The sequence below is a fragment of the Cloeon dipterum genome, chromosome 1, assembly GCF_949628265.1.
Source record: "Cloeon dipterum chromosome 1, ieCloDipt1.1, whole genome shotgun sequence".
NCBI classification, from domain to species: Eukaryota; Metazoa; Arthropoda; class Insecta; order Ephemeroptera; family Baetidae; genus Cloeon; species Cloeon dipterum.
The window spans coordinates 37,595,240-37,665,322 of NC_088786.1; the positions used below are offsets into that span (position 1 = coordinate 37,595,240).

General features: G+C 41.6%; 4 protein-coding genes and 3 long non-coding RNA genes across 7 annotated transcripts; 3 read left to right on the forward strand and 4 right to left on the reverse strand.

Annotated features, from left to right (window-relative positions):
• The first annotated feature begins 17,942 nt into the window (after nt 1-17,942).
• Nucleotides 17,943-19,577, forward strand: LOC135941287 (uncharacterized). Its single transcript, XM_065486667.1, has 3 exons — nt 17,943-18,138; nt 18,376-18,638; nt 18,990-19,577. Exons 1-3 carry the CDS (start codon nt 18,019-18,021, stop codon nt 19,243-19,245), a joined length of 639 nt encoding a protein of 212 aa, XP_065342739.1. The 5' UTR covers nt 17,943-18,018; the 3' UTR covers nt 19,246-19,577.
• Nucleotides 19,578-20,152: 575 nt separating this feature from the next.
• LOC135934126 (uncharacterized) lies at nt 20,153-22,074 on the forward strand. The gene is made up of 3 exons (XR_010574071.1): nt 20,153-20,279; nt 20,712-20,971; nt 21,557-22,074. It is a non-coding gene; the product is annotated as an uncharacterized LOC135934126 (long non-coding RNA).
• A 650-nt stretch (nt 22,075-22,724) lies between these two features.
• On the reverse strand, nt 22,725-24,847 carry LOC135948502 (uncharacterized). The gene is made up of 4 exons (XR_010575827.1): nt 24,560-24,847; nt 24,124-24,403; nt 23,882-24,045; nt 22,725-23,638 (listed from the first exon to the last, which is right to left on the reverse strand). It is a non-coding gene; the product is annotated as an uncharacterized LOC135948502 (long non-coding RNA).
• Nucleotides 24,848-25,382: 535 nt separating this feature from the next.
• On the reverse strand, nt 25,383-40,318 carry RpII215 (RNA polymerase II subunit RpII215). Its single transcript, XM_065476528.1, has 16 exons — nt 40,178-40,318; nt 39,676-39,808; nt 39,486-39,622; nt 39,262-39,429; nt 39,045-39,204; nt 36,389-36,902; nt 35,139-35,553; nt 33,852-34,080; nt 33,289-33,791; nt 32,329-32,907; nt 31,283-31,588; nt 30,954-31,223; nt 30,131-30,898; nt 29,795-30,076; nt 29,269-29,734; nt 25,383-27,741 (listed from the first exon to the last, which is right to left on the reverse strand). The coding sequence occupies exons 1-16, from the start codon at nt 40,259-40,261 to the stop codon at nt 27,038-27,040; spliced, it is 5,718 nt and encodes a 1,905-aa protein (XP_065332600.1). The 5' UTR covers nt 40,262-40,318; the 3' UTR covers nt 25,383-27,037.
• A 578-nt stretch (nt 40,319-40,896) lies between these two features.
• On the forward strand, nt 40,897-41,839 carry Spase22-23 (Signal peptidase complex subunit Spase22-23). Its single transcript, XM_065483412.1, has 5 exons — nt 40,897-41,148; nt 41,206-41,279; nt 41,343-41,431; nt 41,494-41,597; nt 41,656-41,839. Exons 1-5 carry the CDS (start codon nt 41,006-41,008, stop codon nt 41,783-41,785), a joined length of 540 nt encoding a protein of 179 aa, XP_065339484.1. The 5' UTR covers nt 40,897-41,005; the 3' UTR covers nt 41,786-41,839.
• A 1,212-nt stretch (nt 41,840-43,051) lies between these two features.
• LOC135947470 (uncharacterized) lies at nt 43,052-46,336 on the reverse strand. The gene is made up of 5 exons (XR_010575630.1): nt 45,957-46,336; nt 45,725-45,843; nt 45,488-45,668; nt 45,317-45,429; nt 43,052-43,937 (listed from the first exon to the last, which is right to left on the reverse strand). It is a non-coding gene; the product is annotated as an uncharacterized LOC135947470 (long non-coding RNA).
• Nucleotides 46,337-47,015: 679 nt separating this feature from the next.
• LOC135948354 (uncharacterized) lies at nt 47,016-48,766 on the reverse strand. Its single transcript, XM_065497578.1, has 8 exons — nt 48,558-48,766; nt 48,293-48,503; nt 48,174-48,238; nt 48,088-48,121; nt 47,966-48,027; nt 47,799-47,910; nt 47,144-47,376; nt 47,016-47,091 (listed from the first exon to the last, which is right to left on the reverse strand). Exons 1-8 carry the CDS (start codon nt 48,597-48,599, stop codon nt 47,065-47,067), a joined length of 786 nt encoding a protein of 261 aa, XP_065353650.1. The 5' UTR covers nt 48,600-48,766; the 3' UTR covers nt 47,016-47,064.
• Between the last annotated feature and the right edge of the window lie 21,317 nt (nt 48,767-70,083).

Consider the following 70,083-nt stretch of genomic DNA (forward strand, 5'->3'; position numbering starts at 1 on the left):
GATTCTTGAGGGTCAAATTAGATAAGGTGGACATTTTTCCGACCAAAAAGCCAAGCGCGCAGTGAGAACTTTTTCCCGCCAAAATAATATCAACGAATATTAGAGAAGTGCGCATGCGTCAGAGCTGGCTGGATGTGACAAGGAAGTCATTCTGCAAAACAACCTCAAACCTGCTATGACGCATGCGCACTTCTCGTTCATTTTGTTTTGGCGGGAAAAAAGTTCGCACGTCACGCTGCACTTTTTGGTCGCACTTTACCTAATTCGACCCTCAAGAATCGATTGGCATGCTCAGAAACTTCGTCAAAGACGGCAATTAAAATAGTTTGTCTAACAAGTCACAATTTTGGACAAGTTTCAGCTTCCTAATGAGCTTATATCTATGGCTTTTAGTTTTTCTACATGCACCTGTCCGATTCGGAAAAATCCTTTTGATTTAATGAATTTGAACCGTTAATTTTTTCTTTTAAATTTAAAAAGCAGTACAAACTATAAAATCCTATAAATATTTACAGACTTTCCTTATACCTGTGTGAATTAATCCACTCGAAGCTTTTCAGTCGTTGCATAACCTCAACAGGCTTAGGTACCTGATTCCAAGGCGAAAATGAGGTGTTAATTAAGGTCAACGCCTCCAGATTAGAACACCAGGCGAAAACCTTGTCAAAGGACATCTTCTCCTTAATGGCCACTTTTTTTAGCGTCAGATCTTGAAGAGTTTGTCCGTTTCTCTTCAAAAAGCACTTCAAAACGTGTGCCGATTTTCCATCGCAACAAAAATCGGCGTACTTCACTTCGGGAAAGTGCGGAAACTCGTGCAGTTTTTCTTTTCCCTCAAGAAAACCCGAATCACACTGAAATTTACCACAATGATAATTTGTATTTTAAGATTAAGCAACTTATTCTTACCTTGATATCCGTAACTTTGGTGAACCCTTGCACCAAACTAAAATGAGTATTTTCCCTTGGTTCAAAATCCAACACGACAGTGCATCGCGCAGAATCAGTCGTCTTTTGGGCATCTTTTTCCAACTCCATGCCCAGTCGCATTTGATGCAACTTAATTGCGTTGATTTTGATGTACTTGAAGCTTTCGCTAAAGGTGTCGCTCATGGACGGCTCGACGTCAATTTTAATCCAATTCGCTCTAACGCTCTTCAATTTCTTGCATTTGTACAAGCAATCAGAAAATCCGGATAAGGGGACGATTACGTCTTCGATCACAAGGATGGCCAAGTTCTTTAGCCGAATAATCGAGTCCGTTTCTCGTTCTCCTAGTAAATGTTCCAGTAAAGGTGGGCTGAAGATTCTTAACTCCGTCAAATTTGGAGTATTTGACCCAAGACAACCGATCAACTGAAAAATTAGTGATATAATAAATTAATTTGTATATATTAATAAATTTACTTCTCGGAAGCGCGAGCTGGACAGGGTTCCAGTTGGGCAATAGATGTGCGTCAGGTCAGAGGTGTCCAATTTTGTGTATTTCGTAGAGTTGATTAGAAAAGGAAGAGATGCCCAAAATTTGTCGATGTGATTCTCTAAAAAGTCGCATGTTAAATGATGATTTGGTGCCATCTTCCAAAATTCTTCAAGTTTTTTCAAGCGAATGGTGGGAACTGAAAAATTAAATAAATAAATAAAATCGACCATGATCGACGATCCAGATTTTGAAGTTGATAGATGGGAACATTTTTTTAACGCCAACACCGGGGTCTGGGTGGCGATCTGTGTTCATTCCCGCCCGGTCAGAAGGAAGTATGGCGTTGAAATTTATAAATGTTTTAATATTCGCCTATTTTGAAGCTGCGCAGTAAACTTGTGCGCATCTGAAGCATGCGCAGTATGTTTAGATCGCTTTCTAATCTCACAGGAAGACTAAAACTCATTACTGCGCATGCGTGACCTTGATTAGAACCTTCTGCGCAGTCGAAATTCCCATCGGGACCAAGGTTGAGATCTGTGTTTGTTCCCGCCAGTTAGATTAAGTCATTATGGCGTGGAAATAATGGAGACCAATGAGGAGACAGTTTAGCGGCCAATCAGAAGCGTCGAAAAAGAGGCGCGCCGACCTAAGAATTACATTCCCGCGTATTTTGTTGCATTTCTAATAGCCTGACGTGCCATCTAACGGTCGATTTGCTAATTACTGGGCCAATCAGCTGTTAGTAAATAAATAAAAACAAAAAGATTTAAATTTCCCGCCGTACTCTTCCGGACGCCATGTTTGCGCGTCGCGTTAATCCGGCCCCCCGGTGTGTTGAACGCATTTTAAAGTAAGCCCAACGCGCAAAAGACATATGATTTCGATATCTCAGCAAAACTTTGTAAATTACCAATAGCGCGTCTCGCAGAATTCTTGTCGTATCTGTCGATGTTTTCAAACACAACTTCGGTGGCCAGGTCCACTAAGCTGAGCGCCATCTCATCTATCTGCAAGAAAATATCACAAATCAAGTTTGTGTTTTGACCTTGGAGCGAAAATCACGGGCAGCAGGATCATTCTAAATAAAATATTTAATTAGATTTATATTAAATGGTCGAGAGAAAAATAGCCATAACAACAGTTAAAAATGTTAAATTTCAATGGAGCCCACGTTTTTATTACCTTTTGTTCTGTTCTTTATGAAGAGATCAGCTTGTGCTGGATAGAGAACGTCATACGTCATACAAGAAGCGAGTGAGAAGAAGAAATAGGAGAAATAGCAACATCGACAGTCACGCTACTTTGGAATGCACAGTGAAATCACTCACACCAGCCAACAACATATAGCGATAAGAGAACCAGGTGGATAATACCTTAAACTCGGGCTTTTTATTATAAAATTTAATCAGGATTAATTTTTTGTGGCGAAATAGCCCTAAAAACGCTGTTAAATAAAACTAAGTTCCTTTTGGCTTTGGTGAAATACTGAAAATTTATTTAAAAAAACACAGTCAGGGTTGAGAGTTGGCAACCATACACGACAGGCATCAGCTGAAAATATTACTAAAATTTATTCTTCATCATACGCTCAGCTGTAAATTCGTTCCATCAAAGAATTAAGCCATACAGACACAAAAAATTAACTTTCTTTTTAAGAAACCTATTATGCTATTATTTAACTCCCTCAGTCTGAAAATTACTAACGCTGTTTTGCCCCGAAAATAAATCCGTCTAGCTGATGTGAGCGCCATGCAGTTTCCGCTGCTGCTTGCATTCTTTCGTTTGTACCGTTTCCGCCGGTCAGAAGTCAATATGGCGTCTAAATCATGGAGGCCAATCAGGAGACAGTCCGCAGCGGCCAATCAGAATAAGCGTCGAAATATAGATGTGCGGAGCTAATAATTTCATTCTCGCGTATTTTGTTACATTTCCATTAGCCTGGTGTGCCATCTAATGGTCGATTCACCAATTAACAGAGGCTAAACAGCTGTTTGTAAAGAAATTACATTGGAATTTTACATTGAGCCCATTTTGGAGCTGCGCAGTAAACTTGTGCGCATCTTAAGCATGCGCAGAATATTCAGATCGCTTCTAAATCTAACAGGGACGCTGAAACTTATCACTGCGCATGCGTGACCCAAATGAAAACCTTCTGCGCAGTCGCAATTTACACCGAGGGTCAGGCGACGTTCTGTGTTGGTTCTTTGTCGGTCAGAATTCAATATGGTGGCGAAATAATGGCGGCCAATCAGGAAAAAGTCCAGCGGCCAAGAGTTGCATGCCTAAAAAGATTATCTGCATGCTTTTGGCCAATGCATGAGATGGTGGGATTGAGTCACGTGACTGCTGGAACTGCCTGTGCTTCACTGCTCTTGCTGAATATGCGCAGATGTCTCTACTATCGCCACTCTCACCTGATCCAGTTGTTGCTTTCTTCCCAGACAAAAAGGGGAATTTTCGTACTTAATAGACTAACGTACGTTTGTAGGTCAACTCGTGCACTTTCATTTGACACCAATCTGGGCGTGGGTGCGTGGGTGGTATCAATAATTTGACACAGAGTATTCTCGTTTATAATTTTGCAATACTCAGAGATTTTATTGAAAAAAAACTTGGTGATTATACAGAAATCACGGAATCAATTGCGTTTTTCAAATCCTTTAAAGGATCATAGGAAAATGATACTCTTCTTTTCTTTTTATAGTCTGTGTTCCGTCGCTGATCAACCATCTCAAATTTCTTGAGATTCCGCAAGATTTCACATCTCTTAATCCGAGCAATGACGGTGGCGTTGTCGCTGAAGTCAATTTTGGGTAGGTTAATGTAGATCTCTTCCAGGAGTGGTGCTGACAAAATGCTCGAAAAAGCGACTGGATCAGTAGAACCACTGCAATGGTTAATAATTAATAACGTTCATTTAAACGAAAAATTGAGTTGGGATAAAAAACTCTCCTTGGAAAATAAAATCTGCACATTTCCTTGATTAAATTACTTCATTCATTGAGTAAACTTATATCCTGCCTTCATCAATTAAAGCAGGAATACAGAAAAATCTTTGTTTTATTAAAAAGCTAGACCTTTGCTCAGTGAAATTTAAAAATAGGGCCATGAATTTAATTTTTAGAGTGTTTGAGAATTAATCGAATTAATAGTATTCTTGCCTATATAAATGTCTCCATTCAAATCGTTTCAGTCTGCGCATCGCTTCAACAGGTGCGTCGTTTCCAGTCAAATTGGAACGACACAGTTCCAACGACTCCAGGTTAGGGCATGACCTAAAAATCTCGTTAAAAGTCACGTTCTCCTTGGCGTCGATGCCATCAAGAACCAGTTTTTGAAGGGTCTTCCCGTTTCTCTTCAAGAAACACCTTGCGTGTGCTGATGTCCCTGGGCAAGATAGCGTGGCAAATTTCACTTCCGGAAAATGCGGAAACTCGTCCAATCTTTCAACGTTCTCCAGTTCCGTGGACGAAAACTGAAAGGATAAATATTGTTTTGAGATGTTACAATATTTAATCAATATATATTCACCATAATTTCCGTGAGTTTAGTAAAACCTCGCACCAAATTTATCTGGGCAACTTTCTTTGGTGCAAGAATCAATTTAATATATCGCCCGACACCTTGAAATACTGGGAACGTTGGCAATGTAGATTCCAATCTCAGGTTTAGTTGCCTTTCGTGCAAATCTAACGCATAAATTACGATGAACATAAAGGTGTCTTTGAAGGCGTCGCATGATGGTTCAACGTCAATTACAACTTGAGAAACATTGATTTTCTCTAATTTTTCGCATTGGTGCGTCAATTCCGATAATCCTGAGAGCTGCACGCAAATATTCTCAATAATCAGCGTTTTTAAGTTCTTCAGCTGAGCAATCGAGGCTAATTCTCTTTCCGCCAGTGAATGTTTCAGGTCGCGTGGACTGTAGATTATTAATTCCTTCAGATTAGGTGTGTTCGAGGCCAAACACCTAATTAACTGAAAATATTTGTTTGCAATTAGATCAATTAATTAAAAATTGCACACATTATGTATTTTTTTATCACCTCTTGAAAGCGGGAATTTGACAAGGTAGAGGATTTGCAACGCATTCCTGTTAAATCGGAGGTGTCAAAATTTATGTATAACAGCGAGTTGATCAGGCAAGGCAGAGTTGCCCAAAGTTTGTCGATGTGATCATTCCCCTTGCCGTCACAATGCAAATGGTGGTTCTTTGCCTCATTCCACATAGCATCTAATTTATTCGATCTTATAGTTCCTGAAAATTTAAATAAATTTTGCAATTAGATTCTATTCTGAAGAGTAGAATATATTTTTGGCAATGAAGTAGAGAGTTGCGTATCATTAATTATTGACCATTCACCAGTTGCATAAACCCTAAGTGTTCGAAGCCGCCAACAGATGGCGTTACCGTAGACTTTCGATTCTATGGCACTTTCGCTGCGATTTCAGACTCAATCTAGCTACTGTGCATTCCTCAATTAATTTGCTATTTTTTGACGTGCTGAAAACCAAAATCGGTTCAGCCAATCGCCGTAGAATCGTGAAAAACTATTTTTTGAAATAAAAAAAATCTTTTCCAACGTTTCTACGGCGAATGGCTGAACCGATTTTGGTTTCCAGCACGTCAAAAAAAGCAAATTAATTTAAAGAAACAAAATAGCAAGATTGAGTCTGAAATCGCAGCGGAAATGCCTTAAAACCGCTTAAAACAAATTTTTTAAGAAAGTCTGTGGTTGCGCCATCTGTTGGCGGCTTTAATTAATAACTAAGGGTTTATGCAATTAGTCAATTGACTGAGATTTTGAAACTATGCTTCATTATTTAGTTTTCATTCTTTGTTTTTTATAGAACACAATAATATGAAATGGTCAAAATATTATTAACTTAAACATCGAATCCGATATGACTGTGAGTTTTCTATTGAGAGAAATCAAAAGAGATAAATTTATTGGATAGAAATACTTGCCTAAAAACAGTTTAACACAGTTCTTGTCGTAGCAATCGATGTTGTCCAACACGGCGTCAACGGATATTTGATATAGGCTGCGTATCACCGTCTGTAATTTAATAGTAATTAATAATTTAATTGTTTTCGGCCTTCAGGGTATAACGTTTTGCCTGCGGCACCCACAACGAAATTCCCTGTTCACATAAGCAGCACATATACGTGGCAAGAGTTTTAGTGTTTTTATCCTCATTTTTTTTTGTAATTAATTGATCTCTCCAACAGGTGTGCATTTTACGATGAAAATTCGGTCTATTTAATTGTTTTCCGCTGCTTTGTTTCCTTTTAATTAACAATACATAATATTTTGGACTAAAATGAGAATAAACAATTAATAATAATAATATCAAACTCAAGTGCGAGTGCTAAAAACTCTTCTTACCATTTTTGTTACTTGTGCAGGGCAGCGAGACACACATGTAGAGATGGAGCGAGGGCGAACACACGACTGCGATACTCCTTGCTTTTAGGGGCTTATTATCTGTGTGCGTGAATCATCATGTTGGCTTGTGGTAATCCTGGCAGCGGCCTCAAACCTCAAACGCAATGAATGGTGACATCTCTACTACTTCTCTCCTCTTTCTGTGCGACGCTCCCCCTTATTCTCCTCCCACGCTGCTTCTCTACCTGCATTCCGACGTGTCTTTGTGATTTATTCAATGACAAACGCTCGCTCAAATTCTTTCCTCTTAAAGTCGCATATAGTCTGCTTCACGCATTTAACCATCCACAAATATCTGTGTAGCATTTTTCGATCCATCAACTGATATTCTTGTTCCTGCATCAACCTTCCTTTTGGCCTACATAAAAAAGTTTTTCAAAAGCAGGAAAATGTTTTCAAAAAAGGAAGAGAATGGATATAATTAATTGGTCACGTGACCAACCCCGCAATCTCATTGGCCACAAGAGCATGCACGCGTAGGGGGCGTAACCGAAGGAATACAATAATTATGGTTGCGTGGATTGAATGAGCCAGGCAAGAGTGCACTGCTCGCCGTTCATAGGGTGGTTCCGATCTTTTCCCATGTTAAATTGTAAGTATTTCTAGCTGATTTTTTTTTTTTTTGTCAGAATCACTGAAACTATCCGGCGCTCACCCGCACCTAGATTGGTTTAGAGAGCTTTTAGCAGAGAGAGGCGGACATGGGATCTGCTCCTGCTGCACTCCCAGCCTCGCCTCTCTCTGGTAATAAGCTCTTGGCAGCCTTTCGGTGAGAGAGACACCCGGTTAGCTAGGGCCTAGGAGATAATCTGGTTTATTTTAATAATGTTTTCTCTCGTGACTTGAAAAGCATGGCCAATCCTGAAAGCGCATTTGTTGTAATTCGATTGCTGCCCGTTAACAAGAATAAAATAACTTTGCGATTAATTAACGTCACTTTTTCTTTCTCATGTGTTTGAAAGGTTAATTAGTACGAAATTCTCCAATTCAGAGCTTTATTGCTATATATTTTACGAACGAGATTTATTCATGGTCACCTTCGGCTACCGTTTTTTGCTGCTGCCGCTTCTTCTTTTTGAACCAACTACTCATCTTGCCCTTCTTAAACTGCTTTCGCACTGGCAGAGGAGCTCTCTTCAGACTGGAGTAGATGTTCTCCTCTGGAGGCAAATGCAGATTCAGATTTTCCCTGATCATCTCCAATTGAGCCTTTCTTTCCTGCTGAATGTTCACATCGCCCGCCATCTGCTCAATTTCAGCTTTTCCATCAGTCATCAGCTGGGAGAGTTCTTGCATCCGTTGCACCACCTTGCTGTGTTCTGCCTGCAGTTGTGCCTCGGCTTCTTTCATTTTATTCAATTCACTCTCCAGACGATCAAGATTGCTCTGCATTGTTTTATTTTCCGCGATGCTTGCAGCTTCTTTATTGCGGAGCCTGTTCGTCTCCTGCATCAGTTGTTTTATGTCGGTCATGAGCTGAGTCCTGTTTGCCTTTTTCTCTTGATCCCTGCGTTTGATTTCCTCGATTTCAGTCAGAGTGGATTTTTCCTCTTCTTTCCATGCGTTTCGCTCCCTGATTACTTCATTCAGTCGAACTTGCAGCTTTTTGCGATCTTCGTTTCTCCTGGTCAGCATTGCTCGCAAGTCGGTCATCTTAAATAAAAAAAACATTTCAAATTATTCATACTATCTTGGTAAATAAATAACACGGCTGAATAAATTTTTGAATTTAAGAAACAACGGGAAAAATTATGTCCTGCTTTAGGTGTTTTGCTTTAAACGAGAATACATACTTTTCCGTGTACGATGTTTTAGAACATGAGTTTTCAGAGGTTACCTCCAGTAGAGTTTTTTAAAGAGAAATAAAACCAAAGAAATAAAACTTCACCTTTCTCTCTGAATCTCTACGCTCAGCATCCAAACTTTCGCATATTTTCTTTGCCTCGTCTCTGTTTTTGCGCTTCTCCGCCAGGGTCTTTTCCATATTTTTCAGCCCCTCCTTCGCCTCCTTCATATTTTTCTGCAGCTTTGTGTACTGTGCCTCCAAGATGGTGGCATCTTCTGAAATAATTTTATGATTTTCTTCCAACGCCCTCTTTTTGGCAGCAGCTTTCTCAACGCTGTGTTCCAAGGCTGAATTTTTTTCGTTGTATTCCTTCTCCAACAAACGCTTCTCAGCCAATGCCTTTTCGATGAGCATGATTCGTGAATTTGCTTTGTCCAGTTCGAGTTGCTTCTCTTCTAATTGCTTTTTACTCAAGTTCGCCTGCTTCTCGCACGACTTCATTTCAAATTCGTATCCAACTCTGCGTTTCTTCTGCTGCTCAATGTGGGTGGTCAGCTTCAATGATTCCTCTTTCACTGATTCCAACTGCTGCTTGCTAGCTTCCACCTCCTTCTCGAATTTGGCAAGCTCATTCTGCTGCTTCGCAAGACTGGTCTGGAGTTCACTTTTCACTTTCAATTTCTCGTCCATTTTTGCTTCAGCTTTTTTCAGCTCGGTCAGATTGGTCCGCTTTTCCCTCAGGGCGTCTTTTGACTCCTTGATGCTTTCGTTCACACTCTCCTTGGCGCTCTGAAGCTCCAGGCTGTGCTCCTCAAGCGCTCTGAGCTGCTTTTGGCTGGCTGTGACCTCTTGGTTCAGCTTCACGCTGCTCTCCTTAAGTTTGGCGATCTCGGCTTTCATTTGCTTAGCGAAGCCCTCCATGCTGTACTTCTCGTTTGCCAAAGCTGTCTTCTTGGAGCGGATCATGTTGATCTCAGCCTCGATCAAATTCAAGTAGGTCGCAACGTCTGCCGACTTGCCAAGTGTCCCCTGCTTCAGGTCTTTATTCTTGCTCGTTTTCGGAACTGCCGCTAGAGATGCGTTTTCCCTCGGCCCTGTTTGTGTAGAGAGCAACTCGTTCCGACTACCTGCGAACTTCATGTCTGGCAGCTTCGAAACGCGTTCCAACACTACCTTATCATTGACTTTGATTACCTTTTTGTGAATCAAACCGTCCATTCTGAACACCAGATAAATTGTAAGAACTATTCAAAAAAGTGCATTCTTGAGCAATATTATTTTCGCTATTGTTACGTTTTTACTGTTACATTTTAGTCTTCAGAATTGTTAACAATCTGCAATTAATTAATATTTTACTGTGTTGGTTCGACCATTGTTGTTCTAATAATTTCTGGTTCCATCAGTATATCGGAGAGTGTGATAGATTAATTTGACCATTAAAGATTCCGGCGGTTAAAGTTCCATTTTTAAACAATGAAGGGAAAACGTCATATCTTAATTGTAAAATTTATTGATCTTTTGAAGCAGTTAAAAAACAACCAATACGAGGAAAATACTTTAAAATTATAATCAATTGGTATAAAAGCATCTCAAAATTCTTAATCTTGAATAAAATTACCATCGTAAGAAAGACTGCATAAAATAACAAAAAGCTGAATTTTTTATTTGCTCTTTTTATCCCTTTCCGAGGACCGGTAAGGAAAAATGTATGTATCATATATATTTATGAAATACACAGAGCTTTATATGGTTAAAACCGCACAAAGTGTAGGAAGAAAAGATTATTGATTATAAGAAGTCAAGGAGTCAAAAGCGTTTTTCAATGCATTGTATGCATCATAGAAGTTCCGTCGCGGGGGAACCATCGTAATTGTCTTGATATTTCGCAAGATTTCACGTCTATTAATCCGATCAATGACGGTGGCGCTGTCGCTAAGGTCGATTTTGTTCATCGGAAGATGGATGTAAACTTCTTCCAGAAGTGGCGCTGACAGAATGCTTGAAAAACCAACTCGAGCACAATATTCGCTGCAATGGTAAAAAATTAATAACAGACATAAGACATAACAACGAAATATTGCACATATGTTTATGTTGGAAGCTACCAATTAGTTTAAACTGCCTTTGATATTAAAATTTATGCAAGGTGGATTTAATTTAACCCTCTTTGAAAATAGAAAAGCTGAAAAAATGTAATAATTTTTGTTTCTGAACCATTTTTTCTACATGAAATTATAAACTAAAAATTCATGAAAATAATTTTAAAATATTTGGTGAAAATTTATAATTTTGCTTGTACCTTTGTAAATTTCGCCATTCAAAACGTTTCAATTGGCGCAACGCTTCAACAGGTGCGTCATTTTCTGACAAGGATGAACAACTCATTTCGAACGAATTCAGGTTATTGCTGAAGCAAAAAACTTCAGCAAAGGTCATGTTCTCCCTGACGTGGATATCTTGAAGTGTCAACTTTTGTAGAGTCTGTCCATTTCTCTTCAAAAAACATCTTAGAGCATGAGCTGACAATAAAGATAGGCGATCTTCACTTCCGGAAAATGCGGAAACTCGTCCATTTTTTCAACATCCTATAGTACTCCGGACGAAAACTGAAAGTAGAATTATTGTTTTGAGTCGTTAATACAATACAGCAGGAAATCAATATTCACCAGAATTTCCGTGACTTTGGTAAAGCCTCGCATCAAATTTATCTGGGCAATGTTCTTTGGTTCAAGAGTCAATTTTATATATTGCTTGAAACCTTTAAGTTCAAGTAAGTCTGGCAATGTAGATTCCAATCTTAGGCCCAGTCGATTTTGTTTCCACCGAAACGCACTCATTGTGATGTACAGAAAGGTGTCACTGAAGACGTCGCCTGATGGTTCAACATCAATTTCAACGTCAGTCGCATTGATTTTCTTCAACTTTTTGCATCGGTGAGTCAATTCCGAAAATCCAGACAGAGGCACGCAAACGTTTTCAATTTTGAGTGTTTGTAAGTTCTTCAGCTGCAAAATCGAGGCCAATTCTCGTTCCGCCAGCGAATATTCCTGGGCGCTTGGACTGTTGATTGTTAATTCCTTCAGATTAGGTGTGTTCGAGCCCAAACACCTGATGAACTGTAATATTTTCAATGTAATTAGTTTGATGAAAGAGTGGAAACATCATTTCTTATGACCTCTTGAAAACGCGCATTTGACAATTTAGAAGATTTGCAACGCATTTGCGAAAAATGGGTGGTGTCAAATTTTATGTATTGCAGCGAGTTGATCAGGCAAGGCAGAGTAGCCCATAGTTTGTCGATATGATTGCCCTTGCCGTTGCAACGTTGATGGTGGTGTTTTGCTTCTTCCCACACTTCATCTAGCTTCTCCTTTCTGACGATTATACTGAAACACAATTCACCGGTTAAACCCTAAGTGTTCGAAGCCGCCAACAGATGGCACCACCGTAGACTTTCGATTTTAAGGCACTTCCGCTGCGATCTCAGACTCAATCCTGCCACTGTGCTTTCTTCACTTAATACGCTTTCTTTTGACGTGCTGAAAACCAAAATCAGTCCAGCCAAATCGCCGTAGAATCGTGAAAAATAACTATTTTAAATGAAAAATCCTTTCCAATGTTTCTACGGTGATTAGCAGAACCGAGTTTGGTTTTCAGCACGTCCAAAGAAAGCATATTAAGTGAAGAATGCATAGTAGCAGGATTGAGTCGGAAATTGCAGCGGAAGTGCCTCAAAACTAAATTTTTAAGAAAGTCTATGGTTGCGCCATCTATTGGTGGCTTCGAACACATAGGGTTTCTACAACTGATTTGATGCAATACCTATGTTTCCAGGATTTTTTTGTCTGTTAATAAGAGAGGAAAATAATTGCTCTCGCCATTAACTAAACCATGAAATACCCTGAATATCGTTTGATTGTGAAAGACACATCTAAAGAAATATGTACACTGTATTTAAAATGTCTTAAATTGACATGGATAAAACTATAGTCAACAACCTGGTGACAAGATTTACCCTTTTCATGACAAGGCAAGTGGGGGCGGCAGGCCAGCAAGTGACGCTTCTCAATTTAACAAGATTTTTCCTTGTTCAAATTGACACATTTTAAATGCATGGATTGCGGCCACCGTACGGCAGCGGCGGGAAATTACAGGCCAGTGTACGGCCTTGGGGCGGGACGGCTATAGCCAGCAGTAACGCGGATAAAGCTTGTCAATTTATCTATTAAGCTTGTTCCTAGTCTAATTTACCCATTTTAAATACGCTTAAGGCGTAAGCGTGCGGTCTGCGGTGGCCAACATGCAACGGCCAGCGTGCAGCGTAGCAGTGACATGGATTAAGCGTGTCAAATTGACAATTAACGGTATTGTCAGCGACATGATTCTTTGACAAATCTTAAACTAAACAAGGACCGTCGCTGACAAGCCTTAAGCATGTCAAAAGTGGTAGTTGTCAATTTTAAATGCATTATCCTTGTCAAATTGAGATTTTTTAGATACAGTGTAGGGTGTAGGATCAAATATATATACTGTCTGATTTAGCAGGGGAGATTTAAAGAGCTGTAGGTCTCAATATTTTTATATCATAGTTTTAACACAAATAATAGACTTGCCTAAAGCTCGTTTAGCATAATCGTTGTTGTATCTATCGATGTTTTCCAAAGCGACGTTAGAGGCCATTTCCAATAGGCTGCGTGCCATCTGTAAATTAACAAAGGTTGTCATCAATTCCGATGCTAAAGATGATAAATCGTCGCCTATTATCGCCACATGATCTCGAAATTACTGTCAATTCACCAGTTGCATAAACCCTAAGTGTTCGAAGCCGCCAACAGATGGCGCCACCGTAGACTTTTGATTTTAAGGCACTTCCGCTGCGATTTCAGACTCAATCTAGCTACTGTGCATTCTTCAATTAATTTGCTAATTTTGACGTGCTGAAAACCAAAATCGGTTCAGCCAATCGCCGTAGAATCGTGAAAAACTATTTTAGAAATAAAAAATATTTTTCCGACGATTCTACGGCGAATGGCAGGACCGATTTTGGTTTTCAGCACGTCAAAAAAAAGCAAATTAATTGAAGCATGCAAAATAGATAGATTGAGTCTGAAATCGTAGCGGAAATGCCTTAAAACCGCTTTAAACAAAATTTTTTAAGAATGTCTGTGATTGCACCATCTGTTGGCGGCTTCAAACACTAAGGGTTTATTCAACTGGTCAATTATTCAATAATTTACCTTTATCTAGAATTATGTTGCAACCTTCGCGCACCCAGGCATTAATTCGGGCCGCAGGACAGAACTCCCCAGTAGTGACCCTCGCGGTGAAGGGTTTTGATTCAAAAGACATTGAGGACTTTCGAGAATAAATATGTTTTGTTCCTCAATGTGATTACTTAATATAGAGTTTAATTAGAGTGTTTGGCAATTTAATTGAAACCCCTTGTGGTACCATAAGGAATCAATTATTAACGTTAAACGAACTACATACTATTATTGCCAATAAAGTGTTTTTAAATTTACACTGTTGTTAATTGATACCATAAGAGATAAACATATCACTAAACAATGCAAAAAATCCGCTTTGGGTGTGGGGCTCAGGTCAAGGCACCCTGAAAAAGGTAATCATAGGGTACCCAAGATCCAGACCAGGACTGGCGCCAAACTTTTTAACAGAGACTGTTCATTTTTGGTTGATATTAAAGGCAACTTCCTCAGTTGAGGACGTGCGGCTATAGCTATAAATTTGAGCGAATCAGCGCGGCTCGTTCACCTGACCTCTTGACCTTCGCTTCATTATTTTAGCAGAAAGATATTAAGGAAATGATCTCCATACGAGTTTTAGAAACTATAATTAATTTATACCATTTTGTTGCTTGCAGAGGAGCGAGAAGAACACGTAGAGAGCGAGCGAAGGTAAAAATACGACTGCCAGTCTCCTTTGCTTTGATGGGAGAATCAGTGAGGCCTCTCTTTTCAATGGCCATTGTGAGTGAGAAGGTTGCTTTTGTTATTACACCTGGCAGCACCCTTATACACGCTCTGGCAATACGTTGTGAAATCTTCCCTTTATCTCTGCAAGACCATTAAAATACCTTTTACGTAATTTTAACTATTATTTCATCTTTTTTTGCTCTTTTTATCCCTGTCCTCGGAGCGGGAAGGGCGCACACTGCACTGGCACGAATGCTGAAACCCGGGTGCCAATAGCACCGCTCTCGAAATGAATTGTGAGATCGTCCCTCCTATTTTTATCTGCACTACTGTGTCTCTTCCTGCATTCCACAGTATTTTTTTTGTGATTTCCCAAGAGAAACAACAAAGACCCTTCACACAATGCGCCTTACACTTCAGCCAAGCCGCGTATCTCCGCAGCAGCGCGGGTGGCATAAAAGGTGGCCCGAATTCTCTCCCAATATATTCGCAGACGGGAAAGAAATCTTTTAGGCGATGCTGGGCGGCTTCCAGGTGGCAGGGATTTTTTCCGTTTTAACCAGGCTAAGAAACCCAATATATTTTACCCAAGGCTCCAATATTTTCAGCATCGTAAATAAAAGAAATGCAGAAAAACAAAATAACTGTTTTTAAGCCGTTTTTACGCTTAAAAAGAATTTTTGCGTTGCAAAATTGACAAGCCCCTGGGGTATGGGGATCATATTTATTTATAAATTCTTTTCTGAACCGTGTGCAGATATGGTGTCTGGTAGAATAAGGCGGGAGAGTTACAAACGTTTGAAATTAAACGAATATACAATCAGCACAATTAATTATTATTGTTAGGCATATCAGGCCGATGGAAATGTAACAAAATGCGTGGGAATGAAATTATTAGGTTGGCGCACGCCCCTTTTTTGACTCTTCTGATTGGCCGTTGGACTGTCTCTCCTGATTGGTAGCCACTTTTTTTTACTTCTAACCGGCGGGAATAAACACAGATCGCAACCTAGGTCCTGATGGGAATTTCGACTGCGCAGAAGGTTTTTATTTGGGTCACGCATGCGCAGTAGTGAGTTTTAGTCTCCCCGTGAGATTAAGAAGCGATTCGAACATACTGCGCATGCTTAAGATGCGCATACGTTTATTGCGCAGCTTCAAAATGAGCGTATATTCCAACAACTGCAAAAATGTTAATTTTAGCACATTTATCATGAAAATACTTTCAGAAAAATTAATAGTTTTGTTGTTATTTATATTTATTAACAGCTAATTAGCCCGGTAATTGGCGAATCGACCGTTAGATGGCACGTCAGGCTAATGGAATTGTAACAAAATACGCGGGAGTGAAATTATTGGGTCCGCACGCCCCTTTTTCGACGCTTCTGATTGGCCGCTGGACTGTCTCCTGATTGGCCTCGATTATTTCGACGCCAATAATCGACTTCTGACCGGTGGGAACCAAAACAGATCGCAACCCAGGCTCAGATGAGAATTTCGACTGCGCAGAAGGTTTTTATTTGGTTCAAGCATGCGCAGTAATGAGTTTTAGTCTCCCCGTGAGATCAATAAGCGATCTGAACATACTGCGCATGCTTAAGATATGCGCAAGTTTACTGCGCAGCTTCAAAATGGGCGTGTATTCAAACAAATATGTAAATTCCTAGCCCACCGGGGTCCGGGTTGCGATCTGTGTTTGTTCCCGCCTGTAAGAAGTTAAGATGGCGTCGAAATATTGGAGGCCAATCAGGACACAGTCCAGTGCGTGGCCAATCAGAAGCGTCGAAAAAGAGGCGTACTGACCTTATAATATCATTGCGGTGTATTCTATTACATTTAATCATCCTAACGTGCCATGTAACGGTTGATTCGCCAATTAACGGGCTAATTAGCTGTTCGTAAAGAAATTACAACAAAATTATTCATTTTGTTGAAGCTTGAAGCTATTTTCATGATAAATTAATGAATTAAATGGATGCTCTCAAGGTGCTCTAATTAATTTTTTATAGTTGTTTGAATAAACGCCCATTTTGAAGCTGCGCAGTAAACTTGTGCGCATCTTAAGCATGCGCAGTATGTTCAGATCGTTTCCTAATCTCACAGGGAGATTAAAACTCATTACTGCGCATTCGTGACCTTGATTAGAACCTTCTGCGCAGTCGAAATTCCCATCTGGGCCGGGTAGCGATCTGTGTTGGTTCCCGCCAGTAATAAGAAGCCAGATGGCGTCGGAATATTGGAGGCCAATCAGGAGTCAGCCCAGCGGACATTCAGAAGCATCAAAAAGGGGCGTGCCGACCCAATAATTTCCTTCCCGCGTATTTTGTTACATTTCCATTAGCCTCATCTAACGGCGCCGGAAAAACCGGCTTAAGTGGCCCCGGCGGGACCGATCTCAGGGTGGGTTACCCAGAGAAAGGTCGTCATGATACCTCAGATGGTAGGGCTTGGCGTGACCTTTCGATCGAGACTTCACGAGTTGAAATCCCTCAACCCGTTGAATTTTAACATCAATCAATTTCGACTTTTCCAAAATTCACACATTCAAAAATTCGTAGCAATTAAATAAACATTCCAATGTTCCAAAACCGGAGACGATGGGACGCGCCCCGCCGAGGCGCGTCGAACGGTCCCCATCTAACCATCTTTGCGCCTCCCAGCGCCGATTTCTTTAATTGAAATGCCAGTAATTGGTCCCTGAAGCATGTTTTTTATCTTTGTCGCTTTTCTTGAATGATTTTTCAAGCTTGCAATGCAAGTAAAAGTAAACTGTGCATGCGTGCGTATGCGTCAATTCGTGTTTAGTAGTAAAGCAGCGCGGCGACCAATCAGATGCGCCAGCTCTCCTCGCCAACCAGCGTCCATCATTTAAAGCGAGCCGCCAAGTACATAGTGCTCTAAGTGCTTTTTGCCCGCGACGACCGCTCTGACACCACTGTGTAAGGAAAGGAGAGTAGATACTAGCAGGCGGCAATGGCATTAGAGCTGATACTCTACTACTCCTTAACGTACACTCCTTACCAGAGTGACCGTCGCCGGCAAAGAGCACCACTGACCGCTTTTTAGAGTGATGGACGCCGAGTGGCACGAAGGTTAGTTTAGCCTAAATTATCCGTAACTTTCGCATGATATCAGAAAAATAAGGGGTCTTATTTCCACCACTTTTAAAGAAAATGTTGCGCAGGTTGCCTGTCTCATCAATTCTGCAGGCGGTCAGCTGGTGAATAGCAGAAATTCTTTCCATCAATCCAGCCTCTTGAGGAATTCAACAAATCCGTCAATAGAATGCGAAAATTCCGTCTCCTGTCGTTGGAGTGCCTCCGCAGGAATCGCAGCCAGCAACTCATTTATCAGTTGACTCTGGCCCTGGTTGCTGCAGGCTGACATTCCGAGAAAATTCTTCCGTGAAGAATAATCAAAATGAACAAGTGCCACGGGGACAACATGGACTTTTTCTGCACCACCCTGGACAGCAACGGGCTCATTCTCGACATTAACAGCAGCCCTGAGGTCAAGAGCCGCTACCCCGAGCTCACAAGGGTGAGAAAATCTTGAAATTCTTTAATAAGAATTCCAACAAATAATTCTTTGCCTCCATTTTTATTGAATTATCGGGGAAAACTTGCTGATTGGCTGAGATTTGACCAATTTTGTAATGTTTTTGTTAACGAATTAAATTAAAAAATATTCAAATTCAAGTGGCGCCACTGTAGCAGCAAACAGCCAATCAGAGTTTTCCCGCGAATTTTCTTTCAATCGTTCATATTCTCCCGTCAGGAGAACCTGCTGGGCAAGAGTTTGGACCAGGTGGTGGTCGACGAGGATGCCCTGCTGCTGTCCATGCACCTGGACATCGTGCGTCGCTTCGGCTGCGCGCAGAGCCCCGTCTACCAGCTGGGCGTGGACATCACATCCGGCACGCTCATCTCCGTGTCCTCGAGGAGCCAGCTGGTCAGGGTCAGGAACGGGCCGAGAACGGAGCTCAGCGAAATGGGCAAGGATGACCTCATCTTCTGCGACAACGCCATCTTGAGTCCCCCGTGAGAATCAATTATTTTTTCCAGAAGAATTTTATTTTTTTTAAACCGCCCACTTTTAGAAATCCCTCTGCAGTCACAGCTGATCGGAGTGAATGAGTTGGCTCCAGTTGGTAGACCTGACTCTAGGGACACAAAAGTGGGCGGGGCGAGAGATAGGCCATTTTTCCGCGGCACGAATATATTCGGATTGATGTTTTCCAATTTTTATTTTAATTAAAATCATTCACAATCGAAAACAAAAAGAACTCTTTAGTTTATTAGGTCATTTATTTATGAAATTTTGATGAAAATAAAATTTAAGTGATTTTAACCCATTTTACGATGGATTTCAATGTAATTTTATTTTTTCAGGACTGCGAAGGTGGAGGAGAAGGAGGAAAAAGCTGCCGAGCCGGCAAAGGTGAGCAAGGTGCTGCCGTGGACGTTCGTGTTCAGTCGCGAATGCATGACGCCGACGCCCAAATATTACGTGTTTCCGCACCAGCTGCCAACTACCGAATACAAGAGCTGTTTCTTCGCCAACTCTGCTTGGCAGCCGCAGCCCTGGACAGACATCAACGTGTCCACCTGGGACAAAACCCAGTCTGCGCCCAAAATCGTTTCTTAATCACAATTTTAGTACCTGAAAAAAGCGAAATTTGAATTTTAAAACTGATGAAATTTGAAAAACTACGAAGATGAATGTCGATTTTAAAAATTTGGATTTTAAGCGAATTGGAGTTACTGTTAAATCAATTTTTGGTGTCCTGAGACGCCATTTTGGAAGCTGATGAAAAATCAAGTTATAGTTAGTTATTAGTTGTAAGGCTGATTGAAGAACGCCTGCAAAGGTATGCAACCTGCGTGACTTGTTTCTCAAATTATGTTTGTATCGATCCCCCAGTTGAATTTAGCTTTAAGATTTAGACTAATTAGAAATATAATTACTACTGATTCTTAAAGACCATGATTTTGATTTTGTAACAATGAAAGACCAATTCGAAACGGAAAGAAAACGCTAAAAAAATTGTCTATACAATAAGAAGTGTTTTATTAATTTATTATAATTTATAATCTATAATTTATCGGTAATTTGCAACAGCTTTAATCATTATAAATCTATATAAATAAAATAAAACAGCTAAAATTCTAGTTACCATTATTTAAATTTTGAAAAATGAAATAACTTTTGCCGCTACTCGAACATCACCTAAGAGAATTTTTTGGAGAAAATTTCGAAAAATTCTTCGAGATAATATCGCGGGAAGAATTCAATCGGGAAAAGCACGCTGAGTTATAATGTGTAATTATGGTTTTTGTGCTCAAATGGTTTGCCACTGAAACGGCCAACAGCTGCCACAAGATCGCAAGAAACTCGAAATTCAAACTCGATCGCCATTTCATCATCATTATCTTCGATTCAGAATTTAAAAGTAATTTTCGCAATTCGCAGCTGTAAAAAGGGGGCGTGGTAGATAAACATCGCGGTTGGGAGAGGCCTGGCCGCTGGTGCTGCCATCTTTGGGTGACACCGAGCGAGAGCGAAGAATGAAAAAGTAGGGCGTTTGGCCGGTCTTCGGTTTCGGTCTCTCTCTCGTCGGCTTGGTTCGGCCATTATTAGACATTATTGCTGCTGCCCAGAGAGGTCAAAAGTTCATCCAGGTGAGATTTCGACTTGAAAAATGTGGAAATTCTTCATAAAAGTCTCCATGAATTTGCCAGAAAACTGAAATGTTAACGTACGCTCTGATTGGCCGAGATTTAAACAAACGCTCATGGAGTCTTATTTTAATTTTTTAATAATTCGGTGTTCAAATAGTGCCGTTGCAGCAGCCAGAACGCGAACGCAAGAAACTCGCCATTCTCGCCATTTCATCATTCTTTTGTTTCAGATCGAGTATTTTTGTAATTCTGAAAAAGGGGGCGTGGTATTTACATGCCCTGGATCGTCCTGGATATTTGTTTCCTACGCCAGCAGCTTGCAAAATTTTTCAATAATTAGAATTCCTTCCGCGACACTATTCACATTATTTAATTATTCGCGATCTAGCAATTAAAATGGAAAATCATTAATTTATCGCCGATTTTTCTCAGATCTCCGGATTCCATCGATGATCATGAGGAAAATCTTCTTCAGTGGCGGGGGTTGCGCATCACCCGCATGCTCCTCTCCACTGCAAATACCCTGAATACCTTGGACAGGGCTACGAGGCCTTGCAGACAAACCCTCTGGACCAGGGTGCAGCACCATTTGGGCCACGCCCACCTGTGCCCTGCCGTATCGGTCTTCGTTTCGCTTATTCAGGATATATGGACCACTGAGGACGACGTAATGTACAGTTTTTCTGGAAAAAGTATATAATATCATGATATTGTGCTCCTGATGATTAGGAAACCGATTTATATAATCCAATTTGTCAATTTGCAGCTTCAGAGTTGGTCTTGCGATTTGTTATAGCAGAAAAAGGATCAAAACCGATCTAATTTTGAATAGAAATTCACAATTCGGATTCGGAGGAAATAGCTTCTTCTTTCTTTGTTCGAAGAATCCTAGACGGTGATTGGCTGGACGCAACGAATGACAGCAGCTACCGCGTATGCGAAATTTAAATGCGAGCAACAGTGTTGTCGAATCATTCCCGAGGCGTTCAACAAATCAACGTTGTGGATAGTCTTGGGAAAAAGAATTAATTCTTGCTGCTTTATTTGATTTTCTTGTTTTTATTCGCAAATAAATCAACGTGTATACATTTATTTGCAAATTGATTAACGAATTCTTTAGATGAAAATATACATTTGTGTGTTATTTTCATTTCATTTCTCAGTTATTTAACTGTAAATATTCGCAGTTTTAATTGTGGCCTAGAAAAAGAATAAAAAATAATTATACCGTTATTATTACTATCCATTTTTTGATGTACATATTTCGTGATTTACAGGAGAAATTGTTATTAATTGGTGCTGTTTAATGTCCAGCGCCGCGGGTGCGCTGATCCTGGCGCCGTAGCTGATTGGACACGTAGCCAGACTGGACTGGACGTGAAATTGCGCTGCTCTTGCTCGCCGGCCTGCTGCTATGGCGGCGTAAACGGGCGCTGCTCCTCCGCAGGTCCGCCGTCGCCTCACCCCTGAAGCCCATATAATATTATATTCACCTCGTATGCGGCTCCGGAAACGGCTTACAGAAGTTTTTTCAGAGAAATTGTCTTTCGTGCCGCGTCAAACTGTCCAATCGCTCACCCCGCCCACTTTAAAGAGTTTTCTGCATCGCGCGCAGGAGGTTCGAAGTGAAGTTAGCTCGAGTTGGTAGCCCTGTCTGAGTACTGAGACTTCACTCCGATCATCTAACCCATTTTATATAAGTGGACAGGGTGAGAGATGGGCCAATTTTGCCGCGGCATGAACGATATATTTGATTTAGTCTTTGCTAGATGGCGCCGCAGGAGTTTTGGTTGGGACTGACCTTGTGTGATTTTTATTTCAATTAAATCTTAATAAACTATTATTTGGAATAAAAACTGGCATTTTATTTTTCCGTTCAGAGGAGTATCACCAAATATATAACTATAGATACCTCCTGTGATCGTGTGTGAGCCTGGCATTTAGCATCAAAAGTTGTCGGGTCCGCACGTGACGAAAGGAGGTACAAAGAATTCTCCTTTTCATACCTTCTACCATCTCCTCCTGGCTGGATACAAAAAGAGCACAATTTTTAACTTGAGGCAGGCAGCAAGCAAGCGAGCAAAATAACCGTCAAAATCGAGCTTTTGTACGCGGTCAGCATACAGGAGTAGGGGGTATCGAAAGGAGAATTCTGTGTACCTCCTTCTGATGCCTGCCAACCTGGCACAAACGAGCCGTTTTTACGCTATATTCGCTGCTTCGCCTCCCACACAACCTCTTGGTATTAGGAGAGCAGGCTTTAGAAGGAGGTACCGCTCACGTGATACCTTCTGTTTACGCCTTGTCACCTGTTACCAAAGAGCTGGATGCTGCTTGGAATTAGGCACTTTAGGAGATAATATTCCTCCCACTCTGTTTGGCCGAGAACAGCTGTTTTGGTCAGTTAAAACTGAAAGCAGGGAATAAAATAAAACGAATAATCTACCATCAGCTTGAAATAGCCATAAATTTTATTTGAAAAGAAGATTTTACATCTCAAGAGTAATCTTGGCGCCATCGCTTGGTGGTAAATAATTTAATTTAATATTTAATTGAGAGGAACAGGGAAAATACACACATAATCCAACTTACCGCGAAATTTCGTTGGAATAAAAAAATAAATAGAAAATCTGTGCCATTTACCGCGACACCAGTGCCACATTTTTTCTCAATCGCACTTTGTCCTTTCCAGGTTGACCTCAATGGACCCTGCGGCCGAGCAGACGCGTCCCAAGGCTGGAGAGCGGCGATAGGGGCTGAAGAGGGGTGGCTAGGGCAACCTATGGAGAGCGGTCGCGGACTCATCTTCGAGCTGACTGCGCACCTTGACCCCCACACTGAGGGCCCAAAGGCTCAGGTCGTCAACATGAACGTGCTAAGCGACCCCGCACACTCCACCTACCACAGCTGCCATTTTTAATATGAAAATAATCTTTTCAATAAATAACAGAGATTCAAAATTACATTATCATCGCACTTTTTCTTCACTGTTGAATTATTTGTTTGAGTGGACTTCACGAGATTTCAGGCCGCAGTTCGGACCCTCACCTTCGACCATCCGAGTACAATAGAGAATCAGACACGATGTGGCGGGAAATTTTCAATTTTAAATTATTTTAAAGCATTTAGGTTTAATTAAAGTGTAATTCAGGGTCTCCACGTTGAACTGTTCTCAGTTTTTCTCATCTTGTTGAGCCCATCCGTGTCGAATCGCTTTTGTCGGTGGCTTCTTATCGGCAGCATCGGCGCCGGGCGATGACAGAAAACATGGCGGCGGCTTGCAGGAAGTGCTGTGTGCGTCCTGATCCGCTTTCTCCAAAGCTCGCCTTTGATGTCAATCCTCGCAGGTACAGCTGCAGCTGAAATTAAAGACAAAGGTCAATTATAACGATTTTTATTAAAAACGTACTCGTATGCGCTTGCGCAGAAAGCCAGGAACTCTACCACGCTTGCGCAATTGTAACTTTCAACTTAGGAAAGCTTTGAGGATGCGTGAAAAACATTTTGCGCATGTCCAACGTTCTCTCTCAGCTACTGCGCATGCGTAAAAAGTTGCCATTTATCAGCTAAAAAGCCAAGCGCAGGACAGAAACAACTCTCACCGTGGTTGAGCTTGGCGGCCAGGGTGAAGGCCTCCCGTTTCTGGTTGGGCCGGCATGTAGCCAATGAGGAACTCGGTAGGTCTCAAACAGTTTTGGCGCCACCGGCAGCACGCAATGGCGGCGTCGAGTCTCTTCAACGCTCGAGTCTCGGAGGCACTGCTTAACTAGATAGGATGAAGAGAAAATATTGAGATGACAAAAGTAACAGCAGAAATTAAAAAAGAAAATAATGTGTATTTTACCTATTACGTTTATTCACCCTGAAAAACTCGTCGGCAGCGGCGGTTCCATTGGTGTTGTTGATGGACTCGAGGCTGGAGTGCATGATGAGCAGACAATGCGACGCTCTCACTGGCTCTCTCGCTGCCGCTCATGCTCGGGTACGTGGACGTGCGTGCTGTATCAAGTCAGCTGCCCGATGACCATAGTCGAATGTCCTCCAGGCCAGGAATCTTGTAAATGTTCTCTTTGAGTAGGACATCACACTCGCTGAGTCAGAATCAATGAGCTAGGCACTGTCCCCTTTTAATACAAAAACAATGTTAATTTATTTCCAGATGGAGCTAGTTGTTAACCAAAATTAAGGAAGAAAATTAATTATTAATTTGTGAGTCAATGCTGAGAGCGAAATTCTCTCGTCAAGCTCAGCGCTCAGCTCTTATTATAATTTCCTATCACCTTTTGTTTGTCGAAAAGCCACTCCAGAAGGAATTAATGGGCCTGGCCGGATAATCTGGCATCACATAAATATTTTGCACTGGTAAGTGGTGCGAAAATCGATTTGAAAAGCCCGTTCACTGGTGCGGAAAATCCTAAGCATGCTAGAAAATGTTCGTAATTCACACGTACAAAGTCAACAAAGCACAAATCAGAGAAACAAAAGAGCAGAGCCAAAATGGGCAAAATGCATGGATGCATGGAGACGGGTGACGGCAGCGGAGCGCGGCGGTGCCTTGCCTTGCCCGCTTGCCGGCCGGAGGAGAGGAGAGGGAGACTGGGAGCTGGGAGGGAAGCGAAAGAGCGTTCATTTTAGTTAGCCTGGCAGGCACAAGGAATCAGTTCAAGCGCTACTACCTACTTCATGGCTCAGCAACCAATCAGCGCGCTCGCCCGCGTCACGTGATTTAGTCTGGCGCGAGAGCATGTATTTGAGATGCATTCGCCGATTCCTCAAAATCTTTTTATCATTTTCCCGCGTGCAAATCCCGTGATTCTTCAAGAATTTCAATGAATTCTCCGGCAAAGCGGGTAAAAACGCTCTGATTAGCTGAGATTCAAACGTTCTTGCAGTATTATTAGTAAATTGATGTTCAAAAGCGCCTCTGCAGCAATTAAAAGTTATGATCAGACCGCGCTCTTACCGCTCGCATGTCCTGATTTTCCCGCGAATTTTATTTTTCCTCTACACAATTGACTTATTTATGGCAAAAATTCAGGAATTTAATCTATTTACATAACATAAAATTTATGTGGGTGTCTTAGATCTGAAATAAAAAATGCAATTTATATTTACATCTTTATTAAATTAAAATAGAGCGTTGATAACATTCAGTTTTCAAGATGAAGAATTACAAATGCAAAATTTAAGCAGCGAGAAGAAAAATGCAGGAGACGACAAACGGCAACGCTGCCGATGCGTCGTAACGAACCAATATGCTAGTGTCACTAAAGTAAAAACGATCGATAGTTCCTCGTCGTTCACTCCCGTTCCTGACTAAATCAGACTAATCAGAGTTCAATGTCCTTTTTATCGAGTGTTTGCAAGTCGTCTAGCCTGGCCACTGGTGCTGCCGTCTTTAGGGCTCAAAAGCGAATATAGCGGCCCGAGCAGGACTGAGCAGGACGGTGCTGCGGCGAGGAGAAAAACACAAGAGAGGGCAAGGTTGCCGATGTGTCGCAACGAGTCTAGATGCAAGTGTCACACAACAATAAAAAGATTCATGCCTCGTCGTTCACTCCCGTTATTGACTCAGTCTTTGTATTTACACTGTTGAAAAGGGGGCGTGGTGTTTACATGTCCTCTGGCCTGGCCGCTGGTGCTGCCGTCTTTGGGCTCAAGGGCGAGGAGAGTCACAATTTACAGTAAAAACAATTTACATGCCTTGTCCTTCACTCCCATTATTGATTCACAGTCTTTTTAAATACACATTTTCATTGTAGAAAAGGGGGGCGGGGGGCGTGGTATTTACATGTCGTCAGGGTCGTAGGCGCGTAGGCGGGCGACGTGGGGCTGTAGCTGGAAAGGTGGGCGAGTAGCTGGCCTGGCCGCTGGTGCTGCTGCCCTTGGGCTTGGGCTCGAGGGCAAGTATCGGCCCGAACGGGGTGGTGCTGCGGCGAGGAGTCACAATTTACAGTAAAAACAATTTACACGCCTCGTCGTTCACTCCCGTTAATGCATGAGTTTGTATTTACACTGCTGAAAAGGGGGCGTGGTGTTTACATGTCCTCTGGCCTGGCCTGGGCCTGGCCGCTGGTGCTGCAGACTTTGGGCTCAAGCGAGAGTAGCGGCGAGGAGAGTCACAATTTACATGCCCCGTCGTTCACTCCCATTTTTGATTCACAGTCTTTTTATTTACACATTTTCATTGTGGAAAGGGGGGGGTGGTATTTACATGTCCTCTGGCCTGGCCGCTGGTGCTGCCGTCCTTCGGCTCAAGGGCGAGTAACGGCCCGAGCGGGACGGTGCTGCGTGGTGGAGAGTCACAATTTACACGTCTCGTCGTTCACTCCCATTAATGATTGTCTTTGTATTTACACTGTTGAAAAGGGGGCGTGGTGTTTACATGTAGCCTGGCCGCTGGTGCTGCCGTCTTTTGAACTCAAGGGCGAATAGCAGCCCGAGCAGGACTGAGCAGGACGGTGCTGCGGCGAGGAGAGTCACAATTTACAGTAGAAACAATTTACATGCCTCGTCGTTCACTCCCATTATTGATTCAGTCTTTGTATTTACACTGTTGAACAGGGGGCGTGGTATTTACATGTCGTCTGGCCTGGCCGATGGTGCTGCCGTCCTTGGGCTCAAGGGCGAGTAGCGGCCCGAGCAGGACAGTGCTGCGGCGAGGAGAGTCACAATTTACACGCCTCGTCGTTCACTCCCATTTTTGATTCAGTCTTTTTAAATACATATTTTCATTGTTGAAGAGGGGGGCGTGGTGTTTACATGTCGTCGTCAGGGTCGTAGGCGGGCGACGTGGGGCTGTAGCTGGGGGAGGTGGGCGAGTAGCTGGCCTGGCCGCTGGTGCTGCCGTCCTTGGGCGACGCCGAGAAGGTGGGGCTGGTCGGCGAGTACTTTGTGCTCGACGGCGAGTACTGCGGCTGCTGCGGAGAGTACGAGCTCGAGGCCGAGGCGTACTTGGGGCTGGCGCCACCGGGGGCGCCGTAGCGGCCAGAGCCGGACGCCGGCTGGTGCTGCGGCGACGACGACGAGTACTGCGGACTGCTGGGCGAGTACTGCGGCGACGAGCGCGCGTACGACGACACAGAGTACGACGGCGACGACGGAGAGTACTTTGGAGACGTCTGGCTGAACGTGTTCGGACTCGACGGCGAGTAGTTGGGACTAGACGGCGAGTACGACGGGGAGCCGCCATACGACGGAGACGCTGGCGTGTAGCACGGCGAGCTTGGGTTGAACGCCGGGGAGGAGGGGGAGTACGACGGCGAACTTGGGCTGTACGACGGAGAGGTGGGAGAATACGACGGAGAGGTCGGAGAGTACGATGGGGAGGTCGGCGAGTACGACGGGCTGTTTGGAGAGTACGACGGCGTCGTCGCAGAGTAGCTCTGCGGAGAGTACGACGGTGATTGCGGGGAGTACGATGGCGACTGCGGAGAGTAGTTCGGAGACTGTGGAGAGTAGCCTGAAACAAAAATTTATGTTATTTTGGTTAACATTTATTTTTTTCCAAATTAAAGTGAATCGATAGTGATTTACTTTTATTTAAAACTATGGTATTACTTGAAAAGTTAGCCCTAATCGATCAAGTTTTTTTAATAAACCTCTAACCAAAAGTGCTACCAAATCCCATTTTTTGACGAATTTTACCGGTTACGCCCCCTTTTTTGAGCAAAAGAAATTAATTTCAGAATAATTTATTTCCAAAATAAATTTACTTGATGAACAATATTCCAGCTTCATTTTTTGACCATCTTCATGCCGCGGAAAATTGGCCCATACCCCGCCCCACCCACTTAAATGTCCCTCTGAATCGCGTACAAAAATTCAGCTGGTCAGAGTGAAGTTAGCTTCATCATCTGGTCGACCTCTCATAAAGCTAACTTCACTCGTGCACGCGACGCAGAGCGAAATAAATGTGGGCGGGGCGAAAAATGGGCCAATTTGCCGCGACACGAACGATTTGGAGATCTTGACACTTTTGAGTCTTTCTTTGGGCAAATTTAGTTTAAAATGGCCATTGCAAAATTCCTTTGCAAATTCTCTATAGCCAAAAGTGCCCCAAAATACAATTTTGTCAATTTTACCAGCAACGCCCCTTTTTAGAGCAAAGGAAATTAGTTGCAGAATGATTTACGTCCAGAAATACTTCATTTGATAAAGTGATCTAGCTTAATTTTTTGACCATGTTCATGCCGTGGAAAATTGGCCCGTCTCCCGCCCCGCCCACTTTGATATCCCTCTGCATCACGCGCAAAAGTCAGCTGTTCGGAGTGAAGTTAGCTCCATCATCTGGTTGACCTCTCATAAAGCTAACTTCACTCGTGCACGCGACGCAGAGTGAAATAAAAGTGGGCGTGGCGAGAGATTGGCCAATTGGCCGAGACACAAACAATTAGGAGATCAATCTGATAGTTCCAGTCTTTGTTTGGGCAAATTTTAATGAAAAAGGCCATTGAAAAATTCCTTTGCGAATTCTCTATGGCTAAGAGTGCCCCAAAATACAATTTTATTAGTTTTACTGGTTACGCCCCCTTTTTTCAAGCAAAGGAAATTAATTGCTTAGCGATTTATCTCCAGAAATCCTTTTTTTTATAAAAGAACAATCCAGCTTAATATTTTAACCATAATCGTGCCGCAGCAAATTGGCCCATCTCCCGCCCCGCCCACTTTTGTCTCTCTGCATCACGCGCAAGAGTCAGCTGATCAAAGTGAAGTTAGCTCCATCATCTGGTCGTCATCTCCTAAAGCTATAAATTCACTTGTGCGCGCGATGCAGAGGGAAATAAAAGTGGGCGTGGCGAGAGATTGGCCAATTTGCCGAGACACAAACAATAAGGAGATCAATCTGACAGTTCCAGTCTTTGTTTGGGCAAATTACGTGAAAACGTCAATTGTAAAATTCCTTCCATTTAAAACTGCTAATTTTGAGGGCGATTTCCTCAAAAATTTACCTGCATTGTTTAAAATAAAATAATTGTGCGGTACTTACTTGGCGACATGGAGTACGATGGCGACGTGGGCGAATAGGAGGGGCTGGTGGGCGAGTAGCGGGGCGACGAGACTGAGAATCCCGGGCTCGAAGGGCTGTAATTTGGCGAAGCCGGGTAGTTCGGCGACGTCGGCGAGTACGACGGGCTGGTCAGGTAGCTCGGACTGGTGGGAGAGTAGTTTGGCGACGACGGCGTCATCGACGGCGACGCTGGAGCGTACGCCGGGCTCGACGGGCTGTAATTTGGCGACGCGCCCACCGGCGACGGAATGTAAGGACTCATGCTCGGGCTGGCGGATGGAGAGCCCGGCTGCGGCGACCACGCGGGGCTGTAGCCGGGACTCAGGCCGGAGGCGTCGCTCGAGCCCGAAGGAGAAAAGCCCGGCCCGCCGGGCGTCATGCCGCTGCCCAGGCCTGGAGACCACGCGTGCGGGTACGCCGGCGTTCCCTGGTTCCACGGCGTCATCTGTGCAGAAAATTCATTATTAGAGTTAATTTTAAAATTAATTAATTATTAAAAACTCACGTGAGGACTCATGCTGCTGGGGGTGGAAGCGCCGACGAAGATTCCGCCCGCTGGGGCGCCGAGAACGACGCCAGAAGAGAGGTGCATCGGGATCTCGATGCCGTGCTTGCACTTGTCAGAGTCGAGCAGCAAGTCAAAGGCGCCGGTGCCCATGCGCGGCAGCTGGCCCATGATAATGTTCTCAGAGACACCGCGCATCGGGTCCTGCTCGGCGTGCGACGCAGCGTCCATCAGCACGTCAACTGTCTCTTCAAAACTGCACCTCATCAAGGCACCAGTGTCCTAAAATTTTGTTTCATAAATATATCTAATTAAAAAAATATCAATTAAACCAACCTGTCTGTTGATTCCGTGACGAGTGATGGCCATGAGATGTCCCTTGGCGGTCATGACGTCGCAAAGCAGCGCCAAATGCCGGTAGTTCACGTAGAGGCCGTAGAACTGCAGCACGGCGTTCATTTCCTTCTCTACGGATTTACGCACGGCCTCGATGCCGAGCACGGAGAAGATTTCGCAAATGTCGTTGGAGGAGGTGCGCACAGGGTCGACGTCCCGCTCGCTCAGCACCTTCATCAGACTGGTGCCGTCCGTCTCGAGCAGCCACTCGGCGATCGCCTTGAACCGCCCGTTGTCCGTGATCACGATTTTCTTTTTCGAGTCGGTCTGCGGCAAGTGCATGTACACCTTGGAGATGGCCTCGATGCCCTGCAAGGTCATGTCGGAGAGCATGTTGGCCTCGATGCACCGGAGGAACATGTCGTCCTCCATTTTGTCCGCCTGCTGCTCGTCGTCGTCGAACTTTCCGTCGTCGCCGCCGCTGTTCATGATGCGGATGCGCAGCACCAGCTTCTCGGCGTTGTCGTCGTTGAAGATGCAGTTGAGATCGTCGCCGAATCCTAGATTGATCTTCTCCGCGATCTGCTCCATGGTCAGTTTCTTGTCCGTCATGCGCTTGCGGTCCAGCTCGATACGCAGCAGCCACGGCGAGATTCGCGTCGGGTCAAAGTCGGGCATCTCGTAGTAAATGTTGACAAACTCCTGGTCCTCCGCGATCACAGTGTTCTGCGGGTCAGGGTCGTAGTAGATGGCCGTGTTTGCCGTCACCTGGAATTTAATAATTAATAAATTTCAATATTTAAAATAAAAATAAATAATCTACCTTTCTGAGAGTGGTATGTTCCAGTCTGCAGAGGACGTTCTTGGCCTTTTCAGCGTCCCTGGCGGCGGCACCGGTGAGGAAGACAGTCAGAGACGGAGCCTTGGGCTTCTTGCTGATGTTGATAATTTCCTTGAGCCTGGGCACACCAAGTGTCACGTTCTTCGACGACACACCAGCAAAATGGAAAGTGTTCAATGTCATCTGAGTGGCGGGTTCTCCGAGGGACTGCGCCGCCAGGGCGCCCACCATCTCACCAGGCTGGCACTGAGCCTGAAAACGAAATAAAAATTTAATTTAAACAGTCAAAAACTTTAGAGTTAATAAAGCACCTGTTGGAATCTAGTCTCGACTTCGCCGACGAGCCACTCAAAGGCCTCGGCGCTGAGTCTGTACTTGTCTGCGACATTCTTGGAGCAGAGAATGGAGCGCACGAGGCACTGGAACAGCAGCGTCGCGTTCTCGTTGGCCTGTTTGCTAAGCCTGTCCTCGCCGGCCACGATGATGCAATTGTTTAACAGTTTGCGCACACCATCGATCACGGACAAGGGCGACAGGTCCGTTGGCAGCCGCTTGTTGATGTGGAAGATTTTCTGCGCGTTCCAAATCAAACGCTCCAAGTTGCACGGCAACACCACCTGAAAGGAATTAAATTGGGTGAGGAAACGTTGGTAGAGAATTCCGAATTAATCAACAGGAAACAGGGTCATTCAGCATTTAGGCGCAAAGATGGCCGCCGTAGGCACAGTATTTTATATTTCGCTAACTTTGATGACGAGTTGTTTTTATTTAAATTTGCAAGGTTAATTAAGGGAGATATTCAGATTTTCTCAGGGCTGTTGCCAGTTTTCTCCGGAAAATCGACCGATTTAAAGGGAAGAAGCATGAATTTTTGGACTGTAATTTTTTGAAGCAAAAATTGAGACTGATTTTAGCGATATTTCTTCTCTGAAATTTGCAAGAAATTTAATTAACTTATGTATTTTTATTTTCCCGTACTCTTGTTGAGACAAATATTAATTGTAGGCTCAGAAAAATATTTAATTATGATGGTTAAAATTTTTCCAGAGCAATAAAAGAGTCCGAAGCACAAAAATACCGTTGGTGCCGCGTAAAATTGCCCGATCGTTACCCCACAATAATTTTGATTATCCCTCTGCATCACTAACACGAGGTTTGGACTGAAGCTAGCTCCATTTGGTAGACCTCTCTAGTATTATCCGCCTAGAGCTAACTTCACTCCGGTCAGCTGACTCATGCGAGCGATGCAGAAGGTAAAATAAAAGTGGACGGGGCGAATTTTCACTTTTACTTGAGAGCTGCAATTTAGAATAAAACTGCGCAAAAGACACGAAAACATGAATTTTAATAATAATACCTTGTCATCGCCGCTAGGGAAGGTCTCGCGCATGCTCTCGCGGTCCTTCTTGAGCAGGTCCCACTCCTTCTCGAGGTTCGAGATGACCTCGCCGGAGCCCATGAGCTCCTTGACCACCTCCTCGGAGAAGACGCGGCGCAGGTAGCGCTCGTTGCTGGGGTCGAAGCGGTAGTTGCGTTCGAACTCGTCGTTCGACAGTTTGATGGTGGGCAGCGTCTGGAACTCGACCGTCTCGCCGCACAGGCCGTCCTCGCCGTAACGCAGCTGGATCAGCTGGCCGACCGAGTTGCGGACGGTGCCGTCGTAGTGCACCATCACCGACTCCATGGCCTTGATCAGACGACGCTGGATGTAGCCCGTCTCGGCCGTCTTCACCGCAGTGTCGATCAGACCCTCGCGACCGCCCATGGCGTGGAAGTAGAATTCGGACGGTGTTAAACCGGCTAGGTACGAATTCTCCACGAAGCCCCTCGACTCGGGGCCGTAATCGTCCTTGATGAAGTGGGGCAGCGTTCGTTTGCGGAAGCCAAACGGAATTCGCTTGCCCTCCACGTTCTGCTGACCCACGCAAGCAATAACCTGGAATTGATCATTTATATTTAATTATTTCAAACTTCAAAAAAGGATATTTCTTGTTTCACACACACAAAAAATCGGCCAAATGATCTAGTATTTTTAAATAACCAAAACTAAGTCGAAGGAAACTTCCCTTTTTTTATTTTTTGTCCAATTTAAAAGAAATAAATTATGAAAAACACCAGGAATAATAAATTAATTTATTTACTGAATCATATAAATAAATTAATCAACACTGCTAGAGGAATTATTGAAAACTCGTCACTTTAAATTGTAATTTTTGAGTAAAATAAGGCAAAATAATAGCATTTAATATTTTTTAAATAATAATTCGTGTTGAAACACTTATTTTAATTTTTGTAGATTAAAAAAATCATCACTGACCTGCGAAATGTTAATGTTGGATCCCTTGGAGCCAGCGACGACCATAGCCTTGAGGTTGTTGTACTCTGTAAGCGACTTTTTGGCCGAGCCACCAGTCTTGTCACGAGCGTCGTTCAAAATGCGGTTGACCTGGTTCTCAAAGGTCTGCCGGAGCGTGTTGCCGGGCGTGGGCTCGAGCTCCATGTTGTGCGCCTTCTGGATGACGCCAATCACGTCTTCCTTGGCCTTCTTGATGGCCTTCTGGATCTCAGTGTAGGTCTGCGGATCGGCAATCGTGTCGCCAATGCCGATCGAGTGGCCCTCGAGCAGCAACCAGTTGTTCACCACCGTCTGAATGTTGCCGTAGAAGCGGCCGCACTCCTCGTGGCCCAGCTCCAACATGCAGATGTGCAAAAGGGAGCCGGCGGAGGCTCCGAGAGACTTCTTACAGAGGATGCCCATGATCAGCTCGCCGTGCTCCACCATAACTTTTGTGTCGCCAGGAGAAATCCAGTTGTACGGACCTGAATTAAAATTGAAATTTAGATTTATTTAAATTACACGATTTAAGATGTGATTCATACCTGCGTTTTCGTCGTCAGGATGCGTTGAGTGGGTCCTGATCATGTTGACGTTGCCAGGGATGATGAGTGAGAAGAGCTGCTTGCCCGTCCACAGCGGCTTTGGCTTCAAAATGGCGGGCTGCGGCACTTTGCCGTCCCAAATGGGCAAGAAGAGCAGCAGATTCATCATCTGGTCTTTCTCAATGAACACGTCGCGCCGCGTCATCTTCCGCACGGCCGTCAGAGTGTCCTGAAAAACAGAAAAGTTCAAATTAAATACTGTGAAGAGTTAAAAAAATAAAAAAGGAGCCGGGAGCCACCGCCATTTGGGCCTGAAAGATGCAGAATTTTCTGGCGAGTCTTATTGAGATTGGTTTTTGCTCTACAAACCAGAGAAGCCAAGTTATTAATTTTTAAATTAGAAAAAAACGCGATTTGTGACATTTCAAACTTTCGTTTACGGGGCCCAGACGGGGCCCTTTGGGCCGGACGGCACCGATTTTGTCACCAATCGACGCCCCTTGATAGGGCGCATTCGCCCGTGTTTTGTTTTCCAAAATGGGACAATTTTATTAATTTTAATGATTTTTTTAAGGCTCATTTCTCGAAAAAGTCGAAATTTTTATTTACTCCTGCCGGTCCATGACCAAAATTCGAAAAATTGCTACTCAGTCGCCGCGAAATTTATCTGGAATCATTTAAAGACTCAAATACGAGCCAATCCAAATGAGATCACAATTGGGAGAAAATTTTAAACTTAAAAAAAAAAAAAAAACGAAAAAACGTAATTATTGCAACTTGCAAAATTCAAAATTCGCAATTTTTCCTAACGGAGAAAAATAAACTCGACTCCACCACAAATGAAGAATCGCCGCTGGTCTGGAAACCAATTATCAGATTTTTCGCGCCAGTAGAAAAATAAAAATAATTTTTTTAAGATTTTTTGTCTGCGACGTGAAAGGGTGAAAAATGGTATTATTTTTATTTAAATTCGACCGTTCGTCCGATCATTAACCACAAACCCTCATTGGACAGACCTTTGACTGGACTCTTACTTGGTGTACCCTAACGACCTTTTTCAGGGTACCCCGACCTGAAATTTGCGCCGCAGAACGGATTTTGATGATTTTCCACCACTTTCAAGTCCATTTGGCGCTACTGAGCAACGATTTTTCACCCTTGACCTTCCTCAGGTCACACAACCTAAGGAAATATTTGCGGTTTTGCTGGCGCCGTCGCTTAAATTTAATTTTTTTGGTCAGTTTCACCGCTTTGATGGGGTCTTAGATTAAATAATAATTTCCTAACCTGCACGATGCCCATGACGGGCTTGTTGGCCTGCGGCGTGATGATCTGTCTGGGCGTGACGTGAATGTTCTCGACCTCGGCACGCGTCTCCATCGACTGGGGCACGTGCAAGTTCATTTCATCGCCGTCGAAATCGGCGTTGTAGGGCGACGTGACGGACAGGTTCATGCGGAAGGTGGACCAGGGCAGCACCTTCACCCTGTGGCCCATCATACTCATCTTGTGCAGCGTCGGCTGACGGTTGAAGATGACCAGGTCGCCGTCGCGGATGTGCCGCTCCACGCGGTAGCCGCACTGCAAGTGCAAGTCGGACGGCTTTGGGTGGTAACGCAAGTCGATGCGCTCGCCGTTGTCGCGCACGATGTATTTGGCACCTGGGTATTGAGAGTTGCCGCGACGCACCAACTCTTGCATGCTGAAAAATGAGAATTTTAACAGTTTAGAATTTTATTGAACAGATATTAATTCTTTCTGAGCAGTTCTAAGCAGATTTGGAAGTATATTGGACAGGATTTTTTCATAAATTACAGATTTTAAAATTTAAAATACCACTATTATTTAAATGAACGGTTTCAGGATTGTAATTTGACAGTTTTGGCATTTAATTTTAGCTTTGCAGCAGTGAAAACTTAAAAATAGACACAAAGTTTGATTAAAGTTGAAATTTTCAAAATTCGTCTTCTCAGGGTTAAGTCAGGTACAGACTCTGAAGGTCGATTTTGACCTAATTAGGTCTCCCGTAGGCCCTCTTGGTATATCTAAACAAGAGAAATGCAAAAAACATGCTTGACGAACGAGAAGCGAACTGCGCATGCGCGGTCGAGGTTTTTTAATTTTAAAATTCAAATTGCAGCTCAACTAACGCGACTGCACCTTTGAAACTTGGTGTGCGTGTGCAGAATTTCATGGGCTACATTTCAGCCCTGAACACCGACAAAATCTGAGGGGGCTATCATCCCTTAGTTTTGAATTTTCGAAAAGAGGTCACAAAAGGTGACCTTGACCTTCAACCTGCGAATTTTTCGTAAATGGGAAAGTTGTTCAGGATCAAAATTTTAGTTACGCAGTGATTATTTCAGGGCGATAGCTCAACTCAGTCATAAGTTACAGATTAAAATTTGATTTTTTGAGATTTTAGAAACTGAAATGATAGGGAACGCCCCTTTTCCAAGCTTGAAACCTGGAATTTCACCTTACAAAAATAAAACCCCATCCAATGGACCTCAAAATTAAACAAAAAATCAACTCACTGTTCGAGATTGAAGGGTGTGACAATCTCGGGAAAAGTCAGATTCTGGGCGATGGACCTGGGGACGCCGACCTGGTCGATGTGCAAGTTGGGGTCAGGCGTGATGACCGTTCGCGCGGAGAAGTCGACACGCTTTCCCATGAGATTTCCTCTGATGCGGCCTTCCTTGCCCTTGAGACGCGCCTTGATGGCTTTCAGCGGCTTGCCCGACTTCTGCATGGCCCTCGGCATGCCCGGCATGTCGTTGTCGATCAGCGTGGCCACGTGGAACTGCAGCATCTTGGTGTTCTCGTAGAGCACGTGCGCCGCGGCGCCCGCCTGCTCGTTGCGGGCCAGCTCGTTGTTCGACTTGATGATGTCGGCCAGTTTGTGCGTCAAATCGTCCTGGTTGCGCGCCGAGCCGTACATCACCACGGCCGGACGCACCGCCAGCGGCGGCACCGGCAACACCGTCAGGATCATCCAGTCTGGACGCGCGAATTTCGGGTCCATCCCCATGATGAAGCACTCTTCGTCTGCAAAAAAAATGATTTTGTTGAAAAAAGGTGCTACTTCGAGCAAAATTAAGTCCAGATTTTAATTGGTGATGGCGAAAAACATGTGAGTCGATGCCAAAGAGAAAAATAAATTTTAGCCAATCAACAGAGTCACCCCCGGAGGCAGGGGATGAGAGCTAACCCCCAATCTCTTCCTCTAGTATATGTTAAATCTGGGAAAATTCATGCAAATAGAATATTTGAGTCAAAAAACGCAATTTGTGTATTTTTGGGGCCCAGGCGGGACCCTATGGGCCGGACGGCACAAAATCAGTCACAAATCGGCGCCCCTCCACGAGGCGCGTTCGCCCGTGTACGGTTTTCTAAATGCAGACCATTTATATAATTTTTATGAATTTTTTTAAGAAATTTTTCTATTAATAATTCAAAAAAATGGCTTCTCAGTCAACGCTGGATTTATCTAGAATAATTTTAAGACCAAGCAGGAGCCGATCTGATCAAAATCCTAGATGAAAATAATTTTAAACTTTGAACAGTGCGATTTTTGCACTTAGGAAATCCAAATTTCGCAAATTTTTCTTAACGGAGACCACTGAATCGACCTCATCACACTCGCAGAATTGCCGCCAGGCTGGAAACCGATTTTCAGATTTATCGCGCCCATAGAAAAATTTAATTTAATTTTTATCTGTTTGTTTCAGCTTCGCGAAGTTGGTTTTATTTTAATTTAAACCGCGTCCCCTCATTGAACCAAATTATATTAAAAAGACTTGATCTGCTCTAAATCAGGGCCAATTTACGCATATTTCAGGGTATCTCATGTTTCAGGATGCAAAAAAAATCCCTGGCGAGAGAAATTTGAGAGTGCAATTAAATTGGACTGATCGTGTTTTTTTTAAAATTTAGAAAATGATTTAACATGAAAAAAGAAGCCAATTTTTTGGCCCCAAAATATATTTTTTAGAATTTAACCGGTTAAGCCATCTTTTTTTTTAGCAAAATATATGAATTGTTTAATTCCCGGTTGAGAAAAAATTAGGAAAATTTAATAGTGAGATGATAAAAATTGTACTTTTGAGGCTTGAAAGTTATTTATTTTTTTCTAAAATTGCAGATTTTAGAAAGGGGTTTATGTTCGGCCTCATTTAAATTCACCAGTTGATAGTCGCGTCAAAAATTGCTTAAATTAAAAAAAAACTGATTAAATTTCCAGTTTTTCCTCATTGAACCAATTTTTCTCAAATATACCATTTTCGAACAAAATTCGACTAAATATTAAGTTTTTCGAGAAAACATCTCAGATTTTTTTATAATTTCTATGATTTTCATTCCTTGAATTTATTTTTTTTTTGTTCTCATGCTCTCTCGCGCGCGAGATTCACGAGATGGTTCCGAAATGCGACGCAGGACGCGGGCGCTGATTGGTTGCTGGTCACGCGTCACGCCTACTTTTTCTTCTCAACACAGCAACAAAGCATCACCTTTGCAGCTTTCGTAACGTGCATTGATATTGCGCAACGCTCAATAAACACCAAAATTCTCATTGTGGAATAGATTGTTGCTTAATTCTTGCAAGAAAAAAGCAACAAAATTTGATTTTGTTTGTCGAGCTCTGCGGAATTTCAATGCTACCAAGAATTTTTCATGTTGTGTTGTTAGTGAAAAAGTGGGCGTGACCAGCAACCAATCAGCGCTCGCCATCATGACGTCATGACCGAAGCGTCTCCCGCGAGAGCATGATATAACTGCCGATTTCTCTTTTTAGCTTCTGACATTTTGTCCGAATTTGAAATTTGAGAAAGATTTTCACAGGAAAAAGCTGGGAATTTAATCCGTTTTCTGGATTCAGGCAGTTTTTGGCGCTAATGCGAACAGGTGAATTTTAATGGGGCCAAGCACAGATCCAGCTCGGAAACATGCAATTTTTAAAAAATTAAAAAACAGCTTTCAAAACTCAAAATAACAATTTTTTATCTTCACCCTATTAAATTTCCACAATTTTTCACACCCTGGACCTTGGAAGCAATTTATTTCGTTTGATTTAACCGGGAAAATTCTAAAAATTGGATTTTGGTGCACTTTTGGTTTTAAGTACACAAAAAATCTCATCTTGTCATGTAATACAATTTTTAAAATTTAAAAAAATAAAAATTCGCCAACCTGAAATGGCTTTGAAAATTTCATGGACCCTCTCGGCCGAGAGGTTGATCTTTTTCTCCTGCGCATCCTCGTTGACGAATTTCCACTCGGCTGTGAGGTCGAGGCCAGCGCGCCGAATGTTGGGCTGGTAGCGGCCGCAACCACCGTGGCCTTGCTTTTTCTGCAATTAAAAACAAAATGTAACCTTTTACACCTTAAGAGACCCTTCGGAACTCACCCCAGCACCTCCAGCATCGTCTGGATTTCGTTCTGGGTCTTTGGACAGGTCCATCTCGTCGCCGCCCTCGCAGATGTTCTTGCCCTTGCAGAGGTCGTACACGAAGCCGAGACGCTTCCTCGCCTGGCCCTTCGTCTTCAAGACCACTTCTTTGATTTTCGGGTTGTTCTGCAGGAAAAAAGGTTAATGAACGACCTTCAGAGGGGGCGATGCTGATTTCTTACAGGCCCGACGAGCATTTTTGAGCAATAAAAGCAGACGCATCGCAGGATCTTGATGGTCTGCTTGAGGAATCCCACGTGGAACACCGGCTTGGCCAACTCGAGGTGTCCGAAGTGTCCTGGACACTCGGTCATGTTGCCTATTTTCACGAAAATTAATACAAAATTTCTCTTTGCAACGGAAAAATCCAACCTGCGCATGTTTGGCAGCGGGAATTCCTGTCCATGACGCCCTGCCGGGGGTCCATGAGGCCCCCCATTTTGGGCCGGCCCCCCTCATAGGTCTCAGGGTAGCGGATGCCCCCTTCCGAGACCGACATGCGACGCTGCAAAGTAATTAAAGGGTGATTAATTCGTATGCGTCCGTGACCTCGCGGCCATTGCGCAACCTGTTCGAGTCAAACAGGTAAAAAATATAAACAATTCTGATTCAAGGTGATTTGCGCCCCTTTAAACGCCCGCAGCGCGAAAAATCTTACTCAAATAATGATTTGAAGGTCCTAAATTATGCATAGAGCGCCGACTAATCGCGAAAAATCCAAAATTTATGCCCAACGGTTCATGCACATGCACATGGACGCCGAACAGTACTGGGTTTTACTCTTCCAATTTTTGCGGAAAATACGGCGGTTGGGGGCGAAATATTAATTTCCACAGGTCGAGCAACTTATATTAATTCGAATAAGCCTACTCACGATTTCATCTGGGCTGATTATACCGAACTGCACTCGTTTTACAGACCGCAACGGCGCTTTCGAATCGCTACAGTTAAACGCCATTTTGATCTTTAGGATGCACCAGCTCGGTCATCATCTCATGCCTGGCACTGAAGCCAGCGTCGAGAACAGCGTTTCGGAAACCAAAACTGATTTTCTCCCTACTACTTTCTCCGCAACGTAATTCTTTTCTACCATCCATCAATATTGACGTCATTGTTGATATTTTTACATCTTATAATTTAATTTTTATGGTTTTTATATGGAAAATAAATTTATTTAAGCGAATAGTTTGAAATTATGCGGTAAAACTTTAAGCACTTTTGTTTTGAAAATATTATTCGGTTGGTATAACAGCAGTGGTAAGAGCAAGAGATGAGGGGTAATTGAGGGAGAGCCGCTTGAGTCGGTAGTGAAAAAGTTTCTTTACTGCTCAATAGAGGGCCCTACTGTTGCTTGTTAGACGCCTCTCACAGACACAGACACGTCAATTTCACCAGCGCAGGACTTGCTGCCAACTAGACAAAATTCTTCACTTTAATTCTTTTCATTCGGAATAAAACTAAAAGCCATTGAAAATTATTTAATTTAAAACAGATAACAACAAAAATTATACATCCATCCTAATATTACCACAGAAAGATTAAAAGCAATTATTTAATCATGCAGAACTATTATTCTACAGTTGGCAACAGTGATGTTACGTGGGGCACGTAAACAGCAGCCGGCCGTCTGAACCAAATTTATCGAAAAAACGTAGTGTTTTTATATTTTCCTAAGCCTCCTGAGCCTGAATTTGGTGCGAAAATGCACACAGTACTGACGAGAGGGAATGCGATTTTGGCGTACACGCTCAGCGTGCTCGCTGGATTGACCTTCTGCTGTTTTCTCTCCACTTTGTTCGTCGAGTACAGAACGGAGGCGCACATGAACACCGTCAAAGTCGTGGTGTAAGCGCCTTATTGGTCTACTTTTTTCAACAACAATCAAATAATTCTGAATTGTAGCAAAAACGTGCCCGACTACAGTGCTTCTAGGGAGGAGAACGACCTTGGATTCCTCACATTCGATCTCCAAACCGGTGGGAATTTTTTTAAAACATTTTAAAATGTGTTGGTGTTTATTTTTGTTTTGTTTTATGCAGATTTGACCCACCTGTTCAACTGGAATGTGAAGCAGTTGTTCCTCTACCTCACGGCGGAGTACAAGACGTCCAACAACGTGCTGAACCAGGTGGAATTTAACCGAAATAAATACAAATATTTATTTTTAATAAATGGTTTCAATATTTTTAGGTCGTGCTGTGGGACAAAATAATTCAGAGAGGCGAGAATGCAATTCTCGACTTCAAAAACGTCAACACCAAATACTACTTCTGGGATGACGGAGAAGGACTCAAGTATTTGATTATTTTTAATTTTAAAATGATGATTATTGTTATTTTATTTAAATTTTAGGGGCCACAAGAACGTGACGCTGACTCTGTCGTGGAATGTGATTCCGAACGCTGGACTGCTGCCCAACATTTTCGCCATTGGCCAGCACTCGTTCCAGTTTCCCAGCGAGTACGCCAAGACTCGGATGTGATTGCGTGAATGATTGCGATTTCTCAAATATTAAAAGTCTGTTTCTGTTCATAAACGGAAATTTTCATTTGTGCTACACTCGAGACCAAGTTGGAAGACTTAAAAATAGTAAATTTAAACAATTAAATCTTTTAGTGAGTAATTTTCTATAAAACTGGCTGATAAAAAATTATATTTCGGCTTCTACCCCCTTTTGCACCTCAGTTTTCAATTATTTCCTCATTATTTTGCTGATGAAATTGTTCAAGAGAATTTTAAGGCAGAAAATGGCAATTCTAAGAAGAAATTATGACCAGTTTGACCGTAATTTTTTTTATTTTCACCTTAATAAAATGGATAAAATTATTTTTTGCACAGGAAATTGGAAAAAAATTGAGTGTTAAAACACCAGGTGGTAAGAAAATGCAACCCTGACTACCCTGAGTCCAGAATTGAGTTTCCCAAGGCGAAAAGGAAATTGAAACAGCATCAAAAATGCTCAGCTCGGAACAAGACTCCTAAATTCCAGCTCCAGAAGGGCAGGGGGTTGGTCTCAGCCCCCAAACATGGCCTTGAATAGAGAAAATTCATTGTTTTCAATCGAATTTGGGTACAAATTACCCTTTTAAACAAAAATCTCATTTTTTCCAGGGTTCTCAACCTGTTTTTAATTTAACTTTGACTTCGAATTTCTTAAAGGTTTATAAAAAGGTAATCAAAAAATGTTAGTCATGTTTTTCTACTTGTATGCGCAAAATTTTAGCTATTTCCGACTTTCAAAATTTTTATTATGTAATAGGGTTGCCAGATTTTTTTAAAATATTTAACCTGATTTATCGTAGCCTCACGAAGTTCTTCACCATGGGCAACTTGTTGATTCCAGGTAAAATTTATTATTATCTGAAAAATCGCAAACTTTTAGCATCTGTGAAGTAGGCATATTTTTAATTTTGGCTCAATATTTTAGAATGCGAGGAAAAACTTCTTAATTCCGTATGTAAATGTCATTCACTGCAATTTTTTCCAGGGCACCTCCGTTATCAATAATTTTCTAATTAATCTCTTCACATTGACTTGAGAAATTTTAGGGGAAAGTGAGGCAGAAATTAAAAATTTTAGGAGGAAATATTGACCAGTCTGGCAGCAAATTTTCGATTTTCACGTGGGAAAAATGGAAAAAACTATTTTCATGCATTATCTGTGCAAGAAATTGGTAAATTAGAGTCCAAAATTGTGTCTCCTAGCGAAAAAAAAATTAGAAACGACACCAAGACTCTAAATGTCCATTCTTTCGGAGCACGGGGTTGGTCTCAGTCTCTCAGTCCTCAACCCATGGCCCAGAAAAATCAAAATAAATTATTTTCAATCAAGTTTTGGCCAACAGTCGCTTGAAATCAACACTAAAATTGAACCTTTTTAACAAAAATCACATTTTTCAGGGTTTTAAAGAACAGAACCGAGTTTTTTATTATTTCTCAGACACTTAAAAACCAAAAATTTTTTTGTTTCTTCCAGGTGTATGGGAAACATTTAAGCTTTATAGGATTTTCAGAATTTTGTGTAATACGGTTTCCAGATTTTTTGAAAATTCAAACAGATTTTTTTCAGCCAAACCTTGAATTAAGAGTTGAATTATTCAGCAGAGACAATTTATTTAAAATCAAATTTTTACCAAGGTCGCGAAACCAGGAAAATATTTTCTGAGCAAATTAAGAGGACATAATACAACTTTAACTATCCTATCTCAATAATTTTGTGTTTAATTTGGCATTTTATATCCGGGAAAAATCTGGGTCACATTGTGAAACAATTTTCATAAAAATTTTACTTTCCAAATATTGCAGTAATTCAAAAAATGGAAAACCTCACATGGGTGGACGTGTCTCGCCAAGGGGCATCGACTGGCGAGGGCCTCCAACCCAAAGGGCTCCCACTGGGCCCCTAAAACCAAAGTCTTGTAATGTCACATGACAATTTTAATTTTTTTTAAATGTATAACTCCGCTCCTATTGTTTGTAGGATCAAAAAACAATTTTTGTTAGATTCGCCGTAAATTTCTACGTCAAATGGACTCCAGGGTGGCCCTCTAGTTGCGGTGTCTCTCAAAAAGGCCATCAAGGAGGACGAGTAGAGCCAATCCGGCCGATACCTTTGAGGCCGTCCAGTGTCAACAGCTGGAAAGAGCACAATTTTTACTCAAGGAATGGATGAGAAAATAGAATCAATGTATTAGAGTCATTAATTAATTTTTGTTGCATGTTCTGAATTTATAATAACAAAATTAGAGAATTAATTAAGCTTCCTCGCCCATCCAGCGCTAAATAAAATCTCTAAATTGGAGGAATGATACTGGAAAAGCCTGGAAAATGCTCTTTGCCAATGTATAAACTCATCCTTTAGGATTCAGTTAAAGCCTAAATTGACCTAAGAAGCTCTGTAATTTTTTGAGAAAATTGTCTGGAAAATTACCGTGCCTTTCAAATGGTAATGGCTGTCTCCATACTTGAAATCCGATTTTATTTCAAAACCAAGAGTTTCCCCAATAAGTGGCATACACCGTTGGACAGATCTCGACGAGAGGAATCAGAATGTGCCAAGAAAATATGTTCAAGCACTGTAAATTTTGGAGAAAATTGGCAAAATTTAAATTTTTACTGTAGGAAGGTCCTTTTTTATAATTGCAAATTGATGAACAAATTGTTTATCGGTCAATTGTTTAAGACATCCAACAATTTAAATAATTTTCAATTGTTGCCCAGTATCATTCCACTTTAATGGCACTTAACTAATAAAAATAATATCTCTGTAGTTTAAAGGACATGTCAACCAATTTTTTTTTAATTTTCTATTTGAAGCTAAACGATTGGAAAATCAGAATGCCGTTGGAATTTTTTTAATCGGATCAAAATTTCTAGATAAAGGGAGCGGCCATGATTTTCAGACACCATTTTTTTCAGGGTGTGTCGATTTTTGGGTTGTAATTTTATTCTGAACCCTCCATTTTGTTTTACGGACAATTATCAAGCCAATTAAGAATTTAAAAATGGCGTCTCAATCGATCCTTTAAAGGACCTCTTCATCCAAAATGGCGGAAAAATGCCTTAATTACTCTCTTTATATGAAATTCAGAAAAATTCCAGAATTTTCAGCTCCATTTGAAAAATAAAAATTTCCAACATGCATGTGTCCTTTAATATTTAGAGTTTTGCGCAGTATACTGCGAGAGTAGATTCAGTAGAGATATCACATCAGCCAGTGATAATGACAATAATATAAAAATCCGTTCAATCCGACCTGCAGGTCAATCAGAGTGAAATGCATGACAGATATTGTGCCTTTATCGTAAATTGAGAGGTGCTGGACAAATTGGCCCTTGGACAAGATAAAAATGCTTCTCCGCAGCGGTGAAAAGGATCTGTGGATATTGTGCTTTCCTTACTCTCAAAAGATAATTTAAGAAATCCGCTCGAGTAAGAAGGTTGCTTGTTATTGACGTCAAATATTGCCCCCGCCACCTTAATTAAGGAAGGGACCTCTTAGATCAATAAATCACCTGAGCTAGGAGCTAGGGGAAGGTCGCTTCGGAGCTGGATCCACCCTCCATCCACCTCCACCAGTGATGTGAGTGAAAGGGCCGCCGACGCGCGCCTCTGGGTTCGTCACCACCTAGAGAGGACCACTCGATTAGCCGCTTCTTGACTGTTACTCTACGAGAGAGGAATACCAGAGCTCTCCAAGAACCAAGGGAGAACCCCCGTAGATCTCAGGTACGGCCAATAACTGACAATGAGGTAGCTGAATGAGCTTCTCACACTCACTCTTCTATCTGTCGCTGGGGATTCTTCCAGCAACGAGCCCACCTTCGCAGAGGACGGAGAGAGGCCGAGCCCAGGGCACCGCAGGACCTGGAAGAAACTAGCATATTAGAGGAGGAGGGAACAACTACTGCGTCTGCCCTTACCTGTGCGTGACATCCTTTCCCGGGAATAATCGATCAGACCGATCACCTGATTTTTTTTATTTTCGCAGTGAGTGCTCACTGCTCAGGCAGGGCTAACTCGGATGCAGCCGACCGACGTCCTGAGGAGAAGAAGACATTAAGATCTGAGAACCATAATCACAGGTGGGCTTATGTATCATATTTAATATTTATTCAAGGTCTGAACCTAAATAAATTGTCGACAATTACTTACATACTTCCGCTCATCACGGCGTAATGTGTGTTGCAGGACAGGAGCGCGCCTTTTGTAGCAGGTTAGCTGTGAGTAGCCGCCATCCATTTCCAGCACGGTATTACATAATCCCAGCGTTGAGATGACTGCAGTTATCTAAAAGTTCATATTTCTGTCAGATGGTTAACAATAAACGGCCGGACGGCTCGAGCAGAAGTTTAGTCATTTTTGTTTAGTACCTACCTACCTCTCAAAACTCGTCTTAAAATGGAAACTAACCTCAGGAGAAGACCTTTGAGTACCCTTGCTGTGATTTCTTTCTAATTCTTGTTATTGTTTGACGCCCACCAAGTACCCATTGACGGTGTGCGGAAGAGAGCTAAGGAACTTGGCTTGCCGTTCGCTTGCCAAGTACCTCACTCAAGTTCTATTCAGCTCCGTATCTGCACGCTTCTCCGCACTCGTCATGGCCGGCTGCGGGGCCCGCTATGATTGGCTGTAACGTCACGGCTGGCACCTACCACGCATTTTCTCCAGCAAACAGCGCGAAAGCCAGCAAAATCTCCAAACACAACACGAAATGTCCCCTTTTCTTCTTATTTTTTTGTTTTCAACTTCACCTAGGGTTATTGTGACTTTATTTTCCTTCGTTTCGCAAAGAAAGGCGTCGATTGACCGGGTTAGCGCCGAAATTCGCGTACTTACTATGTGGGGTGGGCAGCTGATATGCTTTTCTTAACTCGAAAAAAATCCAAAAAATCACCAAAGGCGCTTGTATAATTTTAGGGCATAGTGAACCTTTTTTCAGGGTGCAAAAAACACAAAAATTTTATGTTTGACTTAAATTTTCTCAAAAAGGGCGCCAATTTTTTATATTATTTTCCCTATTTTGAATTTTCAAATTTTTTGTAATGGCGAATGCAAGATTATTTTGAAAATTTTAACATGATTTTTTAACCGTGATGAAATCGGCAACCTTGCTGACGTCAAATTTGAAAAAAAAACAGCAAAATTTGAGCACCCGGGCAATTTTTGGAATTTTTAGCCCAATATTTTACGGTGCGAAGAAGGACTACTAAATTCCGTCAAACCGCCGACAGTATTTATTTAAAAAATACAAATTTTCATCTTAATTTCCAACAACTTCGGCTGATCCCTGAAAAAATAAACAAATTAATCAAAAATAAATAAAAATTATCACAAATTACCAAGCACATGAAGTTGATTTCCGTGGTGCAATTAAAGTTGAAAAGTCCGTTTTCCTCTTGTTTGCCGACGCCGGTTTGAATGGCAACGCAGTCTCCGAAATCCCGATTCGGAAAGCCCTGTCTCCACTTTAATTGCGGGCCGACCAATTCTTTTTCTGGGCACCAAACGTACGAGTCACACTCCTGGGCGTACATTGCACTCGTCCAGAAAATCGTGGGAAGATTCCCCTTTTCTATATAAAATAAATTAATATTGGAATGATTAAAGACCGTTTTTGACGAAGTTTCTGAGCTTGCCAAACGATTCTTGAGGGTCGAAATAGGTTGAGTGGATCATTTTTCCGACCAAAAAGGTGCAGCCCGACGTGCGAATTTTTTTCCCGCCAAAAAGTTTGAATGCGAGAGGTGCGCATGCGTCAGAGCTGGTTTGAGCACTTCCAGAGGGACTGCCTCTACGAAAGAGTTATTTGTCAGATCCAGTCAGCTCTGACGCATGCGCAGTTCTCACATTCATTTTGTTTTGGCGGGAAAAAAGTTCGCACGTCGCGCTGCACTTTATTGTCCGAGAAAATTTCCACTTTACGTAATTCGACCCTCGAGAATCGATTGGTGAGCTCAGAAACTTCGTCAAAAACACGCTGAATAGAATTGGTACTTTTTTCCATTTTCAACAAGACTTGGAAGCTCGACCACACTTCATCCGTGGTAAAAGAGAACAGGGTTGAATTGTATTTGCAGCAACTTTCGAAGGATCGATAGTAGCCATGCTGGAATTCAATATTTAATATTGGAAGGAAAATAAAATTAAAATTAATTCTAAACCTTTTTAGTAGAGATGTACATTTTGGTGCTGTTGGATAAGCGGTAGATTTGCGGATTTGGAACTGAATAGTTGTTTGAATGTTTAAAAATATAAAAGATGAGAGTTTTAAATAAAAAATTACAAGATTTCCTTAAGGACCCGAGTGCAATTATATCCTGACAAAAATGAATTTTAATCATTTGAATTTAATCCAAAATTAAAGTTTACCGATAGCTTGCAAGTGATTTCAGGGCAAAGAGCCTCGTTGCAGTAGGTTCTGTTCCGTTCAGCATCTGGGAAAATTGAACAATTTAATGATTTTAATTTTGTTTCTGTTCCGCGGAAACCTTTTCCAGAATATTTAACTGCTTTGTTGAAATTAACCCTGGGAGGCGTGGGTCGTGTAGGCAAATTAGAAGTTTTCGCCGTCGTGGAAAAAGAAGCAATTATTATATCTTCAGAGTCGGCGAATTTAATTTTTTCGCCCAAATCCTGAAGTGTTTTGAGCAGCTGTAGGAATTTTTCTCTCTTTGAAGAGCCAGCAGATGCAAAAAAGCTCTAAAAAAATTATCCCGTCAGTTGTAATTTTAAAAAAGCAGTAAATTTACTCACCAGCAAGCTCATAGACATTAAAATCCACACTGTATTTGTCATTTTTCGGCGTCGTTTTCGTTCAGACCAGTTCAGATCATCATCACCAATTGAATGACGAATGTTGCAACTGATGTGGATGTGCTATATTATTTCCTGTTGCTAACGAACGTCACATCCGCACACACCAAGAGCTGCGCGCAGCACAAATTTTCAGCTTTATTTCTCAGTATCTAAAAAACCCTTTTTAAAAAGACGGAAGCAATTTAGGGTGCTATAAGAAGGAATACTAAATTTGGTCAAATTTCCGACAAACATTTATTTAAAAAATATCAAATTTTCTTCTTAATTTCCTACAACTTCGGCTGAACCCTAAAAAATTCGACAGTTTATTAAATTAAAAAAAATTATAATAAATCCTTAAAATTACCTTGCACATGAAGTTGATTTCCGTGGTGCAATTAAAATTAAAGAGTCCATTATTTTCCTCTTGTTTTCCGACGCCGGTGTGAATTGCAACGCAGTCTCCGAAATCCCGATTCGGAAAGCCGTGTCTCCACTTTAATTGCGGGCCGAACAATTCTTTCTCCGGGCACCAAACGTACGAGTCACACTCCTTGGCGTAGATTCCACTCGTCCAGAAGATCGTGGGAATATTCCCTTTTTCTACGTATAAAATTAATTAATATTGGAATGTATTTGCGATTATAACAAAGCAGAATAAAAACACGGTACTTTTTTCTATTTTCATCAAGCTTTGGAAGCACGCCGTCACTTCATCGGAGGTGAAAGAGGTCAGGGTTGAATTGTACAAGCAGCAACTTTCGAACGATTGATTGTAGCCGAACTGTGCAATTTGGGATTTTTATTGAAAGGAAAATTAAAATTAATTAATTCACCAGTTGCATAAACCCTAAGTGTTCGAAGCCGCCAACAGATGGCGCCACCGTAGACTTTCGCTTTTAAGGCACTTCCGCTGCGATTTCAGACTCAATCTAGCTACTGTGCATTATTCAATTAATTTGCTATTTTTTGACGTGCTGAAAACCAAAATCGGTTCAGCCAATCGCCGTAGAATCGTGAAAAACTATTTTTTGATATACAAAAATCTTTTCCAACGTTTCTACGGCGAATTGCTGAACCGATTTTGGTTTTTAGCACGTCAAAAAATTAGCAAATTAATTTAAAAAAAAGCAAAATAGCTAGATTGAGTCTGAAATCACAAAGGAAATGCCTTAAAACCGCTTAAAACAAATTTTTTTAAGAAAGCCTGTGGTTGCGCCATCTGTCGGCGGCTTCAAACACTAAGGGTTTATGCAACTGGTCAATTCCAAACCTTTTTAGTAGAGATGTACATTTTGGTGCTATTGGATAGCCGGTAGATATGCGGAGTTGGAACTAAATTGTTTCAAATAATTAAAAAGAGGTCGCAGTTTTAAATTAAAAATTACAAGATTTCCTGAGGGACCCCAAAAAAATTATATCCTGAAAAATGATCGAATAATTTTTTGAATTTATTCAAAATTTTATAATTTACCGATAGCTTGCAAGTAATTTCAGGGCAAACAGCCTCATTGCAGTAAGTTCTGTTCCTCTCAGCATCTGGGAAATTTAGACAATTTATTGATTTTATTGTTGTTTTTTTTCGCAAACCTTTTCCAGAAACTCTGACGGCTTTGTTGAAATTAACTCCGGGAGGCGCCGTGGGTCGTGCAGGCAAATTTGATGCTTTCGTCGTCGTGGAAGAAGCAATAATTACATCTTCAGAGTCGGCAAATTTAATTTTTTCCCCTAAATCCTGAAGTGTTTTGAGCAGTTGTAGGAATTTTTCTCTCTTTGAAGAGCCAGCAGATGCACAAAAGCTCTAAAAAAATTATCCCGTCAGTTCTAATTAAAAAAAAACAGTAAATTTACTCACCAGTAAGCTCATATAAATTAAAATCCACACTGCATTTGTCATTTTTCGCCGTCGTTTGCGTTCAGACCAGTTCAGAACACCATCACCAATTTAATGACGAATGGTCCTGCTGTCGCAATAATATTTTTCACCTTTTTATTTTTCTGCTGCTGCTAATGGACGTCACATCCGCACACCAGCAGGAGCTGCGAGGCACAAATTTTCAGCAATTATTGCGCAAGATTTTTGTTTATACATGCAGCTGTTCAAAAACCAAATGACTCTTTTAATGGCATTTTTATTTGAATAGAAAAAAATATTTTTATTAAAAGGAATAAAAATTGAGAGTGTATTTGTCGATAGTTAATTTTAAAATTAAATAAGAGAACAAGAAGTGTTCAAACCATTTTTAAAACTTTAATAATTGTAAAAATCATTTTTTTTTTAATTAAAAAATTATCTCCCATGTACTATTAAATCTCGTCTTGAAACTTTCAACTTGACTTATGATCTATACAGAAAAGCGTAGGCTGTCGATTATTGGAACTGGTGAATACTAATTATTATAATTGACCAGTTGCATAAACCCTTAGTGTTCGAAGCCGCCAACAGATGGCGCAACCACAGACTTTCTTAAAAATTTTGTTCAAAGCAGTTTTAAGGCATTTTCGCAGCGATTTCAAACTCAATCTAGCTTTTTTGCTTTTTTTAATTAATTTTCTAATTTTTGACGTGCTAAAAACCAAAATCGGTTCAGCTATTCGCTGTAGAAACGTTGGAAAAGTTTTTTTTTATTTCAAAAAATAGTTTTTCACGATTCTACGGCGATTGGCTGAACCGATTTTGGTTTTCAGCACGTCAAAAATTAGCAAATTAATTGAAGAATGCACAGTAGCTAGATTGAGTCTGAAATCGCAGCGGAAGTGCCTTAACATCGAAAGTCTACGGTGGCGCCATCTGTTGGCGGCTTCAAACACTAAGGGTTTCTGCAACTGCTGAATTTATATTAATTTAAAGACCGACTGAAACTATATTTTCTTTATATTCCAATCGATGCCTGAGGGTGGAAATAAACGGGGAAATTATTATTTTGATCGAACATTGCTTTGTGACGAGCGCCAAGCAGAGAATCTTCTGGTCGTTAAACTGCGCATGCGTTGCCCCTGTGACGTTACAGCTATAATCTCAGCTGCCAATGTCAAGCACGAAACATGACGGTGACGTCAGTGGAAGGACGCGTGCGCAGTAGTGATACAAAGATTCAAACGTTTTTGTGCGCCAACGCAACGTACGTTTTGGTTTGCGTCTTTGCGCGCACGTCAAAAAACAATTTTATATTAATAAATAAATATTTATCCCACCTCAGGGATCGATAGGAACATATACGAAAATGTGGCTTCAGTTGGTCTTTAAAAATATTAAACTAAATACACGACCAGTTTTTTTTAATTTTTTTTTTTAATTTAAAAATCTTTGTTAACATAAAAAATTAAAAACAAATTAGGCAAATTATTTGATGCATAGAAATACAACACGCAGAGAGCTTTCTGTTCGAAATTAACATCTACTGGCGCTCGCACTTCCCCTGCAAACTTTTTAAAAAATATGTTTCCGTTCCTGGAAAAATGACGGGAAATTGGAGCGAAAGTTGTGCTCGAATAGAGGGTGAGTTGAATGAAGGAGACGATCAAAGAAAAATAAATAAAAGTCTGACTGAGTGAGGCATTCCGCCCGCTCGAAATGCTGCGCGGATAGTCTAACCGCATCTTCCGCAGGCGCTAAATAAATAAGCAAATATTCGCAGCATTAATGATGTTTAAAAAGGAGATTATTCATGAAATTAATGGTGTTAAATATACAGTTCACATATTTAAATAATTTTCTCTGTAAGCAGCAGCACATAACACCCTAAAAATATGTAATTTCAGATTTGTGAGCTACGCGTAAAATTTCTAGAATTTTTTCTTTTATTCTTTTGAGGCCACAGCTAAAAATTGGAAAATCCTAAATAGATCAAACCCCACTGATTGTTAGTCCTGTGTGTGTGTAAACAAAATTCTAAAGTCATACGATCATTGCTTTCACAGATAAATAAGTCAGAAGATCCACTAATATCCTATCCAACACAGGTAAATATATTTTTTTCAATTGCAAGTTTTTTCTAGGCGTGCTGAAAACCCATTCAGATTTTATCGCCTTAAAATCTAAGCTCTTCCTAATATAAATTATAGTTTCAATAAATTAATAAAATAAAGTAATATCCAAGACAAATAAATGTTGAAACAACATAATTAAATCGTCCATAAAATTGTCACAATATTGACCAAAACTTGGTTCTTTTCATGCATTTTCGCACGTGACACCGTTTTTTTCGCACCAAACTCCACCGGACGCCATATCTGCGCGTCGCTAGAATCTGGCCCCCGCTGGTATTTCTACGAAAAATACAATTGTTGTAATTTTGAATGCAGAAAAGTGTAAAATATCCCTCCCCTCTGATTTTATTTATTCAACAAAAAAAAACATCGTTGCATGTTTGCCTTCTAATACAAACAAATAAGCGGTCAAAGTACTTTCTTCGCGATACACACAAGAAGTTAAGCGAAGTTCCTTCTCCTTCAGTTAAGAGTGAGCCCTCGTTTGCAAGAGACGCAACTCTTAATTTCCAACCAAAGTCTTCCTCTGTAGTCAGAAATAATGGACCTGATCAGCAACATGGACATCGAGTTAGCGGGTAATATTTTTACTCATATTTCTGATGGCATTTCTAGGCATTTTATAGAATATAAACTTAAAAAACAGCTGAAAGAGTCCCATCAGTTTTAGGCCATAATTTCTGAGATGATTATCTAATAAATTAAATTGATTTTGGCTATTTTAATTTTTCTCAAAATAATTTTAAAGGTTTTCAAACGGCCAGTTGAAATTTTCAGACAAAAAATAATTAATTTTTTAAAAATTACGCCTATGAGGAAAGAACTAGAAATTTATTCAGCTTTCTGAATATCGGCGTTTTTACGCTACAATCGCATATTGTGAATTTTAAATGAGGCCAAACACAGACTCCCTTTCGAATATCTGCAATTTTTTTTTTAAAAATAACTTTCAAAATTCAAAAGTACAATTGTTTTTATATTGTTCTATAGAAACGCCCAGAAAATTAGACAACAGGCGAGAAGCGCGAGATGAGAGAGAAAAGAAGCGAACGCGGCGCACCAAACGCGGCACGCAACAAGGACGCTGAAATTTATTCCGACGAGCTGTTAGATGAGTGTGATTCGTGTTTCGAAAACATCAAATCACACTCACCAAAAGCTCAGCACCAAAAAGACGCGTGCCTGAACAAATTAGTGAAGGATTTGAAGAAGTTTGAAATATCTCTAAAGTAGGTACAAAATACGGCCATAATTTTCTTTTTATCCAAAATTAATTTAACAGTCAATTTAATGAACAATTAAATTTTACAGTCCCAGAGAAAGGCATATTATAATAATAGATTCTTTAATTTTAAAGGTAAAACGATGATTTTGACGGAGTGTTACGGCGGCTACATCTTGAAGGTTCCATTTGAGAAGATATTTATATTAAAGGAGTCCGTACACCAGCGATTAAAAAATTGTTACTGTAAAAATGTTGCTTGATTTTGATGATTGTTTTTTCAAATTCAATAAATGTTAAATACTGTTGAGAAATTTTTATTAATTTAATAAAGTAAAAAGTTAAAACATTTATTTTTCGGTTAAAAAGAATTGAAATATACGCATTATTTTTTAAAGTTCGTGATTAATCATTCCTAATATTTGGTTTTTTTCTAATACAATTTTGATAATAATTGAAAATTGTCATAAAGGGAATTGAGGAGCTTGAGAAGCTTGAGAAGCTTTCGCATTTAAATTTTTGAAAAACGGGAATAATATAGCTCTGAGTGATACAGCGGCTTCTATTCTTAGTCGAGAGATTATTTTTGTTATACAAAATAATATCAGCTTTTAGGCTGTGGAGTTTTATAGTTGCTGCGATGTCTTTTCTCAGATTCTCTCTGCTCCTGAATTGTTACTTAATTTAAAAATCGCTATTTGTCCTGTTCAAAATTTTTTGTCGAATGATTTAAGTCCCACTGATATTAATTAAACTATAATAAAATTGTTTTCACTGCAGCTTTACCCTATGACAAATTTATCCTCAAAAACATATACGCAAACAGTGGGGACGCGCAGATATGGCGTCGGGTGGAGTATGGCGCGAAAACACGGTCACGTGAAAATTCGGGAAAAGAAGCAAGCTTTGCTCAATATTGTGACACAATTTGCATTAATTGAGTCTTTTGGATCGTTTAAACAAACTCTTGACACTCGTACGGAAATCCAAAGAGAGCTTTTTGTTTCCCACCTTCAGACACAATCTTGGATCTGCGCGGTGCGAACTAATTTAATCGCACATCTGGACCCCGCTGTGACAAAATAAGCAGGGAACGTATGACGAAACACTTTGTGCGCTTAATTTGCACTATCAGAAATTTTAACCAGCCCGTTGGCTCGCATTGTTCAGCGGCTTTCTCAGGAGTGTGAAAGCAGTGGGAGGTATTTGAGAAGTTGGGAGATCTAATACTGGCTTCCCAATGTCAGAGATGGCAAAAAGTGGTTAGTTTAGTGACTCGAAATGCTCGAATTGCTCAACGGGCTGGTTTGCACCTTTCCAGCATGCGTGATTTGGCTTCACGGGACGAATGTCCAGCGTTTCAATGCAGTCCTCGGTGCGGAGGCAAGTGGCCCTTGAGTGGGCTGCGTCCCTGTGCGGCCTGGTGCGCCCATTCAATCCGTTCGCGGTGTTATTGGCACACGGAATTCAGCATTCGTGCCAGTGCAGTGCGCGCCCTTCCCGTCCTCCGGTCCTCGGACAGGGATAAAACGAGCAAAAAATACAAACATTAAATATGCGCAGTCAAAGTAGAGAGGGGACCAAAGGGATTACGAGATTCCCGTCCCTGAGGGATTCAAATAGACGGTCTTTATTATTTTTAAAGTGCATCAAATTTAAGTTTTTTTTTATTAAACAAAATTTTGCTTAAAATAAATGATTTTAATTAATAAATAATTGATTGGCAAAGCTGATTTCCCTTATTTAGTACGCTTTTCAGGGCTGGGTATCTCCGGGGAGACTCCTATACTTGCAATTTACTGTTTGTTTGCCGTATTTACCATGCAGCTTATTTGTGCGGTTTCTTGCACCTTATTTATGGTTATATAATGAACAAATACCCTATATGGGGAGGGAATGTTTTTTTAACATTTTCACGAGCACCAAAAATGTGGGAGAAAGTACTATATCTACAAAAAACCCACTTTATAACCATGCCCAAGACCAGGAAAATTCTCCAAGCTATTCATTAAATTTTTGTTAGTATATTTTTACAGGAAAATATTATAAAATTATAATTTTATAATTTTGAATAAAGAAAAAGTGTAAAGTATCACTCCCCTCTGATTTTGTTTGATCAACAAAGCATTAGGCCGACTTGTTTGCTTTCCAATATGTACAAACAAATATGCGGTCAAAGTTCTTGCGTTCCATATTCATTCTCGGCGATACAAATAAGTTTATTTAGAGCTCCTTCTGCCTTCAGTCAGTTCACAGCCAGCACACGCTTTGAAAAGACATTCTCCTTATACGTATAACCCAAGTTTGCGAGACTCACAATGTCGTCAGAGATGGAACCGAAGAACATGGAAATGGAAATCGAGTCGGGTAAAATATATAGTTACTTATTTTAAGTTTCCGCTTGCATAAAATCCAAGCCATCCTAAAAAAGAGGGCGTAACCAGTAAAATTTCGGAAAATTAGATTTCGGGGCAACAAAAATTGGTCGGTTAGGCTTTTTATGTAAAATCATTATTTAAATAAAAAAATCACGATCATTCAAATTTAAATGCTCTCTCAAAATGCTGTCGCCGGGAAAAATTTAATAAAGCATCCTCAATTCCTATTAATTATGGTACACCGTGGAAATTTTAGAAGTTAGAAGTGGTATTTTAAATTCCTCTTTTCTCCATAGAAATATCATCGAATTTTTACTAGCACTTTTTGCGACGGTCAAGGTTTTTTTAAAGGGATATTTATGCACAACCAGCGTAAGAAAAAGTAGTAAAGCCCCAATTTTAGAGATAGAAAAGTGTCACCTAGGAGGAACGTAAAACGTTAACCCTGGATGCTAAGCGGCTCCGGCTTCTTCAGGGCTACATGTTGGGGTTAAGATCGCGCCAAGCAAGATGTCCCGTTCCTTTTGCCAAAGACTTTCCTGAAAATGGCCAAAAAGTGAGAAGTGCTCCAAAGAGAGGGCAGCGCTGCTAGGCTGCTACCGCCGAGAATGCAGCAGAGTACCGTCGTATCGAGTCGCAAACAGCCTCCTGTCCAAAGGAGAATTAATAAAAAAATGAAAAAAATAAAACGAGAAAAACAAGTCACGTGAAACTTCAAAAATTTGGTTTTTGAGCCACACCTCGGGCCCTAATCCCATCATTTTCTCTTATTGTAAATAAACCATAAATATATAGTTGGATCCAAGGTTGACAGGTGGTTTTAAGACGGAGACAGATTGTTTATGGATGGGAAAATTCGTGAAGCAAACAAAAAAATACGAGCCACTTTATCCGCGCTGCTGGAGGGAGCGATGCGATGCGGCTCAGCGAGGGATCAGGCAGTCGCATTGTGTGAATAGGGTCTTTTGTTGTTCGCTGCCAAGCGTTATTGTGAAATCACGAAAAATACGCTTGAAGGCAAGAAGAAAAACAGCGTTGGAGGATAAATAGGGTGCGAGCGCGTCGCTGAGAAAAAGAGGGAAGATTTCACCGATTTCACCATTCGTTTGCGACACCTGGCAACTATGTATATCGTTCGTCATGCGTATACTGCACAGAGACCCCAAGTCTCTCCCCTAAACCCAACAGTCGTGTTTCAACCTCCGATCGCTCGCTACGTGTGTTTCTGTTCTCTCACGCTCTGTACAAGCAACAAAAATGGTAAGAACGCTGTTTTTTAGAACTGGCACGGAGATAAAGCCATAGAGACAAGGTTCCGAATTTTCCCCACCCGGATTAAACCCGAACGGGTTTGTTCAGTTTTAAAACCAGGCTAAAAGCCAATGAAACCCACTATTTTACCCAAGGCTCCCTGGGGTAAAATAGGATTAGAGGGATTATTTGTAAGAGAGACACAGCCCTTGTGCGCTCCTTTTACTCCATCTTTATTTTAACTGCTTGTAGCAACAATAATGCTCATTAGGTGGCATATTTATGACAGTCTCTATATCTCTGGGAAGTGGCAGCTTGCATCTACCCCGAGTAGTGCGTCGGTCGGCCGCACTTTTATACCCTTTACCCCTCTGTCGCTGCTGGAGGGAGGAGTCTGAAGGTGGCTCTCCTGCCTCAGGCGCTCAGGCGTGACAATCCCCTGGCTTAGTGTGTGTGAGAATTAAGGGGGTTGCCTCCTCTTTTACTTTTTGGGCTGTGACACTTGAATATATATTTTACTTATTGGCTTTGGGAATAAATAATTAAAATTTTAAAGGGCACGGATTTGACTTGACTTTACACTCTAATATTAATATCCATCCAGATAAACATTTTTCTCATTGCTGAATCTACAGACGTTCTGGACGATCGGAATAAGTGCGAATACACGCCATGCTTGGCGGACTTTTATTGGGAAAAATCGGCTAATTAATGCGTCCCGCCAGCAGTCTGAGGGTATTTTTGACTGCCGGACACTTCGTATTTGGCACCAAGAGGCGTCGATTGGCCGGATTTGAAGTAAAATTTGAGATTTTTTTTTGTGTTTTTTACCTATGAAAAAAGGAAATTGTTTGGTCGCACAGCCCTTAATTTGGGCCCATTTGCAAAAAAATGTAGGTCTCGGGATAACTTTCGGAGGTTTGATGTGAACAAAACCTGCACATAAGTTATTTGTAGAATAGAATATTAGGATTTGGTTGTAGCCAGCATTGAAAAGTTTTGGACAAATATCAGAAAATTTTTGATCTGGACAGTTTTACTATCAAATTACAGACGACACGCAGCCTGTTGGACATGGCCTATAAAACCGTTTTGGAAAACATCGATACTTATGACAAGGACTATGCTAAACAAATTATTGGCAAGTTAATTTTGTTACTACTTACAGCTCTATAAATCTATACCTTACTAATTATTCAGACAGTAAATATGTTTGATAAAACACTTGACAATATTTAATTATTATAGGAATTGAACCTAAATTTCGTTTTAATTTTTAGGGGTTGTCAGAGACGAGCGAGTTAATGAAATGTGGCATGAGGTCGAGAACCACCATCGACATTGCGACGGCAACGGCAATCACATGGACAAGCTTTGGGCAACTCTGCCTTGCCTGATCAACTCTCGGAAGTATATAAAATTTGACACCGCCGTTTTAACAAGAATGCGTTGCGAATCGTCAACCATATCAAATTCTCGCTTTCAAGAGGTGAATGTTTTTTATGTTTGCAATTTTTCACTCTACTAATTTGATTGAATGAAATATTTTCAGTTCATCAGGTGTTTGGGCTCGAACACACCCAATCTGGTGGAGTTAAATATCGACAGCCCAGGCGGCGACCAGAAATATTCACTGGAGGAAAGAGAACTGGCCTCCATTGCCAAGCTCAAGCACTTAAAAACGCTCAATATTGAATATCAAGTTTGCGTGCACCTATCAGGATTTCATGACTTGACGCACCAATGCGAAAAATTAGAGAGCATCGACGTGGAACAAGTTTTCATAGACATCGAACCATCACGCGACACCTTCTGTGACAAGTTTGTGTACATCGATATTGATGCGTCACGTTATTTAGAGGAAAGGCAAGTGGTACTGTCTTTGAAATCTTCAATGCCAGAAGATGGCCCTGATTGTGCAGATACTACGCAATATATGAGAATTTTTCTGGCTCCAATGAAAGTTGCCCAAATAAGTTTATTGCGAGGATTTACTAAACTTACGGAGATTCAGGTGAAAATTGCTTTCCTGCTATTAATATTATAACTTTCTAAAATAAATCAAATATCGTTTCAGCTTGAGTGCACTCCAACGAAAGAGATTGAAACATTGGACGAGTTTCCGCATTTCCCGGAGGTGAAATTCGCCGAGCTTTCTTGTTTGTGGAGATCGGCGCACGCTGTAAGGTGTTTCATGAAGAGAAATGGGCTGACTCTTCAAAAACTGGCTCTTGAAGGCATCAGCGCCAAGGAGAACATGACTTTTTACGAAATCTTCAGCACATGCCCAAACCTGGAGTCGTTGCAATTATGTCTTTGCAATTTGACTGGAAACGACGCACCTGTTGAAGCGATGCGCCGACTGAAAAAATTCAGATGGTGCCATTTAAACGAGTAAGCAAAAATATATATATTCATATAAGGGGCTATATTCACTTCAACTTTTACATTATTTTGTTTGCCACATGGTTTAGAATTTCTTGTAGACAATGGTCAAGAAACAAATTGGTTAGTGACAATGATTATATCTTTTGCCTCTTTTCGAGATGAGCAGGATTAATGCATAAATTTACCTAACAAAGGAATTATATATAATTCAATCTGCCGTGGTTAGATTTTATAATATCCAAGGGCATTTAATTTTTATTAGCTCTCAGCTTAAAATTGTTCGTTGTTATGCCCGTTATTAATTTAAATCATTGCAGAAATTCCCATGGTCGAGTCGCATTTTCAAGCATTCTGTCTGCGCCGCTCCTGGAAGATCTCGACATTGAATTACCCAAAATAATCGACTTCAGCGACAACGCCACCGTTATTGCTCGGATTAACGGACACGAAATCTTGCGGAATCTCAAGAAATGTAGGATGGTTGAGATGCGACGGAAAACCTACCAAGAACGCAAAAAATCTTCCGTCGCTTTCAAAGAATTGAAAAGCGCTATTTTGTCCGTAATATATCTTCATAATCACCTGCTAATTTGGTTTCCTTCACTTTTTAGTTTTTCTAAAGAGCTCTGTGTGTATCATAAATGTTTAATAAAAATACTTTCTTTATATCTCACTTGTTTTACGAAGTCCTCCACATATACATATTAATTATTTTGATTCGAGATAAAGATTGTTACTTGGATTAACTATATAATTGAAATAATCCTAGTATTTATTACCAGTTTTGTGCGGTTATTGACACGTTTTATGATATTATATAATGAACAAAAAGAAGCTACAAAAGAGACGCGAAATAGCTGCTATAGCCTCCACAGTCGGTCTTGCAACTCAACTTTTGCTCAAAACTGTACTCCTTATGTTCCACTGGCGGCGCAGTCTCTCGGTGTGTCGTCAAATAACGTGACGCTCTTGGTGTGCCCAGGCTGAAGGAAATTATCAACATCAGCAAGAAGCCCAAGGCTCCGTCTCTGACTGTCTTCCTCACCGGTGCTGCCGCCAGGGACGCTGAAAAGGCCAAGAACGTCCTCTGCAGACTGGAACACACCACTCTCAGAAAGGTAGATTATTTATTTTAATTTTAAATATTGAAATTTATTAATTATTAAATTCCATTGCGTTACGCTTTTCTGTTACGCGTAACATCCAGACGCGTCACGGGTAGGGCGTTACGCGTCACGGGTAGGGCGTTACGCGTGATGGGTAGGATGTTACGCGTAACGGGTAGGGCGTTACGCGTAACGGGTAGGGCGTTACGACGCGTAACGGGTAGGGCGTTACGCGTAACGGGTGGGGCGTTACGCGTGACGGGTGGGGCGTTACGCGTAACGGGTGGGGCGTTACGCGTAACGGGTGGGGCGTTACGCGTGACGGGTGGGGCGTTACGCGTAACGGGTGGGGCGTTACGCATGACGGGTGGGGCGTTACGCGTAACGGGTAGGGCGTTACGACGCGTGACGGGTAGGGCGTTACGCATAACGGGTAGGGCGTTACGCGTCACGGGTGTCTTCAGGAACCAATTTCTGGCATTTCAATTATAGAAATCGGTGCTGGGAGGCGCAAAGATGGTTAGATGGGGATGGGGACGTCCCATCGTTTCCGGTTTTGGAACATTGGGACGTTTTTTGAATTATTACGAATTTTTGAATGTGTGAATTTTGGAAAAGTTGAAATTGATTGATGTTAAAATTCAACGGGTTGAGGGATTTCAACTCGTGAAGTCTTGATCGAAATGTCACGCCAAGCTCTACCATCTGACCTTTCTATGGGTTACCCACCCTGAGATCGATCCCACCGGGGCCGCTTAAGCCTGTTTTTCCGGCGCCGTTAGATGGCACATGAGGCTAATGGATATGTAACAAAATACGCGGGAAGGAAATTATTAGGTCGGCACGCCCCTTTTTGACGCTTCTGATTGGCCGCTGGATTGACTCCTGATTGGCCTCCATTATTTCGACACCATATTCACTTCTGACCGGCGGGAACCAACACAGATCGCTACTCGGTCCCGATGGGAATTTCGACTGCGCAGAAGGTTCTAATCAAGGTCACGAATGCGCAGTAATGAGTTTTAATCTCCCTGTGAGATTAGGAAACGATCTGATCATACTGCGCATGCTTAAGATGCGCACAAGTTTACTGCGCAGCTTCAAAATGGGCGTTTATTCAAACCGCTATAGAAAATTAATTAGAGCACCTTGAGAGTATCCATTTAATTCATTAATTTATCATGAAAATAGCTTCAAGCTTCAACAAAATGAATAATTTTGTTGTAATTTCTTTACGAACAGCTGATTAGCCCGTTAATTGGCGAATCAACCGTTAGATGGCACGTTAGGATGATGAAATGTAATAGAATACACCGCAATGATATTATAAGGTCAGTACGCCTCTTTTTCGACGCTTCTGATTGGCCACGCACTGGACTGTGTCCTGATTGGCCTCCATTATTTCGACTCCATCTTAACTTCTCACAGGCAAGAACCAACACAGATTCTAACCCGGACCCCGCTGGGCTAGGAATTTGTATATTTGATTGGATACACGCCCATTTTGAAGCTGTAACTTGCGCATATCTTAAGCATGCGCAGTATGTTCAAATCGCTTATTGATCTCACGGGGAGACTAAAACTCATTACTGCGCATGCTTGAACAAAATAAAAACCTTCTGCGCAGTCGGAATTCTGGTCTGGGCCTGGGTTGCGATCTGTTTTGGTTCCCACCGGTCAGAAGTCGATTATTGGCGTCGAAATAATCGAGGCCAATCAGAAGACAGTCCAGCGGCCAATCAGAAGCGTCGAAAAAGGGGCGTGCGGACCCAATAATTTCACTCCCGCGTATTTTGTTACAATTCCATTAGCCTGACGTTCCATCTAACGGTCGATTCGCCATTTACCGGGCTAATTAGCTGTTAATAAATAGAAATAACAACAAAACTATTAATTTTTCTTGAGGTATTTTCATGATAAATGTGATTAAATTGTTGTTTCAATATACGCCCATTTTGAAGCTGCGCAATAAACTTGTGCTTATCTTAAGCATGCGCAGTACGTTTAGATCACTTCTTCATTTCACATGAAGGCTGAAACTCACTACTGCGCATGCGTGACCCAAATTAAAACCTTCTGCGCAGTCGAAATTCCCACCAGGACCTAGGTTCTGTGTTTATTCCCGCCGGTTAAAAGTAAAAAAAAGTGGAAACCAATCAGGAGAGACAGTCCAACGGCCAATCGGAAGCGTCAAAAAAGAGGCGTGCGCCAACCTAATAATTTCATTCCCGCGCATTTTGTTACATTTCCATCGGCCTGATATGAGTAAAAACATTAATTAATTGTGCTAATTGTATATTCGTTTAATTTCAAACGTTTGTAAGTCTCCCGCCTTATTCTACCAGACACCATATCTACACACGGTTCAGAAAAGAATTTATATGATCCCCATACCCCAGGTGCTTGTCAATTTTGCAACGCAAAAAATCTTTTTAAGCGTAAAAACGGCTTAAAAACAGTTATGCCATTTTTCCGCATTTCTTTTATTTACGATGCTGAAAATATTGGAGCCTTGGGTAAAATATATTGGGGTTTTTAGCCTGGTTAAAACGGAAAAAATCCCTGCCACCTGGAAGCCGTACAGCATCGCCTAAAAGATTTCTTTCCCGTCTGCGACTAAATATATATTGGGAGAGAATTCGGGCCACCTTTTATGCCGCCCGCGCTGCTGCGGAGACGCGGCTTGGCTGACAATGCGAGGGGTCAGGCGCATTGTGTGAAGGGTCTTTGTTGTTTCTCTTGGGAAATCACAAAAAAAATACTGTGGAATGCACGAAGAGACACAGTAGTGCAGAGAAATAGGAGGGACCGACGATCGCACAATTCATTTCGAGAGCGTTTGAGGCCGCCGCCAGATTTACCACCTGGCACTGGCAGCATAAACACTCGCACTGAAAAGAGGCCGCTGGATTCTCCCCTAAAAGCAAAGCAGCCTCGCAGTCGTCTTCTTGTCCTCGACCAGCTCGCTGTATCTGTGTGTTCTCTCTCCCGCCGCACAGCAACCAAAATGGTAAGAATAATTTTAAAAACTTGCAGTGGAGTTCCTTTCCTTTATTTCTAACTAGTTAAAATTTAAAAACCGTGCCTGCTAATAATTTTGAGGCGTGTTTTTCTACAAATAAAAGCCACCACGCTGGAGCACATTTGCATGAGTTTTTACTGTCACTGTGCTTGTGCAATCATTTTAGAAGTTACCTTGTTTAAAGAAGATAACTAAACTGCGTGTTTTAATTAATTTTCAAGTTGCTTAATTTGTTATTCGGTACAATGCTAATAGTACGGTGCGCGTGGACATTTGTGGAACAGCGCCGAGCCAATCTTTCCGCTTCCAAAAGTTATCCGGGGGCCGAAAGAGTTTTGCAGAAAGGCCCATTGGGGCCCGGCAGGCACCCCCGGAGTAAACCGCTTACCTGTTTGCCCGTGCGACCTTCAGGAGCTGAGCTAGGAATTTTTAAAGGTCGAAAAATGGTCTGTGACATTTCAAAAGTTTGGTTTTCTGGGCCCGGCCGGGGCCCCGTGGGCCGACGGACGGTGTTTTCTACACCAGACGATGCGCCTCATTAGTGCCGGTTTGCCCGTGTGCAGTTTTTCAAAATCTGAACATTTTTCGAAACGCGGCGTGTAATTTTAGGCGAAATTTTCGAAATATCAAAATATTTTTCGCAAGTAGGAGTATTTTAGTCGGACATGCCGCCTAGCCACCTCGTCTAAGGATAAAGATAATTTTGTGATATTTTTTCTCAAATCGTTCACAAGGTTTGGCCTGGGCGGTAAAAGAAAACCGCCTTTATTTTGACAACTTCCGACCGCCACGTATCTCGCGATTGAAAACAATAAAAATCAAAATTCGGTGCCGTGGCGATTTGGCAAATTTATCTGGCTATCGTTTAGGACCAAGTACGGCTTGATCCCACACAAAGAAAAAATTTTCTCAAATTGAGCCTAAAAAGTAAGCGCGCAGCGATGCAGCGCGAGCGAGGCCCAACTTTCCGGCTCAATTTGAGCCGATTGAAGTTTCAGGCTCAATTTGAGCCTGAAAACGCAGTGCGGGCAGCGCGGCTCAAATTGATCCCGAGCGGGCCGATTCTTTTCTCAAAGCTACATGTTAAAATAGTACTTCCCTGGCCGAAATTAATGGGTTTTCGACGCCGAAACCGGGTCTCTGCCGACGAAATGTTGACCGGTCGACAGGAGTCCTTAATGCACATAACTGCTCCTGGAAACAATCTTTCATTTGGAAGTTTTCTCCAAGGTTTGCAATTGTCATGGGACATCGTTTGAGTCTTTCCTAAATTTCAAAATAGTATTCAAAAATGCATTTAAATTTAAATAACTATAAAAATATCCATCCCTGCGCCGCTGCACCCACCATATTTTGTGATTGCTGCGTTTTGCCGTGCCCCAATCAGGGAAAACAGAACAAAGACGCCACTGGCCTTTATTGAAGCAGCGAGATGCGGCAGGGAAAAACCCTAATCTGGAAAACGGACTTGCTCAACTTAAAAGAATTATTTTTTAACAAAGAACCATCTGGTATTGCCACAAGTTAAATATATTTTAGAATTATATGCACAGTTCGTTTAGCTTGTTGCTCCCCGCGCCACTTAACGCGCGTGTTTTGCGCCTGCTTTTAAAGAGCTTTAATCAAAATTATGTTCGATGTAAAAATATTTATTGTTTGAGCAATGTTGAAAATGTTAAAATTACGTAAAAGGTAATTTAATGGTGGGGCGTTGCAGAGAAAAATAACCATTCGTTGCGAGGGCGGTTGAGGCCGCCGCCAGATTTACCACCTGCGGCAACAATAATACTCGCACTCGCGATGCGCGCACGGAAAAGACGCTCCAGGATCCATCCCTAACAGCGAGGAGACTCGCATTTGTGTGCTCGCCCTCGCTCGCTCGCTACGTGTGTGTTCTGTTCTCTCTCCCGCTGCAGCTGCACACGCAACAAAAATGGTAAGAATAGCTTTTTCAAACTCGCATTCGAGTTCCTTTCCTTAATTAATAAGAGATAAAAATATAAAAACCTTGCCAGCTAATAATTTTGAGGCGTGTTTTTAGTACAATTAAGCAGCCAAGCTTCCAATTTAAATTGGATGGAGCACATGGTTCGCGTGAAATTAATTGTTTTATTCTGTGCTATTGTATTTAGTTTCCTTGATGTGAGCGCAAATGAAAGCGTGCACTTGCCTTGTTTTAAATTAAATCAATTAATTGTCGACTGTTTCGTTTTTAAGTTTCTCAATTTATTTAAATAATAAGTTTTGTTTTATTTTTTTTCAATGTTGAGTGTCAAATGTTTTGTTGGATTATTTTTCTATTGTTTTCCTTAATTTACTTGAAATTCGGCGTGCATATGCTGGTTTTCGCCCAATTTGCACTCCTGCGTCAATTTTTGGCGGGTTTAGGGGTGGACGGGGCGGAAGAGGGTTGCGATGAGGCTCCACGTACGCAGAAATTTACGGCAAGAACAACCAACGTTATTATTTTACCGGATGAGCCCTAGGAGCAAAGTTATGAATTTTTAAATATAAAAAACGCGACTTTTGACAATTCAAAATTTTTGTTTTCGGGGCCGAGCGGATGCTCCGAGGGCCAAAGGGTGGTGTTTCTGGGGGCAGTAGATGCGCCATAATAAGGCGCGTCCGCCCGTGGGACACAGGGAATTTATTTCGGCAACTTTAAAACAAAATCCTAATTTTCGGATTTTTCCCATTGACCCAGGTTTCAGTCGGATATTCCGCCTGCCTATCTGAGCTGGGTATCAGATAAAGATCATTTTTCAAGAGTTTCAGGATCAGGACTCTCCGTGTGAGTTTTGAGGTAGAGGAAAATTCGTGTTTTTGCGAAAACTTGCAAATTTCGGTCACCATAACTCGCGCTTGAAGACCAAAATTGTCAGGGTTAAACCTGAAGAGATAAAGATCGCAGTAATAATTGTTAATTACCGATATATAGCGACGCGATTTTTCGGGCGCCCACAGGAGAGGCAGCGCAAGAGCAACCCTCTCTCGCGAGCGCGCACACATTCGCTCTCGACCACACGCGAGCAAAAGTGTATAATTCTCTCGCTCTCCTGCTCGTCCCTTTGGGTAGCCATAAACTGTTCTTTCGCTGCTTCTGTGGTGTTGCAACCAGGTCGTCTTCCTTCTCGGACGCTTAAGTCCTCCCCGCAGCCCATAGCATTAATTATGGCATGGCTATAGAAGAACAGGCTTTTCGACCTCGTGAGAGAGGCAGGGTCGATTGCACACTTTTTGCGGCCCCTGCGCCGCGTTGCAGACAAAAGTCGAGCAAAATTCAGGAAGAATTGACGCGACATTTACCTGGCAATTTTTGAGACAAATCGCAACCTTGAATATTTTTACAAGATTGAATGTGAAGATTAAAAAACTTTAATTTTTAAATTTCCCAAAAAAGAATAACACGGGGAATAAAAAATAACCGATTTTATATTTTTTCAAAAAGCATGATATATTTTTCTTTAGCCTCGCACGACAGCAGGCGAAACGAAATGTTTGTTTTTTGTGAGAATATTCATTAAGCTATTTCATATCAGACCCGCACTACATATACGGGTGTTTTAATTACTAATACTTCTACCACGAGAATAGATAAATAAAACAAGTTGCACTACTAACAATAAAAGACGCATTTCGGTCACGGTTCCTCTTACCCACACCACCAACCTTCGTCGAGTCGCACCACCTGACCTCGCGACCATTCGCGGTTCTCTCGACGGTCAGTCGCCCGTCGGACCGGAGGTCAGTGGGCGCGAGCAGCCAGGGAGCCAGGTGAGCTGTGGAGAGACCCGTCGGACGCCCGCAGGGCCAAGCGGCACTGAAGCCCCTTGTCCATCAATACTAACTTGCGGTGCCGTGGGGATGAATTTTATTTGAGACAAGACACGCCCTTTGCAGAGCAGGTGATATCGGTGTATAGGCAGGAGGCAGGATGGCCCCAGTTATAATTATAAAAGTGCACCCTTGGTGTGGCCATCCTTCTTATAGGCCTAGGTTTCAATCCTCTTCCTCCCCGCTTGCTAGCGTATAGAGGGGTCGCGTTATACAGGTGATAAGAGGGGGAAAGTAGGCTCCTAAAACTTCCGCCGACAATATCTCCGGCGAATGAAAAAAAGTAAAAAAAGATCCACAATCGAAGCGAAACTTATCTGGAGTAATTTTAAGACAAAATATATGATCCGATGCGAGCAAAATCCTAGTTGGAGAAAATGTTTTAATTTCAAAATTTGCTCTTTACCGCCGTAACGACAACACAGGAAGTCGATAATTTCCATAGAGATGAAAATTTAAGAGATTTAACTGATGACTCAAATGCACGCAAAAAACCTCATCCGGTCTGGAAACCAAATTTCGGATTTATCGCACCCGTAGAAAAGTTTAAATTAATTTTTACGGTATGTTCACAACATGCAATGAGAGCACACAGGTTTCACGGGTGAAAATGGTTTGCTTCTATTAAATTTCGGATACTGAAAATATGGACCTGATGTAGATTTAATTTTCATAATTTCCTTCTTATTTTTGTCCACGACAGTGTCTGTTTGAAAAGGAGATAATGGGATCAAAAAATGCTGTCTAAAAATTTTATTTCCGCCTTTCATCCCTCGTTTCCATAAGAAAAAAACTGGCTCATCAATTAAATGTTATTTTACTTTTATACGCTGCACTTCTTGCTAAAACCTTTTTTCTTACAGGAACCGCGAAGCCTATTGGACCTGGCTATAAAAGCAGTGTGTGACAACATTGAAAATTATGACAAGGACTTGGTCAACACCTGTATTGGTAAGCAAAGCAATATCAAAAGATCAAAAATATAAAGCCCCTAAAAAGTATTGGAAAAAACGTATATGGAAAGTATACCCCAAAATAATTTTAATATAAGAACTAATACCAGTAAGTTGGCTTGAAATTTGAAGGAAATCCCAGGAGTTTCAAAGCAATCGGGTTATTTGAGCAGTTCAGGGATCCAATACTGGCTAACTATAAAATGTCAGAAATGACAAATGGCATATTATAGTTTGTAAAAGTGACTCGAAGTGCTCAAATAGCGAAACGGGCTGGGGACTCACCATTTGTTGGTTTACGAAAATTTCCAGCGGAATTAGGGGAAATTTCTGAAGTTTAGATTAAATGACCTCAGCGCGGGGAAGCGTAAATACGGCCAAATTGGGCATGCACTCATTTGGAGCCACTCGGGTCCCATTTCCCATGTTATCCGCTCCTTATTCTTGAGCATTGGTGACCTCATATCCCACGAGAAGTGCTTAACAGAAATGTTAAAACTGTATTTTGCAAAAGTAAAATGGGTAAACGGCGAATTAATTTCAGGACCCGTGCGGCAAAAGACACTTTACGCAGTGTTTCAAATGATGAAGAACCATCGCTTAGAGTGTGACGGTCAAGGAAACCACATGGACAAACTATGGGCAATTCTGCCTTTCGTGATCAACTCGAAATCCTATACAAAACTAAACACCGATGATCTGAAGCAAATGTACTGCAGATCCCGTACATGGTTGTCCAACTCTCGTTTTCAAGAGGTAAATTGACTTTTAAATACTTCGTTCCATAACATTAAATTACGAAAACATTTTCAGTTCATCCGGTGTTTAGGGTCGAACACTCCGAACCTGAAGAAATTATTTATCTCCAGTTGGCAAAATAAATCCCTTGGAGAACGCGAATTTGAATCGATTATTCAGCTCAAGAATTTGACCATCCTTGACTTACTTGATGTTGATGTCCACTTGTCAGGAATTTTGGACATTTCTCGTTGGTGCGAAAAATTAGAGATGATTAAAGCTACCAATGTCATAGTTGAAGAGGAACCTTCAATCATCGCCTTCAGGGATGACTTCGTGTACGTCGACATCGAGACGTTCAATGATAACTCTGGAAAGATATGGATGAGAATGGACACTACGATGCCCACATGGAAACCGATATTTGCTGCTCATACGCGATTCACCCAATTAACTCTTAGGCCAAAGGAAAATCGAGATTTCCTCTTGGCAGTACGGCTCGCTAAAAATCTGAAGAAAATAAATGTAAGAATTTGATTCCTTTTTTCCTATATTGCGAAAATTAGGTTAATTTTTTTATATTAATCATCAATTTTATTTTT

Excerpts from the sequence above, each read along its gene's own strand:
- LOC135941287 (XM_065486667.1), top strand. The coding sequence starts at position 18,019 with ATGAACAAGTGCCACGGGGACAACATGGACTTTTTCTGCACCACCCTG. Across the intron at positions 18,139-18,375 it reads GCTACCCCGAGCTCACAAGG|GAGAACCTGCTGGGCAAGAG; the intron begins GTGAGAAAATCT and ends TTCTCCCGTCAG. Across the intron at positions 18,639-18,989 it reads AACGCCATCTTGAGTCCCCC|GACTGCGAAGGTGGAGGAGA; the intron begins GTGAGAATCAAT and ends TTATTTTTTCAG.
- RpII215 (XM_065476528.1), bottom strand. The coding sequence starts at position 40,261 with ATGGCGTTTAACTGTAGCGATTCGAAAGCGCCGTTGCGGTCTGTAAAA. Across the intron at positions 35,554-36,388 it reads ACACCCTTCAATCTCGAACA|CATGCAAGAGTTGGTGCGTC; the intron begins GTGAGTTGATTT and ends CTCATTTTTCAG. Across the intron at positions 33,792-33,851 it reads TCCTGACGACGAAAACGCAG|GTCCGTACAACTGGATTTCT; the intron begins GTATGAATCACA and ends ATTTTAATTCAG.
- Spase22-23 (XM_065483412.1), top strand. The coding sequence starts at position 41,006 with ATGCACACAGTACTGACGAGAGGGAATGCGATTTTGGCGTACACGCTC. Across the intron at positions 41,280-41,342 it reads CACATTCGATCTCCAAACCG|ATTTGACCCACCTGTTCAAC; the intron begins GTGGGAATTTTT and ends TGTTTTATGCAG. Across the intron at positions 41,432-41,493 it reads CCAACAACGTGCTGAACCAG|GTCGTGCTGTGGGACAAAAT; the intron begins GTGGAATTTAAC and ends CAATATTTTTAG.
- LOC135948354 (XM_065497578.1), bottom strand. The coding sequence starts at position 48,599 with ATGACAAATACAGTGTGGATTTTAATGTCTATGAGCTTGCTG. Across the intron at positions 48,028-48,087 it reads CGGGTCCTTAAGGAAATCTT|TTCCAAATCCGCAAATCTAC; the intron begins GTAATTTTTTAT and ends ACAACTATTCAG. Across the intron at positions 47,092-47,143 it reads AAATCAACTTCATGTGCTTG|GGATCAGCCGAAGTTGTTGG; the intron begins GTAATTTGTGAT and ends TTATTTTTTCAG.